The sequence below is a fragment of the Tachypleus tridentatus genome, chromosome 9, assembly GCF_004210375.1.
Source record: "Tachypleus tridentatus isolate NWPU-2018 chromosome 9, ASM421037v1, whole genome shotgun sequence".
NCBI classification, from domain to species: Eukaryota; Metazoa; Arthropoda; class Merostomata; order Xiphosura; family Limulidae; genus Tachypleus; species Tachypleus tridentatus.
Genome location: NC_134833.1, coordinates 82,052,046 through 82,124,134, shown reverse-complemented (window position 1 = coordinate 82,124,134; position 72,089 = coordinate 82,052,046). Strand labels below are relative to the sequence as shown.

General features: G+C 33.7%; 1 protein-coding gene across 1 annotated transcript; it reads right to left on the bottom strand.

Moving 5' to 3' along the window:
- Positions 1-33,911: 33,911 nt before the first annotated feature.
- LOC143227165 (homeobox protein MSX-2-like) lies at positions 33,912-48,989 on the bottom strand. Its single transcript, XM_076458669.1, has 3 exons — positions 48,363-48,989; positions 41,638-41,801; positions 33,912-36,355 (listed from the first exon to the last, which is right to left on the bottom strand). The coding sequence occupies exons 1-3, from the start codon at positions 48,634-48,636 to the stop codon at positions 36,101-36,103; spliced, it is 693 nt and encodes a 230-aa protein (XP_076314784.1). The 5' UTR covers positions 48,637-48,989; the 3' UTR covers positions 33,912-36,100.
- Between the last annotated feature and the right edge of the window lie 23,100 nt (positions 48,990-72,089).

The following is a 72,089-nucleotide window of genomic DNA, read 5'->3' as shown; positions in this document are numbered from 1 at the left end:
TTTATTTAAGTATAGCGATGTTGATAAACGTATAATTTAGAATAGCAGAGAGTCAGTACACAGGATATGTGATAATGTTAATGATAAAAGTTGAAATTTAATAAATTAAAACACAGTTCTTTGTAGTTTTAAGATTACAGTCTTCAAATATTTTGGATTAGAAATATTTTTATGATATTTAGCACATCCGGGGACTGTGAATTGGAGATATGGTTGAAAATTTAACAACGGGAGTGTTCTGACTGACAAACTAATTCTCTCTTTTCTTCCAAGTTTCTTTCTTTCTTTTTATTAATTTGTATCACTAGCACCATTTATGAAAATCTCATTTTTGTTGACACCGTTATTTGTTTCGTATAATAAAGGCTAATAAGCGATTTAGCTTAATACAAGGAATAAATACCACGAAGTTGTATGAAACAAATATAATTTCTGTTGTTTAAAAGGTATTTTCACCAGTTTATGAAATGTTTGCGGTATAGTAAAACGTTTAAGTGAATGTAAAAGCATTATTATTATTTTTTAAAACATGGTGGTAGATATGAGGTATTGTTTAGAACATTCTGTTTAACGCCAAGTGTCAGTAAACGAGAAATACCGCACGAAACACAAAAGCAGAGAGTCCATTAACGGTGAATAGAAACCACACTATAACTGTGGTTCAGTAGTTGTGGAATAATTATGGTATTTACCAAACTTTCTGTAAGGAGTTGGAAACCAAGCCATTACGCTGTAGTACTTTTTTATCTATTGAAAAAAAAAAGCTATTGAATGAATCAAACCTGATCATCCAAAGTACAGTGGTTGGTCAAAAGTCTTTGAGCTTTTATAAATCATAATTATCAGGTTTCAGCTCTCGTTAACTCGGCTGTATCATGGTTGCATTGATGACGGTTGTGGCAACTGTGGAGTCAGGGCTGTCATAAGTTGGGCGGAGTTGACGTTTTAGATAGTCGTAAAGTCTAAACCCAACGTCGTGATGTATGACACATGTAATTATCTGGGACTAAAAGTGCGTGACACTAGCGCGTGATAGAGACAGTTTGCCAATCGAGAGACTCGTACACGCCATGTTTCGTGTTGACATGTGCCGGCTGATGTGCTGTCGTGTGTTCTTCCTTCTGGCTAGAATTGACTCAATAACAAAAGACGATATAAAGAAATGGGACGTGACCTGATAAATGAAGAAAGCTCTGTATTTGAGAATATAAATATTTTCAAGACCCTTTGTTGGGTTATCCTGCTCTGTGTTATAACAGAGAGTTCGGTTCACCCATACTACAAACCGATGGACAGTGTAGATGAATGTTTCAGGCATAAATATGAACCTTTGTTACACGCAGAAAACCATTATAAGCATTTACTTCTTGCATCGCTATGAACCCGTGTAACATACAGATAAACACTGTAGGCGGTTGTTTGTGCACGTCTATGAAACTATGCAATATGGAGATAAACACTACAGATAGCTGTTTAGTGTATAAATATGAAATTATGCTACACACAGAAGACCATTATAAGCGGTTGTTTCTTACATAACTATGAACCTATGTTACATACAGATAAACATTATAAACGGTTATTTCTTACATAACTATGAACTCATGTTACATAGAGATAAACATTATAAACGGTTGTTCATTCATACATAAAAACGAAACTTTCGTTTGTGAAACATCTATTTCATTTCTCTTCAAATGGCCCAGTAAAACCATTGTCATATAGTTTTAGTTACGTCAAAGCTTATTGCCGAATTATTATATTTCTCTGAATGGAGATTATTTTTTTCTTCTCTAATTACTTCTTTAAGTTTTCTTATATTTGAAGACGTTTTTTTTTCTCCCCTTTTATCCTTTTAATCTGGCCCGGCATGGCCAAGCGCGTAAGGCGTGCGACTCGTAATCCGAGTAATGCTAAACATGCTCGCTCTCCCAGCCGTGGGGGCGTATAATGTGACGGTCAATCCCACTATTCGTTGGTAAAAGAGTAGCCCAAGAGTTGGCGGTGGGTGGTGATGACTAGCTGCCTTCCCTCTAGTCTTACACTGCAAAATTAGGTACGGCTAGCACAGATAGCCCTCGAGTAGCTTTGTGCGAAATTCCAAAACAAAATAAACCTTTTAATCTACTTAACTACAAAACCTTCACATTGTCTGAACTGTTTCTCGTCGGTTACGCTTTGGACTATTAGTTTTATTGTTTAGCGTTTGTATATAAGACTTTCGCTGCGTTGTACCTTAAGGCGTACGGAGTAATATTGTTCGAATGTGTGTTGTGCCACAGATGCGTTTCTTTGTTTTAGGTATGTATATAATGTATCCCAGTAGATGTATTCATCTGTCTTGGCTATGCGTACAATACAACCCAAGGGATGTGTTTATTTCTCTTGTTATGCATACAATGCATCCAAGAGGATGTATTTATTGTCTTGGCTACGCATATAATTCATTCCAGGAGAATTCTGATGCTATATTATATATAGTTTGAATCACGTAACTAAGTCATATGATTACCAAATATCTTTGGAGCAACCCACATGAAATAAAAATATATCTCAGAGCGGCTTGTATGGGTATTAACACTTATCAGTAAAAGTGTTAATACCCATACCAGCCGTTCTGAGATATACGAATATCTTTCGCAGGGTAACGAACTTTCATAAAAAGATTTAAGATAGAATCCTGGGTTTCTCCGACATTAACTGCTTTACTTTTGCTGCTGTATATCGCTGTTTAAACATTTTAATGAGCATGTTTCATTCTCTAGCATTTGCTTCCTATGTAAAAACTATATGCGTTTGTTCGATAAGGATTTTAAGCCTTCCATATTGTGCTCTTATTTTATTGAAAAACATGCATTATAGTTTATTATGTTTCATCTGGTAACGTTACCTTCCCTTCCTTAAAAGTTGTAATCTCAATTACATCAAAATACAGAGCTATCAGTAGCAATTATTTTCTTAAATTTCAACCAAATATCTTTCGTTAGTTTAGGATAATCATGCAAAGGGTAATTTGCACTCGCTGTCCCTAAGTTGAACTGATAGAACAGTGCAAGGGTATCAGTTAATGAAATGAGTTTTGGATATCTCTTTGACTATTGTTATCTAATAGTAGGGCTTGGCCATCACTCCACAGCCCCAAAGCACAGACCGTGAATTTGATAGCAACGGGATACAAACCTTGAACTGACAATTTAATAGTTCAGAACGATAGTCACTATGCCTCGTCTGGTCCAATTATCTTTTGTTGCATTTTATTTTTTATGCGTGTTTTTAGGTCCATGTATCCTGTGAATAAAGAACAAAAGCGATTATATTTTTGCAACGAGTGTGTTTGTGTGTGCGTGTTTTTCTTATAGCAAAGCCACATTGGGCTATCTGGTGTGCGTTCTCAGAGAGGAATCGAACACATTATTTTAGCGTTGTAGATCCGTAGACTTATCCCTGTCCTAGCGGGGTACTTTTTTAACGAAATAAAATATAATATGTATTGTTTCCTACGATGACGAAAATAAAGGGATGTGAAACAGACAGTGTACAGATGAAGACTTCAGATTTCTGTAAATAAAAGAACAACATTTTCTATCATTCTGCTTTACATGTTAAGGCTGAAAACGTGTGCAGGGTAACGGTGATTCATAAACTCTGCTAAGTAGTATGGTTCTGATAAACAGAGACACTGAGTGCTGAAACAATGAGAGAAAGTGCAATACTCAAACCTGTAAGAGAATTCGAATATAACTGGAGTTATGTACAACATAAAATGTCAATATGACATTCTGAGAACAACTCTCGCCTTCAGAACTTACTGATATATCTGACACGATGTATCGAATATATTGGGAAATTAATTAGAAGTACGTAAAATACAAATATTGCATTTATTTTTGCTAAACTCGATTGATTTCTTGAGCCTTCACTTTATGTTACAGTAAGTTTTAGAATAACTTTTATTCACGTGAACTCATCTTTAGATAAGTTTCACAAATGCCAGATTTGTCTTGTCCCCTGCTAACTTTTACAATCACTAATACTTTTGTGAACCTTCTGATGTGTTTCAAAAGCACTGTTACTTCTGAGAACCATAGATTTTTCTTCTACTAAGTCTCAAAAATACTTTTACTTATCTAAATCCTTACCTTGGCTTCTGCTAACTTTCACAAGTGCCTTTACTTCTGTGAAGTTTCATCTTGCTCCTGCTCGGTTTAGAAAACACTTTTACTTCTGTGAATCTTTGTCATGACTTGTACTAAGCTTCACAAGCACTTATCTTTCTGTAAATCCTTGTCTTATCTTCCTCTAACTCTTACAACCGTTTTTACTTTATTTAATTCTTGCTTTGTTTTGTCTTAGCTCTCACAAACACTTTTACTCCTGTGAACTTTCATCTTGCCTTCTGCTAAATATGAACAGCACTTTTATTTCTGTGAACCGTCTTACCTTCTACTAAGTGTTACACTAGTTTTCACTTCCGAGATTTTTTATATATATTTGTTAAGATTAAACGAGAGCTCTTTTACGTCAGAGCATTTACTGAGTTTCTTAGAATTAACTCAAAACATGATAGATAGAATGGGTCAAAATAATTAGACTTTGCAGATGAAATCTAATCCAACTAAGCCTACTTAAAACTTGGCCACCATAAAACATTTAGGTCGTTATTGGATTCAGGTACTACAAACCGTGATGAGGTGAAAAAAAGATGGCAGAGTTTTTTTTCTTGTCTATTTCATACCAGAGTTTTTGGCCTTTACTTCCTAGTACGAGGGTGGGTGACTTTATGGGTATCTTCCGGTTACATAAGAAATAATGCTGTTACTGCAGAGCCGGAAAGTTTTGGAACATTAGATGGATATCAATCACCATTAGGCTTAGCGCATCCAGACAGCAGTGAAAGATAAAACATGTGATAACCTGACGGACCGTGAAGTCGACTTTTAACATCTTACACTGGTAAGAGCTTTCACTAAAACATTATCGTCAACATCTCGTCAACTTTCCTATACTGAATGCAACGCATGCTTTTGTATCATGACTCTACTTTTGGCCTGGCTACAGTTTGACTGGTCGTTTAACTCGAACCAGGATTTTTGTTACTAAAGTTACAGCTAACTGTCTAGACCCTTTTAACATATATGACAATCTTTAACAATGAATTAAAACATCCAGAACAAAAACGAAATGATAAAGAAATAAATACATGACATCCGTGATGACGAGAAACCCACTTGAAGTAAAAATGTATCTCAAGACGGCTGGTATGGGTATTACATCTTCAGTTAAAATAAAGTATAGAACAACGTTTCGGCCTTCTTAGGTCATCTTTAGGTTAACCTGTTTTGAGAATCCAAATACTTGATATAAAACTTACTGTCTGAAGGCACTTTTGCCTTAACACAGTAATGTTTTTTTCTTCAATAATTGCCAATGGTAACTCAAAAATAAATAAGTAATCAGATAAGGATTTTAATGAAATATGTTAATCATTAATTACTTTTTTACTGTTATTGTCTTTTAAATAAAAGAATTAACTGACTCAAAGAAACAAATGTCCTTCTAAAATTGAATGAAATACTTATTTATCGTAACATGTAAAATTATAATTACCAGATGACTTTACTCCCTGTTAGAAAAACATTTATACTAATATTTTTAATGTCTTAGTTAAAGTATAATACTAATTCCATATGTGTGAGCTATCTGTAAAGCGCAATCTGTTTATGCTTAAAGTATCCAGCCTAAATCTCATTACTTATAGTACTGAACTGGGCGTGACTTAAGGCTTATCGTGAATACAAAAGTCTATAATTCGCGTACCATTGCCGCAAATATGTATTTCGATGTAGCGCTTCACGCATTGAGACGGCAGGTGCCTCAAAAAAGCGATGGTTAAATCCCACTATTCGGTTAGACTAGTCCAAGAGTTAGCGGTAACAGCTGTTGACTAGCTGCATTTCTTCTAGTCTATCAGCTCAAATTAGGGACGCAGATAGCACAACATTCAAACAAACAAATAACTTAACAGTACGTGCTTTCAAGGGATCTTTCTTGTTAATGTGTTTCCAACATCTCAAGCTAGTGTGGCAGTGAAAACATTCGCTAATAGGTAAACAACATATCGATACGTTAAAATTATTTATCATACTTATTCAAGACAAACCAGTTTATAACAAAAATAAAGAAAGATTTGTGAATCAAAATGAAATATAGTAAATAAAATAACATACTTTATAGGGACAGCATTTGTGACCTTATTTGTTATATTTAAAAAGAAACTAGAAATAAACAAATAAATGACACAGAGTTCACAGGTACACAGATAAGTTTATGCAATGTGTTTTTGTTTAAGTGGTTTCGTTTCTTATTTTAAAGCTTTTGTTATTTTTCGTACTTAAATTCATTACTTACCTCATGTTTATTAAGTCACTTACATGCAAACTATTTCTTGACTTTTTGTTTTGCTTGTTGCTAGGTTTTGTTTATCCTCCACTTTACAACTTTTTCTTTACTGTTAACAGTTTATTTAGTCTGTTAAAACTAATCTCTGATTACATTAATTAATTAAGTTTTACACTTTACTGGCCATTCTGGAGCTACTATTTCAGGCCAGTTGAGATTGGATTTTCTAAAGCACATATTTCGAACTTTTACCCCAACCTGATTGGTTGATCACCAATATTCTTTTTCCCATTACTAACATTAATGGCCAACAACATATCTATATAAGCATAATTATACTGTCTGTTATCTGTTGTATGTTCATGTACCTACTTTACACGGTATGAATGGATCTTTGTCAAAATTGGTGCGAAGGTTCATTAGTTCCATTCGGAAGTTCATACTGTTTTTAAGGGCGTTTTCACCACTACTTCTCCTCCTTTTGATGGATCTTCTACAAATTTGGTATAAAGGTTCTTTGGGCCCATAGAAAAATGGAAACAAACTTGCGTTTATAAATTTCGTGTTTCGCAGTTTTATTTATTTTTTCTCCTTTTTTTAAAATTACGTTTAAGGAAAGCAACTTTTCATGTTTTAAGATAGCTTTTCATTAATGATGAATTTACATGACTTGCGTCCCAGGGACGGTTACTCCAGCTATATATATAGTCATGTGAAAAAGTTAGGACACCCTACGAAAGCCTGTGTATTTTTGTAACATTTTTAGATATATAGATATTTAATCTCAATTTCAACAATACTGAGAGATTATAAGAATATAACTAAACAACTAAAACTGAAGAAAAGACTTTTCATATATAGATATTAAATATCTATATATCCAAAAATGTTACAAAAATACACAGGCTTTCATAGGGTGTCCTAACTTTTTCAAATGACTGTATATGTATATACTAGATCAGTGGTTCCCAACCAGGGGTGCTCGCACCCCTTGGAGGTGCGAGATAGCGTTCCAGGGGGTGCGAGATAACATTTGTTTTGGCCACCTTCACCTTTATTCTTAAATAAATAATTACTGTGAGGGGTGCGGGGCATGAAAAAGGTTGGGAACCACTGTACTAGATTATAAAATAAATAAAATTCTTTATTATATGTACAAAGTATTGTTGGATAATAAACTGATTGATAAATAAAGTTATACTACTGAATATTTAGTGTTGTAATGCATCATGCTAGTTTACTAGTATTAAACACATAATATGACAATGTTTCATTATGCAAATGACGATCAGCCGATAAACAGCGACTTAGAATTCATAGAGATTAAAATATACGTAATATGTTCCATATTTTCGCTTACTACAATCTAGTTTTGACTTTTCTTTACATTCGAAAAGCCCATGCGTCTATACTACATTAACCTGCTAATAACAGAGTATAAGTTATAAAATATTTATTAAAACAATGAATGTAACTTAAGTGTCAGTGCAAGATGGGTAAGCTTCCATTTGTGGAAATGAAAAATTATGACCCACAGTTTGGGAGACGCTACGTTCAGATGCTATTTAGCTCTAAAGATAGGTTGTTCACTACATATAGCTAATACAATGTTGAATACATTTCTCTGTAAAAATGTTATGTCTGTTTCATTTCTTACTTGAGCCTCGTATAATTTGTTTTAGGTAATCTACAAGTATCTGTACTATATTCTCTCCTAATTTGCGTTAAGTAATTTAATTAGTATTTTCTTAAAGATTACCACTTCATATTTGGAATATTTAGCTTTCATTTTCTTATAAATCACGTTGTTTTTCATTAAATATTTTCTTCCTTCTTCCTATAACAAATTCACTAAACATAGAGTATTTCCATACGTATAACAAATTCACTAAACATAGAGTATTTCCATACGTATAACAAATTCACTAAACATAGAGTATTTCCATACGTATAACAAATTCACTAAACATAGAGTATTTCCATACGATGAGTAACATTCGATTTCTTTTTCTCAAATTAACTCATTTTGCTCAATCCTGTAAGTGTATAATCAGTGAAACATTCTCTTCCTTTCAATAGAAATGATTTTTCAGTCCTATAACTATGTAGTCATTAAAGCTTCCTCCTTCCCCGTCCCCCGTTGGTACAGCAGTAAGTCTTCGGATTTAAAACGCTAAAATTAGGGGTTCGATTCCCTCGGTTGACTCAGCAGATATCCCAATGTGGCTTTGCTATAAGAAAACACACACTTCTCCTTCCTTTGCTATTATACATTCTCCTCTTTAGTCACTAAAGTTTTTTTCAGTGTCCATTTTCCTTCTCAGTCCTGTAACTAACTGTACTTTAAATAATTTACAGAATGTTGACAAACTTTAGTTTTGTTCACGTTTAATTGGAGTTGATGGTTCTTTGATTCACTTCTTCATTCGATCTTAATCACATCTAGTTTTGGTGTCGGCCACTAGGGTATTTTGTATTAGTCAATAATGTTCATAGTCGGGTGGCTGCCATAACAATATGTTAGGGGGCGACGATTCGAACCTGGGACTCTTACTTTTGAAGTTAAGCGTTTTAATCAGCACGAGGCAGGTCTCTCCTGCTATTTCCTTCTCAACACTATAAAGTACTGATTAAATTAAAATTATGTTTTCTACACAAACAAAACAGAAATCGAGCCCCACCTTGTCTCTGGATGTTTCTGGGATAAGTAGTTTGTTAAAATATAAAATGGAGTAGTTAAGTTGTTTGTTTCTTATGTACCTCACTGAGATTGTAAAATGCATTTAAATGTCAAAATGATTTTATTATATTTTATGCACTAGAAAAGTTCAACATTTTTTGGTTGTTTTTTTTTACGTTTACACTATAGAATAAGGATATTCTTTCCCAAGCTTTTGTTTTACCTTGAAACAAGAAAATTTCACGCATTTTTTTTATAGTTTACATTTAAAACCGTGCTTGTTCTTGTAACAGTTTTATTTTACGATACATATAGAATAAATTATGGCGTTTAAATCTTAATTATCTCTTTCATCGATTTTTTTTGTTTTTATATCTCTATTTACTTGTATATATTTACAGCTTTTTATTAGTGTTTTGAAAGTTCTAGTTTCTCACCGTTAGATGTCCTGCTTAACCATGGAGTTGAAAGTTTGGGTATTTATAATCAGTCGAAACATTGGTTTGATTTTTGAATTTCGCGCAAAACTACACGAGGGCTTTAGACGCAACTAAAATATCTACTTTTCTGACCACTTTTACCAATACAATAAGTTGAAAATAAACATACGAAAAACAGACGTATAAAGTTACTTCTTCCTTCTTATTAAAAATAATTCTAATTTTTGATCAGTCTGTTTAGCAATTGTTTAAAATGTCATTCATATTCACCATATCAAGTCGAATAAATTATGAAATGTATATTGTAAACAAAATTTAGATGTTTCATAGCTTACAAAAATATAGACGCACGAAACAGGCTTAGCTTAAATCCCGTCACACCAAACATGCTCGTCCATTTAGCCGTGGGTGCGTTATAAGTCACAGTCAATCCCACTATTCGTTGGTAAAAGAGTAGCCCAAGAGTTGATGGTGGGTGATGATGGCTAGCTGCCTTCCCTTTCGTCTTACGCTGCTAAAATAAGGACGGCTAGCACAGATAGCCCTCATGTAGCTTTGCGCGAAATTCAAACTAAACCAAACTGAATTCCCACAAAATACGGAGAAAGGACTGCTCTTTAATACTCTAATAATTTTACCAAAAGTTAAACTGTAATATTAATTCAAATTTAAACAAGCACATCCCACACATTCTAGTACAGGTTTTAATATCAAAGATTAGTACCTAGTTTTTGATGTATATAGGGATCTTAAGCACGGTTATATTGTACAGTCGCACTTTAATTCAAGTTTTGTCGCTTACAATGATTAGTAGAATTTTTCTCTTGTTATTTGTTCCTGTAAAGTCAGTAGCTTCTACAGTTGTTCCACACACACTTGTGCTTCCTTTGTGATGGGCTCCAAGTTTTTCAATACACTATATACGTTCTAGTGAAACACAAGGCGGAAATAGTATACTTAACCTCCAGAATCTACATCCGCCCCATGATTGTCGGGTGCAACCCCACAACTACTTATGTCGCGTCCTATACAGTTTTTCACTAAAAAACGTTATCACATAGTCAGAGTGACCTCTGGCAAACGTTGGACAAAAATGTGGCGTTTTTCGATTATTGGATTGCTGGACAGCAATAACCCAGTTCTCTGAAACGAAGCGAACATCGTGAATTGAAAGTCTTGTTAAATTAAGCATGAATACTGAAGTAACCTCGCTGATCTCAGCACACGTGCCCGCACTCCATGTTCTTCCGCTCCCGGATATGGCGACAATCATTCTTCCTTCTGAAGAGCTCTGCTGGCCTCTTTTGGATCGTTTTCTGACAGTATTATACGATAAATACACGTTTATGAAGATTTCTCACTGAGAGAAGAGACCGCACCCGCGTGGAGTAGAAGAGTCATCGGGCTAGAAACGGCGAAGCCTAGTCAGACAGCTCGGCTGACTCAACTTCCTGCTAGCAAGGATTCCCACCCTATCGATTGGACAAGAAGTACGGACACCCCGGTGATTCGAATCCCTGTCCCCCATCATTATATACCATATGCAACCACTCTTCATGGCCAAAAGTCCTATCTGTGCTACATCAACACCGCTAAACTGCTTGCTTTGACATTATTACTGTCAGTCGAACCAGGGCTATGATGACGTTTATAAACGTGATTGACACACATTTATATATATTCGAGTATATCTTGGGTACTATTCTAAAGTTTTATGGTATTCACCGAATAATACTGATGTGTGTCATACATAAACTTGTATTTAAAAAAAAATCCGTTTTTCAAAATTGTAAGTGACTAACTACACCATTTCTGTGTTCTATTACTTAACATTTTAAAGCATATTATTGTTTCCATAATCCGCTAGCCTAGTTAATCCAATAAATGATTTACTTCACTTTAAATAGCTGAACATCACACGAAATCTAATATCTTTTAATCCAAACAATATCAGATGTTTATTCTAGTAATCCAGCTAGTTTGTAACACTTCTTTATAAATAACATGTTTTTAAAGTTCCTGACTCACCATAAAGCAACATAAAATTAACAAAAACAACATTTTAGTCTTAAAACTCTTCCCATGTTACATAAACATTGTGTTTCTTAAGTTTCCTAAAAGAGTTTCTTGAATACCAATTATCCCTTTTAAGATGTGTACTTCTATAAAATGTTTATTTAAAAAAAGTTTTTTTTAAAGTTTATAGCAAACATTTTATAAAAAGTAAAATAAATGTTATATGACATTAAATACTTGCTTTCAGTTGAGGTATCGCGTTTGTGAAAACATTTCTCTAGGGATACACTTTGCTAATAACACTGCATATAAACATAACCATAAACAATAAATATGATATTTCAAAACTTTGGTTTTTAAGTTATTTTAGGACGTGTGAAAGTTGTCTGAAATAACATATGAATACACGAAACAACGTAAATCTTTTAAGGTAACAGATAAATGTATGTGAACTTACATACTTATGTACAGTTCCTCTGAAATAACGGATTAGCACATGGAATCAACCAATAGTTTTTAAAACTCACACTAGGCATTAATGCACATAAACTTTATAAAGTATTGCATCAACCATAAAACTTGTGAAATAAAATATTAACACATAATAAATAAATATGTTATCTCAACTAAGGGGTTTCAATATTTTTACTTTCATTACTTGAGCATATTTAGTATTTGCTTCAGCACGAACACATTTTCTAATGGATGCTTTCACTATATTATATCAAGACTCAAGCATTAATAGATTTTAGAAGCTTACGGTGAAAGTAAAGAAAAGTGCATTGCAATTAGTCAACCACATTATATCTGATATATCGAGTGCTGACGAGTCGTTTCGGACAATACTTTAATACTCTTCAGACCGGTTGAGATATGAGAGTCAGTTGTGGCTGAAATGGAAGCCTAGAGATGATAGTCAAAATAACAGCTTGGTATTAACACCAAGATACCAAGAGCTGTATAACACATGACAGGTTATGTTGAAACTATCGAAACCTAGATATGATAATTAAAATAGCAGTCTGGTTGTAACACAAATATACCAAGAGCTGTAGCACACACGACAGGTTATGTTATATATTATAAATATATATAAATGTACTAAAACAAAGCTTCTTAATATACGTTATTTCGTCTGTTCTATCTGTGAAGTACTTAGAAGAGCATTCTGTGCACTTTAAGATAACAGGTACTTTAATGGAATATTCACATCTGTTTTAGTTTGATATGCATATATGTGTAGATATTGGAATTTTAATAGCAAGAGAGAGAAAGGAAAATCAGTAAAACCCTGTCACGTACGTTATATTACGATTGGAAAACGGTAAGAAAGGAGAGAGACTAGTTCAATCCGCCGTGTCGCTCGCTACATGCTATGACTGGATGGATAAGTGAAAGAAAATCCCTTAATCCGTACTGCTATCCGTCATTTACTAAGATATGAAAGGTAAGAATGGTGAGAATAGTTTAAGCCCTTTTGTCACATATAACTCATTGAAGGATAAAAAACAAAGAGAGAGAATACTTTAATCACTGCTGTTATCTTCTATATACTAGCATTCTTAAATTAAGATGGTTGAGATAATTCTCTTTGTTTTATTCTACTTTTTTAATGTAAAGTAGAGCATACACAGACACACATATATAGTTAAAATAAATACAATATGATGACTTAAACTGATTCATACAGCATTTGGAAATGTGAAATTTGGTTGAGCTAAAACATGATGCAACGACTCAAAGCGTGTTAAAATCACGAGTGTTTTGAGACTTTTATGTTTTAGGCTTAACAAGCGAGGCATCAGTTTGGTCGATCTCGAAAGTCCATCTTCAAAATGTCTTTGAAACACAGTGCATATTATTTTGAATTAATGATGAAAAGTCACACTAAATCTAAACAAAAACGTTTCCGCTACACTTGGCCTAAAGGTGACGTAATAGTTTTCATGCCGGTCTGTTTATCCAAAGGTACAAGGTTTGAGTCCACGATAATCTACTGGCACGATTTTAAATTGAGACGCATATATTTTTAAAGTAACAACTAAACCCACTATTCAGGTAAGAGTAATTACGTCGATTATGGGAGATTTTAACTCGTTGTTCTTTCTTTGGTCAGCACGTTCAAATTAGGTTTGGCTATGCAGGAATCTTCGATCTAGCCATTTAGCCCATGTTTCCCATAACGTGCCACTCACTTGGAAATACGATGGCATTCACTATTATTTTCTACCTTATGGTCAGAAGAAAATATTGCATATAATATATACTGAGTGTTCTGATTGTTAGTAAGTGCTAGATGTTTCGACTGTTACCAAGTGCCAAGAGTTTCGATTGTTACAAATTATTCTCTATGCTAACAACACACAACATTTATTGCTTCATGTTTAAATCCATTTTTTCACAGAACAGAAAATTCCACAAGCCATGTAGACCTTAACACGACAGCGCTTTAAAAACGAAATATACAATACACAAATAGTTATAATTACTTTTTGTATTCATATAAAGTTGTCGAGTGTTAAGTTTGACGCTTACGAAGTTATTTTAGTTTGTTTTTGCACCTTGTATGGGACCCACTGTGTCGATTTTTCGGATATTTAGGTAGTAATAACACTTATTACAATGTTAATTTTAACCCAGATCCAATAGGTCTAGTAATAAAATTTTTTGAGATAATTTAATGCGAGTTTAAGATATTGTTTTATTGGTCATTACTTCAACAGGTGAAGGGGAAGAAGTAATGTGATTTGCTTCAAAGAGGACCAATGGAAACATCGTCGAATTGGATATTGACACATTTGAAAAGAATGATGTTCTGCCTTAGTCACACAGAGCCTTTTATCAAGCGTTTATTTTTACTTGAATTCTTAATGTTTGAGGCTTTTCAGGCAGCTGCCGAACAATCCACTTCTTGAACGTGACTGTTTTGGACATGTACGGATAAACATCTAGGACTTCTGGACTAAACAGCTGTCAGTAAGAAGCCGAGTGAAGGAAAGTAGGTTCCATCTTTATCATCTTGCTGAGTTAACATTAACAACAAGAATAAATACCAGCCTAAAGGTCAAGAGCTTTAACAAAAGTTTCCATTACTGGAATTTTAAAGAGAAAAGAAAATGTTCTTCACTGTGAGGAATAATATTGACTTAGGTTTTCTGTAGTAATTAAAAAGAAATGTTAACTGCAAATCTACCAGAAAGATGACGTTGACTTAATATTTAAAGATGAAAATATCAGTTGATACAATAATATCCTGATCTCCAGAATAATTTCTTATCGTTACTTATCAAATAATCTAGTAGGAATATCATTATTTATCAATAGTATAATAAAAAATATCATCGTTTGTTAATATGATCGAGTAAAATTCACAACTTAAGATAATTTTGGTTTAAAAAGAGTTTGTTAATAGCTATATTTTTACTCAAAAAATTCTCCGAGATATAAATTTAAAGAATTTTAGCTGAAATAAAAATTTATCATTGATAAAATTAGAATGGAAATTGAAGCTTGTGGATCCTCAGCGAAAGACACGAGAACCCTCTAATGTTGCTAATTTCAACCATGCTAAAAGGTTAAGAGTTCAAAGTGAAGCTTTAGGGTCTCTAATGTTGTTACCTTATAACACTGTCATTCAATTCTCTTTTTACGTCTCCTAGATTTCAATTTATTGAGTATTCGGTTTAATTCAATCAACAAAATTTCACCATAACACTTATTTTAACTTAGTTAAATAGACTGAATTAATTAGAATATATTAACTATAATACACAAACATTGGGTTTTATCTACAGATACTAATAAGAGTAAAACCCTGGCAGAAAACAACAATAACAACATATTTTAGGAGAAACTGACACCCAAACCTTCTTTGTTGTGAACTGTTTGTTGACTTTAAAGCTAAGGTGTTGAGAAAGAACAATATAAAAGTTTAAGTTTTAACCAATAATTTACAGTCAGTATTCTGTTACCTTTATAATATGAAAACACTTCTTTTGTAACAAGATAAAGCTATATATGGAAACCCATTCTCAACCGTTGCGTTAAATACTTCCTATTTCCGACTACACGTGCAGGTTCTGAAGATAGACTTCGTAAAAGGCAATGATTATTTTCACAATATTCGCCAAATTTTCGCGATGACAAGTAATGTGGAAAGATAGAGACTGTGATGAAGTAATAATTTCCTGAGAGAGGACTGTGATGGGTGTGGCACTTCGATAACATACAGTGTCCTTAAGACTTATTTCCTGTAACTCTCAATAAGATGTTATTTCGAGAGCTGTTTGGAAACATCACAGATAATTGGACCTAAGAGAAAAGCTTTTAATTCATTAAGCGGTCCGGACTGTCCCACCCATTCACTTAGAAAAGTAATGTATAGACATAATAGTGAAGGCTTTTGTCTTAAGCAGATGCTTTCATATATCACGGTAATGTCTCTCAGTTACACAAATAAAACAAGAGGGGGGAACACTACACAATAAGATGTTTGTATTAGCAAGGTGATGGTTTATCTTAAGAAATGGAAGGCCCTTCAGCGATGAGTTTCTCATAAAGCTGATTATCACAGCAAGGGTTTTGTATGTGTTTATTAAAGACCCCAATTTAAGGAGACGTCGACCATCTGCCATTAATATCGGAAAAAAATGTTACTGAAAGTGAAATGCAAATAAGAGAAATCCAATGTCTAGATGTACAATAAAAGTGTTGAAGTATCCGAAAATCCCAGAGTTTATCGTAACAGTACAAATCATGAGAAAATCAAATTGAAAGTGAAATGGTTCAGTTTACAGACAGATTCGACAAGATTTCTATTACAAAATAGCGAGTGTTTGATAATTTTTTTCACAGAGCTACACAGGGGTAATCTACTCACAAATGCTCCAAATTTTCAACTTATAGATTAGAGAAAAGGCAGCTAGTCAACAGTCCCAGCTGTCAACTCTTAGGCTACGCTTACCTAACCGAATAATGGGAGTTGAAAGTCACTAATTCACATGCTCAAAGCGAAGAGAGAGAACTCTTGAGACAACTGAACCCTTGGATTCCCTGTTCTCTCTCACCAATCGCTAGGCCATTTTCAGCCACAAAATAATAGAGATAAAACTGTTGGGCAGTTCTTCTAAATAAAGACAAAGGTTACCAATTTTCAGGTTGACATCGTGTGACATTGACCTAAAGTGTCCTCTAATAAGAAGATGAACATGTTTTAAAAGAGTCACAAGTAGAAAACTTTAACAGGTAAATGAAATACGTTTCATGTTAATAAGCATTAAAAGTGCATAGACAATATTTCTAAGTGATTCTTTAAACGTGTTTTTAAGGACTGTAAAATATGATTACTGAATAGTAAGAATAAATATAGTTTACAGTACGTTTTCTGTATATAATTCACTTATATAGTTTATAGTGAATTGTCTGTAGTAACATACAAAATGTAGAGTAAATCTTTTGCAAGAACACACATAGTTTAAAGTAATTATTATGTATAGGAGCATACATAGTTTACAGTGAATATTATGTATAGGAACAAAAATAGTTTACACTAAATATTATGCAAAGGAGCATATACACCTTACAGTAAGCGTTATGTATAGGAACACATATAGTTTATAGTTAATATTGTCTTCAGGACCATGCGTATTTTACAGTAAATATTATGTACAGAACATGCGTAGCTTACATTAAATCTTTTATAGGAACATACATAACTTACCATAAATCTTCTGTAGGAACACACATAAAGTAAAATTGTGTGGGTGGGTGTTTTTCTTATAGCAAAGCCACATCGGGCTATCTGGTGTTTCTACTGAGGGGAATCGAACCCCTTATTTTAGCGTTGTAAATCCGAAGGCTTACTGCTGTCCCAACGGGGGACTAAAGTAAAGGTAACTCTTTTGTAGGAACACACATATTTTATGGTACAAAATATGTCTAAGCATAGATGTTTACAGTAAATCAGTCGTGGTTTATAAACTGACTTAGTGCATGTTTGGCCAAAAAGCTTTTACGGTAAAAAACCTAAACATGTTCAAGCAATTAATTATAATTTCCTAGTTTTATATAAACTAGTTTTCATTTCTTAAAAAATATCAAGTTAGAAACAAATCATTTTCTTTTATTATAGAATATAATATTTGTTTGTACACTGTTAGTGATTATTTTTTCTGAGTAAATAACCAACATTCGAATATAAATCGGAATGTCTTTCTCGTTCTGTGACTTCAAGGGAAAACAAGAAATTAAATTCATGCTCGTGTTTCTTAACTAAAAAAATGATTGAAATAATTTATCGTCTTTATCACAATAAAAACAAGTTAATCTATTGCATCTCGGAGAAGTTAAGTAGGTATGCGTGTAACACTGTTTGAAGTTAGTATGAACAACTTTAATATCTATCCATTAAAACAGTCACCTACTTCATAACAAACGTAAGTAATATCGCTAATAAAATTACGACCAGTAATTAAACGCCTTACAGTTGCCCAAGCGTGAAGTCAGCCGGGTTGATGAATTGAATCTAACAAAGCCCTGGAACGACGCTCCGTAGGCGACTTAGTTATAGACTTTGTTGACGTCACGAATTCAAGCGTGTCTCTCACCGCAGGTTTCAGTTTCCTTATTATTTATCTTATTCACCAATGAATGGTCAGATAAAGAGATTGTGGTACCCAAGTGACATCTCCTGCTATCGTTACTGGCACATGAACATTTCGATCTGAGACTTCAGTATGTTTGAACGCTGATTTTCTGCCTAAACCCCAGTCATTGTCAAATCACGTGACCATCTAACAATGTGAAACGAACCTATTGTTTGTCCACGATACAACCGAGCAGATAATATACAGTAAAAGACTGCAGCAAAATGCTTGTGACAATAGTCAGAAACGGACAATAACGTACTCAAATATTGAATTTTATATTCCAAATTTTTACCGTAACTAATGAAAGTAAGTTTAAAAAAATGAGACAGAAAATTAAAATCACAAACATAGAGAGAAATGAACACAGAAGAATGTGACCAATGGCAGACACAGTTAGCAAAACTATAATATATTATTTACTTGCGCTGTCGGATAGTTTACACAGTTTTCACACATAAAGTAAATTGAATATGTTTTACACAAGAAAAAAAAAACAGCTATAGATGCTGATTAAATTATATCAAAACGGTTTTGGAGCTCCTGTTGCCATGTCTGGTCAAGTTCTATTTAGAGACAGTGCATATTGATAATAGCTCTGCAACGTAGTTTCTAATTGCAAAAGTCTCCATAGTAAGGTTGTCATGTGCAAAGCACCATCCATCCTCCCTATTATTTCCATGATCTCTTTGGTATAGGAGGACGACGATTTCTCAGCACCAGTTTCAACATTCCTATCGTATGACTAGCTTAAAAAGCTGATTCAGACTAATGTACTTAAGGTACGCAACAGTTGAGGTCATATGTCGTAGAAGCAATTTTGTATTTTCAAAATAATTTTAATATAACTTACTCAACTTTGTATTAATATAATAAACAAATCTTAAGACTAAGTTGGCTTAGTTTACTGCACATTTACCTAATTAGGCTTAAATAAGTTTCAAATACTTTAATGCTCACAATAGTTAGAAAATACGTTTTTTTTTCTTTCAGTTTCACAGAAATACATAAACTACAAAACATGTCCTAGCTTCTCAGCAGAACAAACTGAAATAGGTTACCAAAGAAGATATTAGTATAAAACACGATTTACAGAATTGTTGCTGTAATCTGCAAAACTAAACATAATCTCAGAAAGTTGTTTTCACGGAGTGAACAATTTCGAAAAGCAGCAACTGGCGCTAGAAGTACTTAAAGAGATAATTAGCGTTTAGAACATAAGATATTACGAAGCGCTAGACGATGTTCTTCAAGAAATTGATATTTTGCGTGAACCACAACTTGGCAGTATAGTTAATTTACAATTATTTGGTTCCGACAGAATCAATGCTGGCCCACAAAGACGTTCCGTTCCACTAAATATGAAAGACAGAAATACAGAATTGTCTTCAAAATAATACGGAGGTATTAAATAATAGCAATGTCGGCCTTGTAATGGAGTTGAATCTTTAACATGAGAATCACACTAAGCATAAACAGGCTGAACGAAACCTTAATTTTGAACTACAGACTATATTGAACGAAAAGGTAGGAACTCGGTGGCACCTCCTGTTACATGAACATTTTATGGTTCATAAAAACAGGATGTTGAGAATGAACTGTCACTTTTATTGTTTATTTGTTTTGCATTTTCGAGCAAAACTACACGAGGGCTATCTGCGCTAGCCGTCCCTAATTTAACAGTGTAAGACTAGAGGGAAGGCAACTAATTATCACCACCAATCGCCAACTCTTGGGCTACTCTATTACCAACGAATAATGGGATTGACCATAACATTATGACGCTCCCACGGCTGAAAGGGAGAGGATGTTTAGTGTGCGAGGATTCGAACCCGAGACCCTCAGATTATGAATCGAGTGCCCTAACCATCTGGGCAGTCACTTTTATAAAACATCTATAAGTGAAACTGCAGAATCTGTTAAGCAATATTACATCTCGAACTCCGGATCCTTGCAATGTATAAAAGCAGTTAAAAATAATGAACATCGTAAACAGGTACAGACTTGTTTACTTTTGTTTTATATATTTGGTTTCTTGATTAATTACGAGTAAAAACAAAATAAAAAGTTATACAAAAATTCCATACATTGAGGTTCCAATATAATTAGCTTCTAAGTATAAAAGTCTTTAAGAAAATTTAAATAAAATTATATATTTTATAACGATTTTCTTTGTTGTGAAACACAAAGCTATACGCGAGGACTATCTGTGCTATGCAAACTGTGGATATAAAATCTAATTTTTAGCGTTGAGCTTCAGAAAGGCATTTTATACCGAATCACAGCTATAAGCATTTGAAACCTTAAGACTGAACTGAATGTTGTCGGCCTTACTGAACAGGCCTGACATTATCAGGTAGTTAAGGCATTCGATTTTCAATCTGAGACATGCGGGTTTGAATCCGCGTCCCACCAAACATATTCGCCCTTTCAGCTGTGGGAGCGTCATAATGTTATGGTCAATCCCATTATTCGTTGGTAATAGAGTAGCCCAAGAGTTGGCGATTGGTGGTGATAATTAGTTGCCTTCCCTCTAGTCTTACACTGTTAAATTAGGGACGGCTAGCGCAGATAGCCCTCGTGTAGTTTTGCTCGAAAATGTGACAGTCAATCCTAAAAAGAGTAACCCAAGAGTTGGCAATGGGTGGTGGTGACTAGCTGCCTTCCCCTTAGTCTTACAATACTAAATTAGGGACGTAGATAGAAAAAGATGTGGATCATTCAGGCAAATGGTTTACTGGGAAGCACTGACAAAGTACTGATTTACTGATTCCCTAGGAAAACATCGATTTGGTTTGGTTTTAATTTCGCGCACTAGGACTGTCTGTGCCAGTCTTCGATAATTTAGCAGTAAAAGACTAGAGGAAAGGCTACTTTTTTACCAACAGAACAGAACAACAATAATTTACGTTAAATTATAAGCGAAACAAATCATAAGAATTCTCTTTAAGCATCAAATTATGGCAAGTTTCAAATTAATGAAAATATTTACATAAAGATGTATATTTGTGTGTGTTTTTCTTATAGCAAAGCCACATCGGGCTATCTGCTGAGCCCATCGAGGGGAATCGAACCCCTGATTTTAGCGTTCTAAATCCGTAAACTTACCGTTGTTGAGTTGTTTCACGCGATTTTACTCAGCTTCAGGGACATTAAGTGTGGATTGAGTTACTTTATAAAATTTTGTTTGTTTGTTTTTAATTTCGCGCAAAGCTACATGAGGGCTATCTGCGCTAGCCGTCCATAACTTAACATTGTAAGACTTAAGGGAAGGCAGATAGTCGTCACCACCCACCGCTAACTCTTGGGCTACTCTTTTATCAACGAATGGTGGGATTGACTGTAACATTATAACGCCCCAATGGCTGAAAGGGAGAGCATGTTTGGTGTGAAGGGGATTCGAAACCGTTACCCTCGGATTACGAGTCGAGTGCCTTAACCACGTGGTCATGTCAGGTGAAATAGTGTTGTAGGAAGCATTTCAATCTACACTCAATGCACAAGGAAACTCAGTAAAGTTGAACAAAAACTTCAATCTCCATTTAGTGTACCTGGAACAAAGTAACGCTGTATAAAGCACTTCAGTGTAAACTTAGCACACCCGGAACCAAATAACGTTATTACATAGCTCGTTCTTCTAAACGTAATCTAATTAATTAAGATATTCAGATAACCCAGTAAATCGTGACTAATGATACGTTTGGTTTTAGTTCCGCAAGTTGACGAAAGCATTAAATAGATTTAGATTAATTTACTTTGCTTGAAACAGATATACTGATGATTAAATTGTCTTGAGTTGTCGTGTTTACGTTCAGAGTTGTATTTCAAAATGTGCTGATTAAGTGACGCATCTGATCAACGTATATGTTGAGGGTGTGATTCAAGTCGTATTCTAGATTAATGATTAGACGATTCAATGCACTCTGGTTAAATTAGATCAAATACTAACAGTTTGTTTTAATTGAGTAATAAATAAAGTGTTAAATTATCCAGAATGATTGAACAAAGCTACACTTTGAATTTCAGAACTTTGCTAAAGTAAATGAACGGTTCAGGCGGTTTGATTACATCAGAACATACGAATCACCAGAAATATGCTTGTTTACTTCAAATAACATCAAGAAGGTACCGAGTAGTTTTATATAGTTTACTGATAACCATGGCATTTGATTTTGTTTATAAGAGCCTAGGAGTGGAAGCAAAAGAGAATATATTACGGTATCAACCACACCTGTCATATCGAGTGCTGCAGAGGCCTTTCATCAGTATCCATGAATCATCAGAAAAGCTGGAATACACAGAAATAGTAGTGCTCTAGACATTATATATATCACCAATTTTTATGAATAAGTACTTTTTGCTCAACTATTTTGTTTTCTTTCAAGTTGCACTTTATTAACTACTATGGAAAATACCTGGCCTCGCTCAGGTTATTAGATTGATCGTGTGTGTATTCTGAACCCATTTTGGCATGGAACTATAACCTATATACTTTTATTGTTAAGCGACATGACATAACATCCATCGTTGGAACACACTTTTACCAAAATGCACTAACTTTTCTGCATACTAGAAGTTCTTTTTTGTGTAGTTTTTCGCTAACTTGCCTCATTAAAAAGATGCGTACGCGCATGCTCGTGGATAAGTGATATTCAGGTGCATATTCTCAGAGTCCATTTGGTATGGGTGCAAAAGTTTTCTACGTGTTTTCTTCTTGGAAATATGATGGTCACGGTTTTTCTGTTGTTTTTTTTTTGCTATCTTGTCTCATAAAAATATATGCATGCGCATGCGCGCAAACTCACGGATGAGTAATAATACCAAGTTTCACACCCTCATGGTCCACATTACGGTAGATATTAAAGCATCCTGCAGTTTGATTTAAATAGAGAAGTATAGGTACCGTAAATAAAAAGCTAGTTATGTAAACTTTTTCCGGGGAAGTAATTATTCATATTGTTTACACTTTCACCAAATATATCTATATATCTACGTGTGTATCTTTTTCGGCTATGTTTTGTTGTAAGAATATTTGCTCAGTTTAATCGTTCATTGGTTAGAATCTGACCGCCAATGTCATCAGTCAGTTTATTGTGTTTGTAACACATGTGCATCATCCGATCAGAAGCTCGTTTGTCACTGTGACAGGTTCTCGTTTTCTCTCCCAATGAGGATTTCTATATAACGCGGGTTTGTCAGAACCTTTCTGATGTTATTCGACATCTCCAATCTTGTAACACATAGTAAGGGTGCGTTGATCTACTAATAACATAAAATAGTGGATTTCTCATCTGCTGTCACAAAGAAAAAAATCAAATATTACTGTCAGAGATTTGGACTCGTCATATTCTGTCCAAAAAAAAAAAATTAAATCAAATATTACTGTTGTCATCTTCTCTCGTCATCTCGTGCAGTCAATTGTAATGTAGAACAAGAGGTTGACGTTTATTATTGACTGACAGTGGTTATGAAAGAGCGTAAGAGATTGGTTTAAGCAAGAAAAAACGCACGCGCAACGTAAATGTCTGATTTGCATCTCGCAAAGCTGGGATCTTATCAATTCCGTTTTATTTGTTTCCAGTAGAACGATACAATATTTTGTGTGTATTCACAAATCCCAAATAGTTGTTATGTGGCTACTCAAAGTTTTAATAAATTTTGGTGTTTCTTTGTTTGTATTTGAGTTTCGCGCAAAGTTACACGAGGGCTATCTGCGCTAGCCGTCCCTAATTTAGCAGTGTAACACTCCAGTCTTACATTTTAGGAACTAAATCTGCTGTTCGTATAAACTGCTGAACGAATACTGTTCGTATTCGGGAAATTTATTAGGTTTAACAAACCGACTATTAGGACCTACTCTTGCTGACAGGTTTCAAAGATTATGCTTCATTCTTTGCAACACTAGTCATAACTTCAGTCATAACTTTAGGAAAGGCAGCTAGTCATCACCACCCACCGCCAACTCTCGGGCTACTTTTTTACCAACGAATAGTGGGACTAACCGTCACATTATAACGCCGCTACGGTTGAAAGGGCGAGCATGTTTGGTGCGACGGGGATTCGAACCCACGACCCTCATATTACGATTCGAACGCCTTAACCCATCTGGCAATTTTGGTAAAATATATCAAATTGCTGTTACCACGTTCAAATTAATAGGCTTAGAACATCAGCAAGAACAAGATCAACAACTCTACAGTGTATTTATAAAACTGTTCGTATTCGGGAAATTTATTAGGTTTAACAAACCGACTATTAGGACCTATTCTCGCTGACAGGTTTCAAAGATTATGCTTCATTCTTTGCAACACTAGTCATAACTTTAGTACGTTTCCCAGGAACGTTTTATTTTCAAACTGACTAATTTGTTTTGTTATAAACTGGATTACATATCGTAAGTTAAGATTCAAGACTTAAAATAATTTGAAGTTATATAAGTGGTATGTCTGCAGATTTACTACTGGATTACATATCATAAGTTAAGAGTCAAGACATAAAATAATTTAATTTTCTTTAAGTGATGCCCACCAGTAGCACAGCGGGATGTCTGCGGACGTACGACACCGAAAACCAGCTTTTGATAGTCAGGGTGGGCAGTGCACAAAGCGCCCATTGTACAGCCTTTAGCCTAACTAGAAAACAACCTCAAGCGATAAGAAAGAAGATAGTGATAAACATGTATATACAATATAAGGGTAGCGTTTCTTCTATAGATTCACGATAGAGTGTATTGAAAATGTAAATTCATAATATCTATAGTTTATTAAATAATTATATTACCCGACATTCAATATTCTTCATGGCTTAATTATTTAATTGTGTGGTATTATCTGTGTAATAGTGTTTTATTTAATAAACGGATTACATATTATTAAATCAAATAACATGACTAGTTTAATATTTTTAAATTATTTAGTAAGATGTATTGTGCTGTTTAGTTAAACAAATCGCTTTAATTGTACGAGATATAATATCTTGTAAATAATATTTCATATTTTAATAAAGTAAGTAAATTATGTTAAATTTAATGTTCTATATACTGAAACACTATCTTACCAATGTATCTCAGGACAGCTGGTACAGGTATTAACATTATTATCAAAGTAATGCAGACAATAACGTTTTGCCTTCTTAAATCATCTTCAGATTAACAAAGAAAGTATCTCTCTTTGTTCTCTTATTCTTGTCATGAAAAGCTGGCATTATTACAAATTTTGCAAATATTCCCTTTATTATAAACGCATTTTTTGTATTATTTTTATTCAAAGATCTTTGATTTTATATTAAGTTGCTTGTATAACACTCATTATGAATTAAATATATTAAAGCCAGTTAAAATTAAGAAAAGAAATGCAGTTTGTGACGTACGTATTATTCCTAATGTTTATTATTGATTTTTCACATTAAAGACAACGAATCAGTAATCAACAATTTTAAGTTCAATGAGTGTATTATACTTCAAACTCAAGCTAACACATCACAGACTAAAAATACGAAGTAGTAACCTGACAACTGCCCCTGTTGGAAAATTTTCCCCCGAACAACTGTCCCCCTCAGCCATATTTTATTATATTAATATAGCTGATGTATAACAAAACAAAAACAAACGTAATTCTTGTATTTCATAGAGGAATGAATTATCCAAAACTAATTAAATAGGTTTGTTTATTTTGAATTTTGCGCAAAGCTACACGAGGGCTATCTGCGCTGCTATCCCTAATTTAGTAGTGTAAGACTAGAGGGAAGGCAGCTAGTTATCACCACCCACCGCCAACTCTTGAGCTACTCTTTTACCAATGAATAGTGGGATTGACCGTCACATTATAATGCCCCCAAGGCTTAAATTACGAGTCGAACGCCTTAACCCATCTGGCCATGCCGGGCCTTTTAAATAGGAAAAAAATAACACAGGTTTCATGTTATATTTTGTTTACTGTAATAAGATAAAATGTTGATCTATGCTAAGTCACCAAACGTAAGTGCGTGTATAAATGTAAGAAATATGTGTTGTGTTTTAGTCATTTATCTTAATATAATAAAATATGGCTGGGGAACAGTTGTCCTACAATCATTTGAAGTATGCTATACATATTAGATTTATACTCTTAATTATTTGTGTTTACACCATATTCAAGTACAATATACTTATTCAATTTATATTTTTAATTATTATTGGCCCTCAGCATTTAATATGTTTACTTGATTCTTCAAACCTGCATAAAGTTTATTAAAATTATATTTTTGATTGATTCTGTCCATCATCTTAGAGACAATTGTAAATTTAATAGCTAAGCAGCTTTTATCAGGTGATTAATAATACATTAAACCACTCGTTTTGTGCCTTTGCGATACTCATGGTTTTACTTTTATAATGTAATTCAGACAATCACGATTGTCAGGTAAAACTAGCGCTCAGAGTTTTCGCAAACTTGCAGTTTTCTGTGTTAAGAAACTTATATAAACTACAGACTCACGAGACGGAAAACAAAGTATTGTTTATATCATATAAACTAATACTGACAATATCGCATAGCTATGTACGTATATACATATATTTAGATCTGACTCGAGAAAAAATTCCTTTTTTCACTTACACCCAGGATCAAATAACTTCCCCTATAAATTGCTTAGTCAGCTTACGTTAAAATTTTTAGCAGGTGAAAAATTTTAACGTAAGCTCATTTAGCAATTTTAATACCATTGTACAATAAAGTTAGTTACTATCATTTTAATGTGTATATTTAATTTAATTATGCACTATACAATTAACATACTTCGTTCTTAAATTGTCAAGAACACAACAATAAAGTCTATAATGTTAGAGGTCTATATAGTTGTTTGCCTGGCATCTCGAAGTGATTCAATAGCGAATTCATAATTTATTATTACTTATCTCTCATTGCAAGTTTTTATTTAACTTTGTTGTCAAAAGAATTATATTTTATAGAGAAATTCAAGTTCGATTCCATTGTTAATTAAATCACCATTAAGTATGAAAAAAACTGACAATAAAATTTCTGTAATCCCTTTTTGGTTTCGTAATAATTTCTTTCTTGTTATAAAAAAATTTAAAGACGAAAAACGTATTATTCAAATGATTCGGGTTTACGTGCGAGCGATGAAATTAAATGACAAAATTAATTTTTAACTTATGTTAAGGACAGTAATTCCAAACACGTTATTGTTCCATTAACTTCTCCTACCCTCTTAAATGTTCTAGAATTTTCAGTTTGATTTATAATATAAATTTTATATGTATTATGTCAGTTTTCAGCACAACTGTGTTAAGTAGATAAATTAACGAGATAATTTAATAACCGTTCTTATCTTACTCTTGGTACGTCAGGGCTTTAAGTGTCGTGAAACTCTTTAACGAAGTTTATTCAATTTAAAAAAAATAAAAAAATTAAGAATGGTCCGTTTACGTTTTAAAACAGTACTTATAAGGCGATAGGTAGGTGTCGCTACGTTACACACATATAATTGTGCCTTATCTTTTACAGTGGCAGTACGCACTGCCGTTTTTTGTTGTTGGTTTTTCAAGCACTGTTAAAAAGTTTATATTGATCCCTGATTTAGTTTATCAATGAATAACAAACCAGAAAATCTTTACTATTGGCCGAATTACTTCTATAATTATTTACTCACCCTACCAAATTGAAACCTGACAAACTTTTAGTTAGTTCACCTACAAATTCATTAAATTTATCTGCATGATTTGATATTCTTGCTTCTCAGTTACATCTTATTGTTAGATATACAAATGTATTTTGGTAATTGGCTGAGCGCTGTTTAACCGTTTCTTTTTGTCATTCAATCTAACTGTATTTTTATGCTTTCAGTTAAAACAATACACGAAAAAAATCTTCCTCAGTTTTGTTTTAATTATATTTTTATTGCAATTCTACGTTAGTTAAATTGCATTTCTTACTATTACTTGCATTACTATTCTTTTTGTCTTTTTATGAATAACTTTTTTGTTTTGGAATTTGTTTATAAGCTGTTCAGCAGATGGCAGCAGTAACATCTAAAGTTGAGCAGTCATTTGTTGTAATATTATTGCTTCACAAGGGTATATATTTATAATAGGTTTATAGCTTTCATAAAGTACTCTGAAAAAACAACAACTAATAATTAAGAGCAGAATAATAATAAATAATACTTGTTAACTGAAGGAGGCGTTAAATTTACAAAGTAATATTTCGAAATTTTCCCATTCGGGCTGTACTTGTTTTTATCATAAATACTCATAGTGTTCGGAAATGTCTGATAACGAATGATACAGGCAGCATCTAATTAGATGAAATTTGTAACATTAAACACAAAATAAAACACGATATGTCTGCTGTGTTAAAAGCTGTTTTAGTTGAAATTTATTGGTTTTGAATTATATGTTTTTCACTTACTATCATGTGAAAAGGAAGTTCAATAATTGCGTCGCTAGTTTACGTTATTTACTCTACAAGGCTACGTTTTATTTGAATAAACTCAGTACCAAAATGACTAAAATTTTACTTTGCTTGAATGTTTTTACCCTGGTGTCATTTTGTAGAAGCAACGTGACTAATACAAGTTTGGCAATGTATTTGAGAGTCTTATCGATGGTTATAGAACCCAAACATAACAAACATAAAGGTGTTCGTTGTGGTAAACGAAATAATAATATGACCTAAGTATGACTTTTTTCTTTCCGATTTGTAAAACATTTTCACGTATAGAGAAAGGCTATTATTTTATAAATTTCTGTAGCTAGATTATAGAAAATCCCTTCTCGGAACCAAAACAACATTTATGAAGTTTAAATCTTCAGGAACCAGGAAAAATAGTTTAGTTAATATTTTAACCAATAGATGGCAATGTTAAGCAATAACAACTAACTATTCATTATTAGTTAATAGGAGAACACGCATGACTGTAGGTATATTTCATTATTATTGTTAACTTCTTATACTTTAAAAAACATCTATTGATGAAAAATATAATTTTCATGAGCTTAGAATATCTCTTATAGTTTAAGTATTTATAGTCTAACATCGCAACGTTATAGAATATTCACTTTGTTCCTCATTGAAAAGTTTATTACACCTTTTTATTATCAAAAGAACAGATACTTTGATAGGATCTTGTTAGTAACACACACACACACATATATACGTCATTTTGCACAAAATGAAATGCAAAAACAAAATTTTACCACCATCTTTTAAGTACGACGCGCCATCTAGTGGTAACTATATGTTCAGAAAGAAGTTTCGAAATCATCCCTTGTTATTATTAACAAAAAAATTGAAACAGCTAACGTTCTCCAAGTAGAATAAAAACGATTCATAGAAATGAAATTACATCTTCCAAGCACAGTCTGCATGTCGCAGGATAGAAACCCGTCACCGAACATGATCGTCCTTTCAGCTGTGGGGGCGTTATAATATTTCGGTCAATCCCACCATTCAGTAGCAAACAGTAGCCCAAGTGTTGTCAGTGGATTGTATTGACTAGCTGCCTTTTTGTTAGTCCATTACTTCAAACGCAGGGACAACTAACGAATATATCTCTGCATAAAATTAATCAAAACAGACAATCAATCATGGGTACATCGCTGAATTTCTCAATAAACCAGATTTCCATTTCATTGCATAAGATTAAAGTGTGTGAGGTCATTGGACAAAACTACTCTTTTAATGTTGAGATAAAACATATTATGAAACAAACAGAAAAACATTGTCTTCCAGTTGCTCAACGGTAAGCTTGAAGGCTTATAGCATTAAATTCCTAATTCTGTTCCAAGAGCAAACAAAACCAGATAGTCCTTTGTTCATATTTGCACTTAACCACAAAGCAGACAACCAAAGTTCTTTTTCTAAGGATTACATCTAGTTTGTAATAGTGGTTTAAAATAAATTAAGATTGAATTTACAGTTCTTTCTTATCTCCTGATGAGCCAGCGGTAAAATCTGGGGAGAGGTCGGCTCCCCGTGGTCGGGCCCGGCATGGCCTAGCGCGTAAGGCGTGCGACTCGTAATTCGAGGGTCGCGGGTTCGCGCCCGCGTCGCGCTAAACATGCTCGCCCTCCCAGCCGTGGGGGTGTATAATGTTACGGTCAATCCCACTATTCGTTGGTAAAAGAGTAGCCCAAGAGTTGGCGGTGGGTGGTGATGACTAGCTGCCTTCCCTCTAGTCTTACACTGCTAAACTAGGGACGGCTAGCACAGATAGCCCTCGAGTAGCTTTGTGCGAAATTCCCAAACAAATCCCCGTGGTAGAAAAAATGCACATATTCAGTCAATGGTTTGGATTTGAGAGAAATAAATAAAAACATTTCGTGACAACTGATATAAAAATAACATATAAATATTTTAACTGCATATTTTTAATCTTCTTTTATATAATCTGATTTTTTTAAAAATCGATCTCTATTTTATGAAGATTGTAAATCACCTTCCCAATTCCAGTTTACTTTTCATTTAATAATGAGCACTTGTATTCCGTTGTTAATATTAAGCGTATTTAAACCATTATCTGACAAATGTCTGTGTTTATTTTATCTTCTTATAAATAACGAACCGGAGAAATGATTGTCATCAAACCTCTCAAGGCTTAAAGGGAAAGGGGGTGTGCGACATGGCGAGGTGGTTAAAGCATTCGACCCGTAATCCGAGGGTCGCGGGTTCGAATCCCTTTCACACCAAACATGCTCGCCCTTTCAGCCGTGGGGGCATTTAATGTCATGATCAATCCCACTATTTATGGTAAAAGAGTAGTCCAAGAGTTGGCGGTGGGTGACGATGACTAGTTACCTTCCTTGTAGTCATACACTGCTAAATTAGGGACGGCTAGCGCAGATAGCCCTCGTGTAGCTTTGCGCGATAGGCCTGGCATGGCCTAGCGCGTAAGGCGTGCGACTCGCAATCCGAGGGTCGTGGGTTCGCGCCCGCGTCGCGCCAAACATGCTCGCCCTCCCAGCCGTGGGAGCGTTATAATGTGACGGTCAATCTCACTATTCGTTGGTAAAGAGTATAAAGAGTAGCCCAAGAGTTGGCGGTGGGTGGTGATGACTAGCTGCCTTCCTTCTAGTCTTACACTGCTAAATTAGGGACGGCTAGCACAGATAGCCCTCGAGTAGCTTTGTGCGAAATTCAAAAACAAAACAAAAGCTTTGCGCGAAATTCAAAATAAACCAAATCACAGGGGGACTCAAGTTCGGATCTATCTTCCACGTTCTCCCAGAATCTCTTATGATTTCCTATTGCTTTGAACGAGTATGTCACTTAGTACGTATTGATCAATCAGAGACGAATGAACAATCTTGTTTATGTTGTATTCAATTGAGTAGTTGTGTTTGGAAGAGTGTACTTTCAGTAACATATTCCGCCTTTATATTAATAGACAGTGATCATTTATTTTTGTTTTTGTATTCATTGTCGTTTTATAAAGGTAACAGCGTTTTGTTCGTTTGTTCATTGTTGCTTAATAAATCTAGTAAGTAGCGACCAATATATTTTTTGTAAGTTTATTATCGTTTAATAAAACTAATAAGTAGCGACGTATTCTCAAGAACGCTTTATATAGGTATTAAAAACTGTAATTAAAATAAAGTACAGAACAACGTTCTGACCTTCTTAGGTTAACAAAAAGAATGTAATAAGCAGCGACATATGTTTTGTTTGATATTAATCATGTAATAAGCAGCGACCAATGTTTTGTTTGATATTAATCATGTAATAAGCAGCGACATATGTTTTGTTTGATATTAATCATGTAATAAGCAGCGACATATGTTTTGTTTGATATTAATCATGTAATAAGCAGCGACCAATGTTTTGTTTGATATTAATCATGTAATAAGCAGCGACCAATGTTTTGTTTGATATTAATCATGTAATAAGCAGCGACATATGTTTTGTTTGATATTAATCATCGTTTAATAAAACAATTTATTTATATACATTCTCAAAGAAAATTATTACTTAATTTTATTTTGATTTAAAAATAATTTGAAGTTGAGGTAATTTCATGTGTGTTATTGGCGCAATAGTTTTATCAGTGTTGGGTTATGATTTCGTGAAATAATTGCGCACTGTCTTGATAATATTTTAAAATATAAGGACGGCATTTTTATTCATTATCATATCCCACCCTATCGATGTTGAGGATTTATCTATCGTGATAAAAAATAATAAAAAACCTGGTCTTTGTCTCTCTCATTTGTGTGTTAAAATCTTTTAATCAACACTGGATTTGTTTTTGTTTTTTTTAAACCGAAAAGAATACTTTTGTAAGACGGGTTTTCTTGCATTAATTTTGAATGAAATTGAAGCTAATACGGTCTATTGTCTAGAACTACAGCTGCAGAAATAGGTTATAATGTATGGTCTTCTCTATAATTCCGAGGGTCGCGGGTTCGCGCCTGAGTCGCGCTAAACATGCTCGCCTTCCCAGCCGTAGGGGCGTATAATGTGATGGTCAATCCCACTATTCGTTGGTAAAAGAGTAGCCCAAGAGTTGGCGGTGGGTGGTGATGACTAGCTGCCTTCCCTCTAGTATTACACTGCTAAATTAGGGACGGCTAGCACAGATAGCCCTCGAGTAGCTTTGTGCGAAATTCCAAAAACAAACAATAATTCCTTTCAGGAACTTCTGTTAAGAATAATTTTAGTATTCATACAATAGTTCAAAACGAAAGGATTCGACAATTGTTCATTGAACACGTACTGCAAAGAGTAAGTTTGTAATACAAAATGTTCTTTTTTAGTGACGTTTTTTGGGCTTATTAGATCCTTTTCAGTTAACTTAAACGTCGGTTGCAACAAAACATTATAGAATGCTTTTACAATTTTAACATGGTTGATTTTTCCGCATGTTTACTGACAATATTATTAAAATGTGATGTAGTTGTTTACAAAAGAGTTTGTGCAGAAGCTATATCACTGGATTGGAAACGTTTTACATTCTACACTCGTTTATGTTCAAAACGGCGTTGCTTAAAAACAGTATTGTTTTCAACGTAACGTGCAGACGTGACGTACTAGTTTAACCGTCCCTTAACGACTAATGTTCAGTAGTGTTAGAATAATAAGTTTACGGAATTCTTTTAATAAAGTAATACTGTTGACAAATACAAACAGTTTGAAACCTTTAAAATTCCAACTGAAACGGATAGATACATATAAATTCCTTTATGAACTTTGTATTTTTTTGAAAATGAAATTCAAAAATGTTTGTTTGTTTGTTTGTTTTTGAATTTAGCGCAAATACACACGAGGTCTATCTGCGCTACCAGTGCCTAATTTATCAGTGTAAGAATAGAGGGTTTGGTTCGTTTTGAATTTCGCGCGAAGTTACTCAAGGGCTATTTGCGCTAGCCGTCCCTAATTTAGCAGTGTAAGACTAGAGGGAAGGAAGCTGGTCATCACCACCCACCGCCAACTCTTGGGCTACTATTCTACCAACGAATAGTAGGATTGACCATCACTCTACAACGCTTCCACGGCTGAAACCATGTTTGGTGTGACAGGGATTCAAACCCGCGAACCTCAGATTACCAAAATGTTTGAACTAATTTATGCTAATAAATAAACGTAAATGAAAATGCAAACAACAGTAAAATTAACTTTATATAATGTTACTTGTCACTTAAAACCACCTTACGTTGCATCAGGTGTTTTAAAATAGCTATGATCAAACACTGAAACATTTTATAATAATCTTAAAAATAGAAATGTTTAATTTGGATTTGAAAAAAATATGGGGAACAAAACAGGCTATGGAACATTAAATACACTTATACTGATAAAGTGAGTGAATGGGTTAGAATTATAAGGGCAATCGACCAATGAGGTGGTCTACTCATTAGTGAGAGTTTATTATGCGTTAATTAGAAGTGAGATGGTTTTTATGACATTTTTCTCTCTACTGTTAATGACATAGACACAGATAACCATCTTGTCACTGGCCCCACGCACAAATGTTCGTACGAACATATTAACATATATTTTGATAAAACATTTTAAACAATGAAAGGTGTTAACATGAAACTTCCGAGTTGTGTTGACCGCTTATAAGATTTCAGGTAAATATTTCAGATGATTGTGGCGTTTTCTGCGAGTTTGAGGTCACTTGAAAACAGGCTGTGTGTACTATTATTGACCAATTAAACACAACATTTTCAAGTGGTTGGCGTGACATAAATACATCTTCCAAGCACTTCCCGAATCACGTTCAGATGATTTTTCGCGACACAGTCACCACTGACTCATTTTTATTCTTAAAAAAAATAGAACAGACTAATTCCTTTAACATCTATTTGTTATGTCACCAGAATTGTAAAGTTGAGTCATTTTATTACTGGGAGACAGTTTCACGCGTCAGTTTTATCCTTAAAAGAATGCGACTAATTAATTTGACAACGTTTTCCGTCTAGGCAATAAGCGTTTTCAGTTATCGGTTAGTTGATTGGTTGTGGAATCTTGTATTATTTAGCTAGAACTATTTGATCTTCATTTGTGATTGGTCATTAGTAAAAACGTTAAATATAAAGAACTGTGTACGTTTCATTAAAATAATTTCGAATATGAAAATTCGTACCTCACTTGACAACGCCAGCCACAGTTGCGGTGGAACGAAACATACCAAAACTACATTTTGATATTGGTTGGTGAGTATAGGTAGTGAGATGACATCAAACTATTCATCTACTCAGATCGTAAAAAAATGTGTTCAGATTGGGGAGGTATAATTTCCAATGAGGGGATATTCCTTGGGCTCACGTTAGACAAAACGGAATATGGAACATCTCTGAGGACCAGAAACATAAAAAAAAATACCTGGAACAAGTTCTGTCCCAGTCATTTAATATGCAACATACGGCACCTAGTAATAGATCAGAAATTACGAACACAAAGAAAAGTCCTCCACTTATAACTCACGTTTAACCATAATATATTAGAAAAAGTTGGAGAATGAAAGTGGTACGCGTGCTATTTCATAAGTATACAAACCAGACAAATTGCTCAACGGAATCACTATGGATTTCGGCGCAAACAGACTGTTTAAACAGACGCAGAGAAAAAACCATCGTCTTTGTACACTATGTAGTTTATGGAAAGCAATAGGAAGGAGGGGTGTGCTTTGGACTTAACAGGCTTTTTATAATAGAAAGTACTTTGCAGGGTTATTGTCAAGATGTAAGATTGTTAGATAGAATATGATTGTAACCTGATGTAGTGAAATGGATATTAACAATATGACGAGACTCTAAAATAATTATAGCATAACGTACTCAACATCTGGACAAGTAGAATGACATTGCAGACGTCAATAAAAGAGTTTAGTATAAAAATAAGGGAAGTACAAACAGTGCATTCAATTACCAATAACGACCCATCTTTAGGGCTACAAATGTAATTACATTTACACTAGCGGCACTGTAGATTACTTCAAGTGCACTAATCTATATAAAAAAAAAAAATTTAAGTATTTTGTTTGGACCAGTATTACAGTTATATCAAAAATATGTTTGATTATATGGTAAGTTTTTTTGTGTGTGACTTTTCTTCGTCTTTATTTCTTTAAATTATAACTGAATTCTGTAAAAACAAAAATCAAGATATCGTTTTAGAAATGGAACAATATCATGAGCTTGGTTTCGAAAATTCTGAACATTTCCAGAATCATTTTATAAATTTGAAATTCTTCCTAAACATGGATATTGTTAACAAAATAATTCGCAAAGTTCTCTGTCTAAACAAAATCAAATCAAATAACAGCAAAGCTGTTTTTTGTATTTTTGTTTTGTAGATAGTGACCAGTTTGTAATTATCGTCTTTAAAGTTTGTCATTCCAGTATGATATTCACGGTGATTATGACTCTTCTGCTGACGGTTAACAGACACATTTGTCTCGTCTTTTATCCATCTGGTTATTTCTCAGTAGCATGGCCACACACCATTCCACGCCTTCAAAGAAGCTACTGATTTGCCAGTTGACGTTTCCCAGCGTTTGGCCACAGAAGGAACCAAGTTTAGGTAAACTAGCGGTGATCCAACGACGAAAGGTTTCGGAGGTTGGGTTGCTTGTACATTCCAGTTGCACGGCGCGTGCGGAGGAGCAGGCAGCGGCGCACCTACACCGTGTGTTTCTCTTCTTTCTCGCGCTCTTCGATTTTGAAACCAAATCTTCACCTATTCGAGAAATGAACACTATATGTTAGCTTGTAACTAACTGGATGTAACATGTTGCATTTATTGTACAAGTTTATACGTAAAACGACTCTACTATGATGTCAGTTTCTAAAAGAACGTTAGCTGAACGAAAAGAGGCTTTGGGAAAATTTTGCTAGAGTTTTAGTTCATCTTTCGGCAATAATGTGCTTGTAAAACATTCGAAGTTTGAAAATCTCGATGTTTGACATTCAGGTTAAGAAAGAGGAAGGTTGAAATGTTGTTCTCTCCCTATCAATAAATGTGTTAATACCCATACCAGCTGTTCTGAGATACATCTTTATTTTAAGTGGGTTTCTCATCATCAACAAGGATTATGTCTATTTTTGAACCGAATAGCAGGACTGACGGTCAGTCTTATAACACACCTACAACCTAAAGCGTGTACACGAATCTCGCATTTTACGATTTACTTTTTGTCGTTAGTTGCTATGCTGTGTCGGACCCTCTTAAACAAATTGCATGATTATTTGTCACATTTCTAATATACTCACAGCGAGGCTTGGCACTACAACAGCTAGATGCACCCAAACTACTAAATGTAACACACTCTAAACAGTATACGTCCTGGTGAACTCTTCATCAGTTTTATGAATAAGAAAGCTCTGAATTCCCTGATATTATAGCAATTATCTAATGACGATTTACGCTGTTCACACAGTTGAAGTTCATGTTTCTAATGATATCTTAAAGTGTCCACGCAGTTCTAGTTCATGTTTCTAACAATATTTTACACTGTCCACGCAGTTCTAGTTCATGTTTCTAATAATATTTTACACTATTCACACAGTTGAAGTGCATGTTTCTAATGATATTTTACACTATTCACACAGTTGAAGTGCATGTTTCTAATGATATTTTACACTATTCAAACAGTTGAAGTGCATGTTTCTAATGATATTTTACACTATTCACACAGTTGAAGTGCATGTTTCTAATGATATTTTACACTATTCACACAGTTGAAGTGCATGCTTCTAATGATATTTTACACTATTCAAACAGTTTAAGTGCATGTTTCTAATGATATTTTACACTATTCACACAGTTGAAGTGCATGTTTCTCACGGTATATTACACTGTCCTCACATATGAAGTGCTTAATCTTTATTAACTGAATATATTTATAATATTCTGTTTGTACGGTACCCGAGAAACACTTCTCTACGGTATACAAAATGTTAGTTTAAAATATATCGCACAAGCACTCTGAGTATATGTATATAACTTTATGTTATTTATTAACACTCTCTTATCATCAGATTTTGCAGTCATCATTAACAATAGCTTTCATCCACTTAAGAAGTGGAAACACTAGCAGTGTCTGCACTTTGTAATCTCCTTAAGTCTTTGCAGATCCGATTTCCCGACACATTTCGAATCAACTTTATATAATTACGTCTTACCGCGACGCTTGTTGGAGGTAGCGAACACGAAGAGTAGGGCCTTTCGTGCAAGTCTGCTTGTGTCGGACCTTTGGGTTAAATCTGCTCTGACGTACAGGTTAAAGACGTGGAAACCTTCCTTTAGGCGTTTCTTAAGCTTGATTAAGCTGGCTGTCCAGCCAATCGAGCCAGAGAACGTTCCAGGTACAATTCACGTGTAAAACACGCTTTTTATTTCTGACAACTTAATTCTTATAAATAGGCTTAACTGTTCCACAATGTCCTCAAGACTGGAACTTTAGATTACAAAAAAGGTGTTTCTTAATTATATCGAATCGAACATTCTTTTCATTTCTTTCTTTAAATCAAAGTGGAGAAAACTATATTGCAGCACATCTCTTTGTTAGAAGTAGCAGCCGCTAGGAGGACTGATGTTAAGACAAGACATGTAGAATAAACTACAGAAGAAAAAAAAATCATCGCAGTACGCTTTGATAATGGAGTGATCAAAAGTAAATACACTCGGTCCTCAAAAGCCCAAAGACACAGTTCTGCACCAATAATTTATTACCTACAACGTCCAGTGACAAGTTTACCAAACATGCTCCTATTTATTGCGGTATTCTTCTCAGAGATATCTAGTTTCACTTTATTATTCAAGATTCTGAAGCAGCTGATGAGGTGGACTACAGATAGGAAAGTGGACTTTGTACCGTTACACTGCTGTAGATATCCTGTTTTTTGGTCATATCGCTCTATCTGCTCCATGAGATAGACTGACCAAACACAATAAACCCTCCCCCATATTCTCTTGTGTTCCATTTTTCACGGATAACTAAACACCATATCGAGATTCGATTGTCCGACTAGCGCACGTGGATCTTGGAGGACAGGTAGGTAGGTCTATAGGGAATCCTGGCCACGCGTTTTTTTTTACGGCAGACGTTCTTTTCCGACGAACGAAGCGAAGCCTGTTTACCTGGACCACGGTCTATTAGACGAAATGAAAACGCGGTGCATAATAACATGCTGGCTTGTGTAAAACAAGTTAAATAGATTTAATGGTCCTATGTAATCAGTCGAGGATGAACTATGAGAACGAGGGTATAGTGAGAGACGCAAAAGCTCTCTTCGGACGTTTTACTGATGCTATAAAACACACCTGCTGGGAGTTGTAGGTCAATATTCTATAACTAACAATGAGAGCTTTATTTTGTTGTCAGAGGTGGATACATCAGACGATTCCATGGATCCTTGAAATAAAAAAAATGAAAGAAAGAGATCGGATAAAGCTTTCTGATATATCGATTATACCTAAGCGTTTCTTTTTAATCAGTGAGACGTTGTGACTTACACGGCTGATTGTCGGTAGCTTAACACTCATCTTCAGCACTTATGACACTTAAATTTCAGGGTTGATCCCTGTAAATGGTGACAGTCTATTACTCAGCCTTGCGTTTCAAGTAAAATAAAAAGTGTATCTCATAACGGCTGGTATGGGCATTAACACTTTTAGGAGATACAGTTTTACTTCAAGTGGGTTTCTTGTCATCAAGGAAAACAAAGAATGCTATAAAATCAATTACTTTTCATTGAAATATTCTGATACAGTAGTTTCAAAATGTTGACAATGTTAGTAATACAACAACAACAAGTGTTATTAATTTCTCTATATAATGAATAACTTCATTCCACTTCTCTGACTTAGAATTTGTAGCTTACTTACAAACGACGTTATTTTTGTCACTTTTGTGTGCCCTAAAAACTTTATATTACTTCATCAGTTTAGATGTTTTACGCTAATGCATTCTATCTCTTGTAAAGTATAAAACAAAATTTCAGAAATACTAGGTCGTTGTCACCTAGCTGGAATGTTAACAATACCAAATAAGTTTATTAATTAGTAATTTGTAGCAAGCAACTTATAGCCCTCAGTGCTAGTTTTACACGATTCTCTCTTATATGAAATGAGTAAGTTTGTAAATGAGAGATCTTAATACTAGGTTTTCCCAGTGATATCTTATATGAAATCTATAAAGTTATAAATGAGAAATCTTAATACTCGTTTTAAACAGAGATGTTTTATATGAAATCTGTAAATTCGCAAATGTTTAGTTAATGAAACGAACTGAAATGTGAATGAAACGAACGTGTAATTTTAACACACCATTATCTACGGCTACAAGTCTTGTAGGCTTTTTGGGCATAGTTCAACATTAAAAATAAATTAAGATTTCAGTCAAACTTCCATAACATAGACATATTTCCTTTTCCTATAAAACTTCCTCTTAATGTCACTGAATTTCCAGCCAAGCGTGTTAAGGTGTGCGACTCGTAATCTGAGGGTCGCGGGTTCGCATCCCCGTCGCGCCAAACATGCTCGCCCTTTCAGCCGTGGGGGCGTTATAATGTGACGGTCAATCCCACTATTCGTTGGTGAAAGTTGGCGTTGGGTATATTAGGGACGGCTAAGACAGATAGCCCTCGAGTAGCTTTGTGCGAAATTCAAAAAACAAACAAACATTTCCAGCTAAGTTGAACTTCTTGTTTTAAATATTTAGATTGTCACCCAAAGTCACTTCAAATTTGTTTGTTACTTGTCACACACAAAGCTATACAATAAGCTGTGTTATCCGTACCGCAGGTATCACACCCGTATATTTACAATTCTAATTCCTCAAGCTTGTCGATGAGCCAGTTCAAAAGATTACACGTATTAACATAGGATAATAAAACTTGAACTCTCTAGAATACGATTCCAGAATAAAGTGTTTTGCGGCGTGTTCGTTGACATATCCGTAACCTTATTGTAAGTTAAGGTTATCACTAGAACAAACGACACACATCTGTAATGATTTAGTTTTGAGGTTCAACCACGGGTGGCAGTGCTTTATCCTTCTTTCTCAACTTATACAGATCACTGAATTGTTTTGTGAACCACAATAGCACCCACTCAGGTGCGAGTGTGGGTCTTACACAAACGGTCACAATTGTTGTAGCTTATAATCTCCTATAATCACAGACTGTTCGTAAAGCTATTCCTACAAAGAGAACCAGCATCAGATTTACACGGTGAAGATAACATAACATCATCAAAAAAGGATGAGTAAGGATTTATGATATTATGGGTTGATAAGATTCTTGAAGAACAACGAGCACTAATGGACACTTTCAAGTGTCGGATCTGCTTCCTGTTTTATACATCCTTCCGGCTTACTTACATTAGTGTATACAACTACAGACAACGAATCATAGGCAAAAACTTGGAGCAGCTGAAATATATTATTCACTCAAGTTAATTTCAAGTAATTTATATATACATATATAATGATGTAGTCTGCGAAGAAAGATAAAAACTATATAACCTATCACCAAATATTCCTCCTATGTTCCAGTATATTCCAAAGTGGCTTCAAACACAGTTTTTATTTATTGGATGATTACTATATATTGTTTAGTGCATTATATTGGATGATTACTAACGACACGAAATGTTTTACTGTGTGTCTTTTTTTAATATTTATAAGATAATAATTTAGTCTGCCAATAAAACTTCTGAGTACAGGTGCTTAAGGAAATCATATGGGATTATAAGTTTCTGGAGAACGTTCATATATACATATATATATATATATATATATATATAGGCCTATTCTGTAGTTTTGAACTTAAGAACGAACACATAGTTAGTGGTGACTTATTGTTCATAACAGACTGTGGTTTGAACTTCATGAACATATTGTTGTAATGAACATTCTATTCATACATGAGTAGTGATTTGTTATATAAAGGTGCGCGTGCGTGTCTTAACTGTTATTATGACATTGTGTGAGTAATTATGAAGAACAGTTACTATACCCGGGTTTCTGTTAGACCAAGGATCTGGGACAGCTCCGTCACTTCCAAGCCGCTGAGATAGTGTGTCCGTTGAAATTTATGCTCAAGGATTGAAACCTGGGCGGTGGTGAAGGGTATTCGAGGGCTTCTTCCCAACTGCCGTCGTTTAGCGGGATCTCGCCGCCCTGTAAGGTACCAAACTCTACGTAAACCTCTTATGAACTTACTCATAACACAACACATTAGTACGATACGCGATGAAAATAACACCAGCTTCATTAAAAAAACACAAACGTGGTAATATGCTTTTTAGGCTAGAACAGTTTTGTAGAAACGAATAGCGCGATATTCTGTGAAAACATGGCAGTATACTTGTAAGGTTAAAACAACTCTGTAGAAACGAATAGCGCGATATTCTGTGAAAACATGGCAGTATACTTGTAAGGTTAAAACAACTCTGTAGAAACGAATAGCGCGATATTCTGTGAAAACATGGCAGTATACTTGTAAGGTTAAAACAACTCTGTAGAAACGAATAGCGCGATATTCTATATTATATTTTGAAATGAGAAGATATCCAACCAAAAGTGTAGTACACGAAAGAACAAGTACAAGAATCGCACAAATATTTAATAAAAATTACCCTGAAACAAGTACACGTGCACTTGTACACAAGTGGTATTAAAACGAACATGTCAGTCTTTAGAAGTGATACCAAAACTAACACACGATATTGAGAAGTATAGTCGTGTACTAACTACTGTGTATAATTTTTAATATTTAGTTTTTGAAACAAATAAAACTCTGCGAACAGCCTCTTAGGTGAGCTACAGATAACCAATTGTTTCACTGATTTTGTGTTATGTGAGCTACAGATAACTGATAATTTAATTGACTGTGTATCTTATGTGAGCTGCACATAACTAATAATTTAATGGACTGTGTATCTTATGTGAGCTACAGATAACTAATAATTTAATTGACTGTGTATCTTATGTGAGCTACACATAACTAATAATTTAATTGACTGTGTATTTTATGTGAGCTACACATAACTAATAATTTAATGGACTGTGTATCTTATGTGAGCTACAGATAACTAATAATTTAATTGACTGTGTATCTTATGTGAGCTACAAATAACTTTTGCACGAGCAATATCCTCAGCGTTAGTCTTATGTATAAATAGAGGTGTTTTATCATACTTTCCTACTCGCATACGAAATCATCACAATATTTCAATTACACTTGAGTAAAGGAAATTAAAAATGGACATCAGAGGTGTTAAGAAATGGATAGAAAAACCCAGATTGTGTCAATACAAATTAACGTTGTTGTCAAACAATATTATACCTATTTGTGTTATAATTCATCGTTATTTTTTTCTTTAACTTCTGGGAATTAAGGGGTTCAGATAAAGATTCATAATGTACTTACGAATATAGATGAACACTTTTCGCAGTGTTATCATTATTATATGATCAGAAATCTGTCAGGCTTTAGAAGTGAAACTGTACAACGTCTTCACAGATCTGCATTATCTACTTCTATACAGAAGTGATAATATCATAACTGCCCAGTAGATGTAAATAACAAATGTAACTTCTTTTGTTTTATCCACTTTTTAACATTTGTTTAAAACATTTTAAATTTACTGTTCAAATGCAAGTGTAAAATAAAACACCTATATTAGGTTAAAAAATAAGAAACTGAAAACTCAAAGTGTGATCCACCTTCATATTATATACAGAATTAATAAATTAGAAAACATACTGAAATATGTTAAATTTCTCTGTATGCACTCTATAAAGAAAAACCTTTAGAATATTGAATTTATTGTATATTCAATACATATCCTTATTTAATTATGTATAAAATATTTTTAAACAGCCTTAAAAATTGGAATCAGGATATTTTAACCTGGCTTGATGACAGGAACATTTAAACACGTATTAGAAAGTGTAAGAGAAAAGTAGTTTTAGAGACAGCCATCAGATTAACCCTAGTGCGCTGTAAGATAGTTTTCACACTTTGTAATAATATTCAGAAGACTTACCTGAAAGTATAATATTTATTGTACATATTTTTAATGAACTCGTAACTATTCTGTACAAAAAATAAATAAATTTCAACTATAAAAATTAATTTACAACTATTTAAATCTAAAAGTGAATTATTACAATTACAATATTAATTACTTTAAATGAACCACGGGATCGTTGTGGGGATTCTAATATTATTTGGCATTTTGTGTTTTAAATATCTTAAGAGATCTAGTGTGGTACATAGACTAAATGAGCACGTCAGAAACTCCAAAGTTCTGTCACAGCTGAGAATAGGTATGGCAAGTAGACAGCAGCGCCCGCCGTCTACAGAGTTACTCTGAAATCAATAACAGAATTGATTGTCCTGGTTATAGCGCCCCAACAGCTGAAAGTATGGAACATGTTCAGCGTCACATTGTTGTTTGAATACTGGATTTTCCGATGTGCAGCAAGGTACATAAAAAATAGGCCACGCTTACTCCCGAACTACAGTAGGTCCCTGTTATTAAGAGCACACATTTAGAAGCACGTGGCCATTCAGGAAGTATCTTCAATCCAGCAGTGACTTCATGTTAACAATGCATCTAGAGATATGCTAATTTTTTAAAACGACTTAAGTATATTATACACCAAGGTATCTTAAAAACACACTTGGAAACACGTGGCATGTTCAGATATATACCGTCAGCACAGATTCTAGCAAAGTTGGGAAATGTTATTAACATATCTAAAACTATTTAGAGGATAAAGTAACCTAACTTGCAACTTATAACTAATTGTTTGGGAAAATCGTTACTTACATCTCTGTAGCCATAGGATGTTGTACAATACGCTCTTTTATCTATCTACATATATGTGTACTTCTGTCGAAATCAATCATTCAAACTCAAATGTGAACTTGGAATGATGTAATAATTAATTCCACATTTTCTGAAGCTGAGAGTTCTTAATTTGTTTCTTTTTACCGTAAGAGACCGCTTCGCAGTTTAGGGTTGTGACAGCAAAAGTGGCCCGGCATGGCCAGGTGGGTTAAGGCGTGCGACTCGTAATCTGACTCGTATAATGATTTAATCAGAAATTAATATTTACAACGAGTAATGCTCGTTAATAGTCTAAGAACGATTGCGAGTACAAATAACACTTATAACATGCCTAATTTTAAACTTAATCTATGAGTGCCAAGCAAGCCGCACATTACAAGGTGTGTCAAGCCTTTAAAGTTTTTATTTGTTATTTATTATGATAATTAGTATGGTACTTAGTATGAATAATTCAGATAAAAATATGTTAGTCTTGTTTACCCATTTCGACTCAATTAAATATACAAAGAATTGGACATTGAGTAATGTTATACTGTTACATAACATGACGATTTAGGCCTAAAGTAAATCCACTAACCATATCGAACATTATGAGATATTATTGTGTTTACTTTACTGAAGAAGACACTGTTATTTGCGAGAATAACTATATGATAAATCTTTTATGTTATATTAGCACAGTATTTAATATTATTAACTATATAATAGCTTAATTTACTGTGTAATTTGCTTCTAGACTTAAAGGTAATAATGGCGTAGATTAATTACTTTTAGTCTGGTACCAACGCTAGGCGTACTATTCTTCAGATATAATTTTATTATTTTAACGAGGCTTAACCTTATATTGTTTTCTAAGCTTTACATATGCTTCAATTATAATTATATGTACACATCATTTATGTTTTTAAAGTCTTGTCATGTGTATTTGTGTGAATATATGTTTAATTTGCTTATTTAAGCATGAAATTACACAATGGTCTACCCAAGCTTTACACGCTGTAGGAAATCCAACTCCGTATTTTAGCATTCTAAGTACGTAAACGTTGCGCTGATCCAATAGGGACGACTAAAATGCATTGTTTGTTTTAACGCAAACCCATTTTAATGCTATATGCTGTGTTTATAGCAGGGAATCGAACCCTGAATGTTCATCGTTGTAAGTCTTTAAACTTACCGCTGTCTCTCTCTGGATGGCCAAAATATATAAATGTAATAGTTACTTACTTTCATGCTAAAGTGAAATAGGTAATTTAAGCTAGGTATCAAAGACTAACATACCTCTATTCAATGAAGATAAAATACTGGATTTAGACCGGAAATAAAAAACCTTATTCAGAACAAATGAAATTTACTCAAAATACCTGAAAGGAAATTAAGTGTTTTATTCGTGCGTTGTATAAGATATTATTGTAGTTTATCCACTCTAGGTGGAAACGGGTCAAAGTACCTACTTAAATAATTAAAGTATCAAATCCCGACGAAGTGTGACTCCGCAGAATGGTAAAGTGCTTAATTCTAGTGCAGTATAATATATTAAAACAGATAATTAAATCTTAGTATAACGTATTAAAGTACCTTATTCAGGCATAGCACAACAAGAGAAAGAAGTGTTTAATTCTCAACACATCAATGTATTTTTAATCCAAGTGTTTAGAGGCAATGTCAGCCTCTTCCTAGTAAGTGAGCTGAAGAGGGTTAGAAAAAAAACAAAAAAAACATTAATGGGATGGCACTCTATAATTTTGTGAATAAATATACCGTATACCGTAGCTTTTAGGATATGAACCATCTTTAACAATAAGCACTTTTATTTGGGTGTGAGGGCTACTAGTAAGGCTAAGGCAAATCCTGGTAGCGTCAGCCCCAGTAACCTTTCTCCTAATGTTGCCTCTCCAAGCGTGCTATAGATAATTAATATGCACGTGGCAGAATATAATAAAAAAACTTTAACTAAGGGGTAGTATAACAAGTCGAAACTCTTAATACAAGACAGGTATATCAGAATATATTACTTAACACGAACCATATATGTTTTTATTTCAAGTACTTTCAGCTCCGTTTGGATTTCTTATGACTATTTATACACCGTTAAACTGCTCATATAAAAATTATCACAGGTAGACCTTTCATCAAGTAAAGACTATGTTTGAATTGTTAAAAAGTGACTTGCTGAAATATATTATTAGCCTAAACCAAACTTCAGCAACAGTGATATTTATAAGCTGTTAATCTTTATATCAGGTACTCACAACTTCATTTGACCTTCGAGTGACTGTTTCTAGGGCATTAATCTATTGTATTATTGTTATATTGAGTTCAATATTGCATGTTCTGTTGGCAGATAAACAACTGAGTTAAGAGTAACTGAATAGGTGGCGTGTCCTGTTTTCAACTATTCTGACATGGTAGTTTAGTCCGTGTATTATATAAGCTGTTGTTCAGGTTAAAAAGACAAAATACCAAGGAATATTGAAATTCCCCATAGCTGAGGAGAGAAAAGATTTATTTAAAAAACACTCAGACAAACAACAACTATAACTGTTAATGGCTTATAATGTCCGCTAATAACGGTTTGGTTTTATCTCTAAGTGGCTATTACTAGACCGTTATTATATCCTGATCAAAAGATATCAGGGTTAGTTTTTCATCAGGTGAAAATTGTAAGCTGCTAGTTAATTCTAATGTACGATAATCACGGATCAAACTTATCTTCAAATGACAAATCCAGAATGCTAACTAATTCTGATATATAGTTATAGCGGTCTGGCACGGTCGAGTGGTTAGGGTTCTTTGACTCGCAATCTGAGGGTCGCGGGCTCGAATCACCGTCCAACCAAACATGCGTTCCCTTTTAACCGTGGGAGCGCTATAATGTGATGGCGAAACCCACTGTTTTTTTTTATAGAAGAGTAGCCCAAGAGTTGGTGGTACGTGGTGGTTTCTTTCCCTCTTGTTTTTTATTGCTAAATTAGGGATAGTTGGTAGAGAAAGCCCTCGTGTAGTTTTCCGCGAAATTCAAAAAGCAAACAAACATAAAATTACAATAATAATGCGTTTCACCAAGTAATATCTATAATCTGTTACTAAGTCCTTGTACCAGCTATTTTAAATTTCAAGTAAGCATTTTTAAGTCGTTAATCTATCCTAATTCTGTTTCACCTCAGGGTGCTACAATTACGAAATTCACTTTTGAACGTAAACAATTGTAACTATAATTTTTGTAAAACTCGTTCCTCGGTTTTCCTAGCCGGTCTCGTTAAATAAAATCTTCGACACGGATGTGTAAATAAAATGAAGACACCTTAAACTGAAAATTATATTATTCTTTACCACCATCCTGTATTTATAAAATCTCCTGTTTATAATTTATGTGCAAATGGTTAATAAACATCGTTTCGCAAAACAACGTTTCTTTTAGAACTCCCGTGCCTAGCTACATAAAAATATCTTCAATGTTAAGCACAAAGCTACACAATGAGATAACTGGTCTCTACCCTCCACGGGTATCAATACCCGGATGCTAGCGTTATAAGTCTGCTAACATACCAGTAAGTCAGTGGGTTGGCTGTATGAAAAGTTATAGTTATATACATAACCATTCCTAGTTATGAACTGATAGACTAGACAGAAGAAAACTAGCCAATCTCCGTTCACTATCAGCAAGTTCCGGACTTCTCTTCTTGTTTGTTTATTTTTGAATTTTGTGCAAAGCTACACGAGGGCTATCCGCACTAGCCGTCCCTAATTTAACAGTGTAAGACCAGAGGGAAGGCAGCTAATCATCACCACGCACCGCCAACTCTTATACAAGCGGTATAAAATGGAAATAAAACGCTTCTAACAACACTGAAAGACAAAGAGTAAAATAAATCCAACTTACTTGTTAATTTTGGAGGCTTGTATCTCGAACACTGTAACCAAGCAAATCTCTGAGAGAGTGGTTCGTTGATGTCCTCAAAAGGAACACTTTCTTTCAGGTCTTTGGTTCTGAAGGTGACCTCTGATGGGGTAAAAGACTGCTTAGCGTTGTCCCCACTTAAGATACTCTCGATAGAGAAATCTTTTTTCTTACTTTGAGGCAGACATTGAGGATCAGGGTGTTCATAGCATCTACTAATTGCAAGTTGTTGAGAAGTTACTCTGTCTGTTTCCATTATCAGTGAATCAATAATTTACCACAGTATGATTTTTGTATTAGGTGTAAATTAAATTAATTAATTAATGTCTTTATACACCGTTCCCTTATTTAACGTGTTGTCTCATCTCTGTACTTGAAGATTATAATGTTTAGTTTGAGTGACCAGACGTCTAATAGTCCCAGGTGAGAGTCTATCTGAACTGCCAACCTTGCTGTCGTGAAACGGGTGGAGAGTAGGGAGGGGGACTCACGTGGGTAATTAGGTGGAAGCCCCTCATTTTGACAAGTCACCAGCTGACATGAATCCGATGTGATGAAGATCGTTATTGGCCAGTGCCCGTAGAGAGGCCCTCCGTGAGCTCGCTCTGCACCTCTCCAGTTAGAGTTTTTATCTGTTAACTACTGAACTACACAGCTTCTCATTAGGAACATCTACATGTTCAGGTTCCAGCAGATTTTGGTCGAGTGTGCGTGACCTTATTACTCTGATGGCGCCCATCTCTAAGATTTCGCGGGTGGCCAGTCCAGTTCTAGTCCATGACTAATATATCTGCTTTAACCATCGATTCCACATTCCTGTAATTGTTTTATGTCCCTCAGGCCTACTTATCAGCGAAACACTTTGTAACATGATATTTTTCCAATGAGAACTTATCAGTAAGTTGTCTTAGTCTGTGAATGATACGATGATTGTTCAACGTTAACCATAAAGTTCCAACTGATTGGCGCTACGCGACACTTGAACAGAAGTATTATATCTATCCACGAATCTAATAATAATAATAATAGCAAGTATTCTCATGTGCACTTTATTACAATTTACAGTTTTTAGAGTAAGTAAGATTAGTTCTTAGAACAGGTACAATGTTTCTATCATTGGTGCGATCATTATCAAGTACACAAGGTTTTAGAGTAAAGAACGTTTTAATATTTAAATCAATACCCAAAACCTAAAACTGTATTGAACTTCTAGAATGTATAGCAGTTACTTATTCCTGTAAATATCAATCCGCGTGAATTTTACAGATTATATACGGTTAAAGAAAAAAACATCTCAAAAATGAATAAATATAAAACTATGTAATATTTTTTGCAAAATATTTGTTTTTAAGTTCAGGAATTGTTGAGAATTAATGAATAAAGATATACAGAGATGTTTAATAATAAAGTTGGAGACAGTTGAAAAAATCTTCAATATTTTATTTAAAAGTTTGGACGTTCCGGAATAATTCATTCCACCATCAGCGAAATGTGAAAATTCTGTAACATAGATGATTAATACTACAATTATAATATAACATAATAATTAGTTTATTTAGTTATTAAAATAATCGAAAGTGGATGAATAAAACAATGTTTTTATATATATTACATTGTGGCTGATTTAAGTGCGAAAACTCAGAAGAGTTTTAGGTTTAAAAGGTTTTGTAAATCAGTAAGGTTTTTTAGCTATGAGGAGACTCTTGTAAATGTTTCCTCGTGAGGTAGGTTTGTTATACAGTTTTGTGTTTAGTTTTTATTCCTGAGGTTAAAAATTGTGTAGTTATAATGTTAAGGTTATATTTATGTGCTAATCGTTTCGAAATTTCTGATAGGCATTTGCAAATATTTTTTATATGTGGAATGGTGTAAGTAATTAAGTTTTCTTTGCTTCGTAGTGTTTTTTGTGTGTTTTTTTAATTTATTAAGAGTTTTTATAATTGATTTAGTAGGGAACTGGTTAACATCAGTGAAACATCGTGTTAGTATGTAACTTCATTATCGTACGTTTTCTGTGGTAAGTATAGTGTGTATGCTAAACTTAGGGGAGGTTTTACAGTGCCTAGCTTCTGGTGGAAAACTAGTTTATGTAATTTTAGTCGTGTGTTTTTCTTTTCTATGAATTTTAGTGATGAAATCGTGTGGATTCGTGTAATGTTAAAGTTTTAAAAATATTGTGTAGTTTTTTCATTTTTTACTGTGATATTTAAGTCTTTCTGTCGGTTACGAGTTGAAGAAAGTTTGTTCATTTTCACGAGCAACACCGTAAAAAGCGTCATCTACATATCTGTGTTGATATTTCGATTTTAATAGCACGATCTAAAAAAGAAGAAAAAAGAAAGTATTCCTTTGGAACAAATTAAATTTACTCTGTTGTGAAACATTAACAGATAATTGCCAAAAAACAAAATGAGCGTTATTCATTTACCATTTTGTTTGTATGTGTTTATCTGATCTCACAGTCGGACAATAGGCTATCTGTGTTGTGTTTGAAAACAAACAAATTTTAGAATTATAAGCCCTCAAGCTTTTCGCTGGGCTACTGAGAAGCTCTGATTTCACAGAAATCGAGAGAGGTGCCGATAAACTTTCAGTGTAAAATGTTTATAATGATTGCGTTTATATAACCGTCACTTCACCTATTTGGGTTGGTTGATAATTGGTTGTAAAGCGTTACTTCCATATTTGTGTATTTTATGCAAAACGTGAGATTTTAATGAAGAAAATAACCAGAAAAATTGTGGATAATAGTTTATTGATTTCTGAAACGTTAGGTGAAACATTCTATAAAATACTGAAAGAACATATTCTTTTCTAAAACAGCTTCAGGCTCGGCATGGCCGGGTGGTTAGGACGATCGGCTCGTCATCTGAAGATAGAGGGTTCGAATCCCAATCATAAGAAACATGCTTGCCTTCTCAGCCGTGGGGGCGTTATAATGTGCGGTCAATCCTACTGTTCGTTGGTAAAAGAGTAGCCCAAAGAGTTGGCGGGTTGGTCATGATGACTATCTGCCTTTTCTCTAGTCTAAACTGCTAAACTAGAGCCAGCTAGCGCAGATAGCCCTCGTGTAACTTTTGCGAAATTCAAAAAACAAACAAACAAAACAACTTAACTAATTTATTCTGGTGATAATTAAATGACTTACTGCTAAACGCAAAGCTGTACAGAAGGTTATTCGGGTCGAGTCATTGAGAGTACCAAAGCCCGACTGTCAGTATTACAAGCCCTCAAATTCGCCTCTAAGTCTCCGAAGGGAAGTAATAAGGGAAGCTGTTGGAAACTATAAAGAACGTAGATGGGAATATAATTAATAAAAAAAATTGATAAATCAAGACAGTCACACTACAGAAGTCGTGGTTAACATCAGGTTCACAAATTAAGTTGTTGTTTTTAACTTGATTACCGTACCTCGAATATCTTACAAAGCTAGTATAACAAAATTCAGGTGTCGTTTTGACAACATATTTGGTGGTGACATTTAAAAACACCTCGTTTTTTATTTAAAAAATACTGGTTTCGTAAGTGTCTCACAAAAAAAGCACAGATCACTGTTATTATATTTACTTAGTTTTGTGTTTTTCTTGAATTAATGTAAAGTCTGGGAAACAGTCTAGACCAGTGATTTTTGTCCGTAGACCATTTTAATTTTTTAATCTCAACGAACCACAAGTCCCCCTCTGGTCTATGGATTTACAACGCTAAAATCAGGGGTTTGCTTCCCCTCGGTGGGCTCAGCAGATAGCTCGATGTGGCTTTTCTATATGAAAACACACATGAACCAGAATGAAATGTTCACACCATGCTGCAGCATTTCTTATGCAACTTTTCCACGAACCATCTAAAGGTAGCCCACCAACCGCTACTTTCGATAGTGTGATTCTAAAAAGTGAAGTAGTGCATGATGCATTTAAAAATACTCTACTGACACCTAGTGGTACATGAAAACTCTTGTAGCGTAAAACTGAAATATTTCCCAGTGACGTTAAATGAACCAGTTGAATTTGACAGTATATTCGAACCTCATTTCAAGCATCTAATGACATAAAAAACTCGTTGTAGTGCATTGGTAGAACTACAAGATGTTTCGTATAATCATGTTCCAATATTTCAGGTTAGATATATATGCCATACCGGGCCTTATTAAGCTTGTCAGTAGATATATAAAAGGCCCGGCATGAGCAGGTGGTTAAGGTACTTGACTCGTAATCTGAGGGTCTCGGGTTCGCATCCCCGTCGCACCAAACATGCTCGCTCTTTCAGCCGTGAGGGCGTTATAATGTGATGGTCAATCCCACTATTCGTTGGTCAAAGAGTAGCCCAAGAGTTGGCGGTGGGTGGTGATAACTAGCTACCTCCCCTCTAGTCTTACACTGCTTAATTAGGAACGGCTAGCGCAGATATCCCTCATGTAGCTTTGCGCGAAATTCAAAACAAACCAAACCAAACCAGGTATATGAAACAATCCTTGCTATTGGTTTAGACAGTAGTCAAGGTATAATAATTCCGCTTGATGTTTCAGGTACTAGACCTGAAAAATGTGGAATCTCTTTTGTTTTTCAAATTTTGTGTTAGTGACTGTACCACAACTTTCTGCGTTCTTGCGGTGGGCGGGGATGGCCTAGTGGTTAACGTGCCGGACTGTAAAACTGCACGTCCAGCGTTACAAAAAAAAAAAAAAAAGAATAAAACATTGCTCTCCGCAGTTTGAGGGTATAGGGACACTCTAAAAATGACAGTGAAATCCCACTATTCAGTCAAACAATAGTAGCCGAAGAGTTGGCGGCAGATACTGTTCATTGGCTGCCTTTCCGCTTGTTTGTCAGTTCACATTAGTTGCAGAAATCCCTCGAGTAACTTTGTACAAATATTTGAAAAGAAACAAAACAAAAGTTGTTGTTACAAGTATTAGCCGAGAATGTGAATAGAATTGACTTAGCTTTCCTAGTATTAGTTAGTAGCTTTGCAATAATTCTTTTGTACGTTCTCGGTGTTGTTATCCCCTTTAGCGTAGTGAACGTGCAGTAATGTATAAATATATATGGTATACAGGTGTGAACAACAATATATATTTCGTATTATCTTATAGGTGTGGACAACAATATATATATATGGTATTATCGTACAGGTGTGAATAAGAATATATTTATATGATATTACCGTACAGGTTTGAGCAACAAGATATACATATATATATTTGGTATTATCTTGTAGGTGTGAACAACAAAATATATATATCCGGTATTATTTTACAGGTATGAACAACAATATATATATATATATGTTCAGTATTATCCTATAGGAGAGCAACAATCTTCTCGTAATGTTTCTAGTATCATTTGTGAGGTTCCAAGTAATTTTAGTTACAGATTTGAGTAGATACAATATGATATTTTACTTACAGCTTTTAAAAACGGCTTTCTCAGTCTGATATTCCGAAAATCCAGTCACGTAACTATTTTCAAATAACCCACTTTAATATTTGGTAGCTAATAAGTTCAATACAATAACAAGTCAAGCTATTTGATCAGCACACTACAATAACAAGACAAGCTATTTGATCAGCACACTACAATAACAAGACAATAACAAGACAAGCAGACCAATTTCCGTCGATATTCACCACTATGGGTTTCATTGTAGTACAAGCACAAAGTTACACAATGGGCGATCTGTGCTCTGCCCACCACCGTACTTGGGTTTTGATTAAAACATTTAAGTATTATCACAATTAGCTAATTTAAAAATCAGCTGTTTATGTACCCTTCACTCCAATGTATATAGACCAATGTAACTGTGTAAAGATTTCCGATGCTGAGAGCTATTATTTTGCCACTAATAACAATAAGATTATTGTTGTGTATATATGACTGATTGTTCACTATTCTAACTTTAGTATTTTATTATTACGTGACTTAAAGCAGATAGAGGTGGAGAGATTATGCCTGTAAAGTTCATAGCGTAGCTTTTCACACTAAGAAATAAAACACGATATGTTAAAAATGATACACAGGAAACTGAGCATCCCACCTGTCTAAAGTTTGGTTTCATATTTCTCAACTCTCTCAGAAATTTACCCTCTCTTCCCTCGATTTTTTATTAAATAAACCATCTAGTATTTTTCATATTTATTTATAATACTTTTATAGAATTTAATATTTTGTCTTACCTTAAAATTCGTATTTTAATTGATACAATAAAATATTTTTACTTTTAACAAGTGTGATGATAAGATGTTCAGGTTTAATAAAATTTCAGTGAAACGATCAATTATACCTATGATTAACATCATCATACTATTTCAGTTAAACTATTTCTTTAACGAAATTAGTTAATATTTACTAAACAAATGAATGTACTTTCACTGAAAGAACTTTTTTTATGATTACTGACAGAGGTATAAAGTTCACAGTAAAATTTTCCGTTTCATAATTCTAGTTTACAGACCACAGCAGCAAGTGATAGTTATCGTAGAATAATCGGAGGCTTATAACGTCGTTTCATCGTGTGCAAACTTAAGCTTGTAGTACAATGGAATAAAATTTTGGGAGTTTCTTCAGCCCTCTTAAACTTACCATAGAGTAAGCTGAAATAATTTATTATTTAATATTATACAGTGGATCAAAGAGTTCCAACTGATCGTTGACTTAAAAGACTCTTTCCTTTTAACGTCATCAAGTTTAGTCTTCGAATAGATTGGACGTGCTTTTGTGCTTAAACCACCCAACACTAATTTGATATGACATCATAAAGTATAGAAAGTAACAATAAGAGACATTCCCTGAAATACCAAGTTCATACTGATTGTCTTATCTGGTCATTAATGGCTTTATTTATCTTTGACTCTTTAGTTAGTTTAAATAATGAAAGGTCTGTTTATATTCTGTCAGATTTTTGTGATTCATTTAGCTTCTTTCAGACTGTTGTACTTTACTTAGATTACTATTAGATTGTTCCCAGTAGTATAGCGATAAGTCTGAGAACTTATAATACCAAAAAACCGAGTTTCAATTCTCTTTGTAGGCACCGCACCAATACCCTTCTGTGCAGCTTTGTGCTTAACTACAAATAAACCAACTTCAATTATCGTGATTTATTTAGTTTCTATCAGGTTGCCGTACTTTATTCATTTAACTTCTATCAGATTGCTGTGCTTAATTTATTTAGCTTCTATCATATTGTTGTATTTTATTTATTTAGCTTCTATCAGATTGTTGTGCTTTATTTATTTAGCTTCTATCAGATTGTTGTGCTTTATTTATTTAGCTTCTATCAGACTGTTAAACTTGAACAATAGCATCTTTGTTTAACGCTGCTGTCATATCGCGTTTATTGGGTTCAAAGGGCTAAGGGTGTTCCAGCTGGATAAATCGACTTATGTTTTGACGTATACGACTTTTTGTCAGATACTGTCATCACCTAATATTAATTAATCAAGTTCAACTTGACAGGTGTACTGACAGCTTTTCGACAACACTCAGTAGACACCAGATCAGATTTTTTTTCTCGGTTTGAATCTTTAACGAACAGTTTGGCGATTTGATAGAAACGTTAAACAAACATATATTGCGTCACGAATTGTTATAAAAACGTATAGAATAATAAATATGTCAGTAAAAAAAAATGAAGTTCACTGCAGAAGGGTTTTCTTACCGAAGTACAAGTGTCTTTATTGTTTGATACGTGTGTTGAAAAACGTCATTGATTTATTTCATACTTAGGTATTCTCAATATATTAATTGAAGTTGCTTGGTTTTTTTTTCTTGTTATTGTTTTATGGAACTAACAATGTATTAACCTAACTTATGAAATTATCCCAGTATCTTATGACCTTAATTAACTCTTTGTTGAATAATCGGCAATTACGAGATCATTTTTATTACATATTAGTGATATGCGCGCTCTTTGCACTAATTAGCTGCTAGCGACTGCTGTTAGGAAACAATGAAAGGGGAACATTTGATGTTTAATTTTAGGTACAAAAGTCATTAACTGAAAAAAGAATATTGGACGAGGACTACGGGTACAAGAACTAATATTCTATTAATGACCTATTCAAGTATACAATCTGTCTCTGTCATTATTTATTATAATAAGAAAGCCTTATAAGTGAACAGTAATGGGTGCGGATTGTATTATTGTAGCGTGTTATAAAACAACTTCAAAACGTTATGGGCCCGTCGTGGCCAAGCGTGTTAAGGCGTGCGACTCGTAATCTGAGGGTCGCGGGTTCGCATCCCCGACGCGCCAAACATGCTCGCCATTTCAGCCGTGGGGTCGTTATAATGTGACGGTCAATCCCACAATTCGTTGGTAAAAGAGTAGCCCAAGAGTTGACGGTGGGTGGTGATGACTAGCTGCCTTCCCTCTGGTCTTACACTGCTAAATTAGGGACGGCTTGCACAGATAGCCCTCGAGTAGCTTTGTGCGAAATTAAAAAAACACACACTCAAAACGTTATGGATAATATCTGACAGCGTGATAACGCAGGGTTTCTTTGACCACGATCGTACAACCAATAAGAATGGTTGTTTGGTTCATACTTATCGTGAATACATCAGATAATCATACAAGGTGTTCTATAAACTACACCATAAGTGTTCAATAGGTATTGCGTTTCGACAGCAGTATACTTTCGAGTGTTTTTTTTTATATAGTTGTCCGATAAATTTACAAATTGGGATGTTAAATTGTTCATAAAATCGCAGTTTTTAAAAGAAAACACTGATTATTTTAACTTCTGCTTATGTCTGCTAACACATGTCCAGTTGAAATTCTTCTATCCCCAAATTTTCTGCAGCATCGCAAGTTTAGGCTTGGCATGGCCAGGCGGTTAGGAAGTTCTACTCGTAATATAAGTGTCACTGGTTGAATCTCTTTCACACCCAACGTGCTCGTCCTTTCCGCTGTGGGTGCATTATTACGTGATGGTCAATCCCACTATTCGTTAGTAAAAGAATACCCCAACACTTGGCGGTAGATGGTGATGACTAGCTGCCTTCCCTCTTGTCTTACGCTGCTAAATTACGGATGGCTAGCGCGGATAGCCCTCGTGTAGCTTTGCGCAAAATTAAAACAAAACAAAACAAAAACCAAATAAACTAACCACGTAGATTTGTAAATTTATAGAATTGTATAAGGTGTTTATAGATTGTTGAAAGTAACTTTCATCGTTCCTGTGTTCGTACGAGAAAATCATTAAATGGTTGAAAAGGAAAATATTTTAACTAAGTATACAAACAATTAAATAATCGTTTCATTGAGTGTGTTGAGAAAACTCTTATTTTCTTACAGGTGAAGCAAAGTATTTATCATGAACATGGCGTAGAAGTGCAAAGAAAAAGATTGATAAAGTGTTGATGGAAAAATCAGACGTATTCCACTGTAAAAAGTTTCGTTAGCGTCTGCATTTCTTAGTTTCGGTAACATTAGACAAACCGAAAGAGGAAAGAAGGAAGCTATGAGGCTATTTTATAGGCGTTGGTTGACGCAAATGCAAAGAAACAGATACTGCATTCTATTCGAATAATTCAGGTCACTGCATGTGGTTAGTTACTGCCCACTACTTACTCTTTCAAACACAAAACCTCACTGTTAGATAATTCTGTTCGTTTCTTTTACACAAGAGCTATATATGGTAATTATCCTTTATTTTGAATTGCGAGATTATAAGGAAGGTATAAACTATTCCGCCAGTGGTTGGTATATTCTTGTTTCACTGAACAACCCACCCTCTTATTGCATATCCACGATCCAAAAATGCTAACCACAGGCCTTTAGATCCAAAATATGGAGGGATAACCACTAGGTCACTCCCGGGCTCCGTGAAATTAAAGTTACCAAACATAGTTTTATTAAGTCTGAAAGTAAGTATAATTTGGGTTCTTTTTTATTTTACTTATCTTTTACGTCAAAGTAGTTTCCGTATAATTCTTCTTGCGCTGAAAATCGGGGAAATAAATTTTTATACAAAAGCTGTACTGTAACTGATGCCTGGTAAACTGATCTTAACTGCTTTTCCACCTGGTCTGTGAAGCACGTGGTCGATGAAAACGAAAAGAAATAGGCGTGTCACGTGGCGTACGATTAGCTAATTGAAATGACAGCAATTTCCTACTCTCAGCAGACGAGGCTCACGCTAACGAGTAAATATTCACACTATTTACTCTTATTACACTAGTGAGTATTAGTGCCACCTCCTGGAGTCAGGTTTGTCGCGTCCGGTTTGCAGTGGTAAAGGTGTTTCATTATTCATTATCCGAAAGTCCGTAGCTTCGAGCAGTCCAGTCTAAAAGTATGAAGAAGAAAAACAGGTAAGAGATAAGCCTGGTATGTATAAAAATAAAAACTCTTCGATATTTTTTTATGGTTTAGTTTAATCTAGTTTTTCAGACAGAAGTCAGCTCCTTGTCAAGAGATTTCACAGAACAGAATGGATGTAAACCTCTTTTTTGGGTTTAAAAAGATTACGTGTACCTTGAAGTATAGTCTTAGGACTAAAGACAGTGTAAACTCCTTAAATATTGCCTTTTTTAGTGACTGTAGAGAAAACATGAGTTATTGTAAGTTAATATTTGTAATTCGCCGTGAACTTACAAATAACTAGCTTTTTTAGAGAGATTTCAATCTCGGAAGAATAATTTCGGTAGCTGACAACACAGACAATATGCATAGATTCACCGTAGTCAACCAGACAGATAAATGGAACGAACACAAAAAAACTAAGGATTATTGTTAAAAGATACAAGTACTTACAGGGGGTGTACAGAAAGGGCCCCCTGAAAAATGTTGTAGTTAATTTGTTATATTTTTTATTATATAACAGAAAAATATGTGAAACTAGATGTTTTTAGAATATATTCGACGAGATCTGTTTAAATATTATCATAAATCCTAATTTTAACACTGGTTTTTGTAACTACCTGAACGTTTCATGATTTTAATTACACTTTCTCATAAAAAGTGTTATGCACGTGCTGTAGTTTCTTAGATCTCCTTATTCCAATTCGACTACAAAATGAACCAACAAGTTTATGTGCAATAATCGAATGTAAAAATGAAAACAAAACAAACCAGTTTCACAAGTTAATATATAGTCAGCATTTCCCTTGGATTTCAGTACTGCTTCAGATCAACGTGGCATGTTTTCAATGAGTATCCACAGATATTCCTCAGTGATTGATTGCCATCATTCTTTGGGCACTTCAAAAAGTTCATCTTTTGTGTTTGGCTTGCAATCTTTCGTTAGTCGATTTAACTCAGACTATAAATTTTCAGTCGGATTGATATCAGTTGATTGATCTGGCCATTCCATAACACCAATTCTATTATTCTTAAGATATATTTTAATGACTTCACAATTTCAGTAAAACTTGGTTGATCAATTTGTAGGCTAATTGGAATGAGAAAATCTAAGAAACTAGAGTAGATGCACAACATTTTTCATGATAATATGTAACTAAAATCATGAAAAGCTCAGGTATTTACGAAATCAAGTGTTAAAATTAGGATTTCAGATCATATTTGAACAGATCTCGTCGAGTTCATTCTAAAAACATATAGTTTACACATTTTTCTGTCATCTAATAAAAGATATATATATATATAATAACATTTTCAAGTGAACAGTTTCATGTTTAAATACGCAGTTAATTTTTATCAAATAGTCTGACTAAAATAATGATTGATAAATAATATTTAATGTTTTGATTTTATCTGTTTGTTTTTCCAATTACGGAAATGTGTATAATTTAAAACAAAAAGATGAACATTCGAATTCATCTCTTCTACCATTCAGCACATGTCACGCTGCGTTACATTAAAACAAGCTACACCTGGATCAAAATCGTAAGGATAAAAAAGAAAATATCCTGAATTGGCCCCTGAGAACTTAAGTTTTATAACATTTTCTGATTTCAACAGAAGGAAATCCATCTCCTCTAACAATGAGGTTGTCTGAAAATAATTACTTATGAACTTTAATTACATCTGTGAAGAACTTTTTCTATTAAATTGTACTTTTGTATTTTAATGTACCCTTTTCTGATTAATTTATATGTATCATAATTAGACTGTTAGCAATTTAATTTTAACTCGAAGGAGTATTTATGGAAAGCTGTAACAAATTATAAATTGGTTTTTTTTTTTTAAGATATGAAAAATGTCTGTGAGGGCCATGTTTCACGACATGTTTCTGACATTAATTTCAAGTCTGTTCCTAAGTCAGACTCTCGTTGATTTTATTTCTTTCAATCGATTTGTGACGATAATTCTTTCTTCTTTGTTGAAGATACTGGATCAGATTAGCCCCTTCAGCTCTCCATCTTAGAAACCAATCAAAACTTTCTTCTCACCCTGAATGAGCTAGTTTAAAACTTCCTTACCAAATCTCTTCGGAAACTTTTGTTAATCTCTAACTTTTTCTCTTTTGAAGATGTGTTTATGCCCAAGCTCTTTATATCGTGATAGTTCTGTAACGTTCACACACCTAACCTTCTCACATTTTTATTTGTGGTAGGTAGATCAAGGATGGGAAACTAAAATCATTTTTTTTTATTAAAAATGGTTAACTGCACACTACTTTCTATAAAAATAATGTCTAAATCTATGTTTGGTTTGTTTTGAATTTCGCGCAAAGCTACAAGAGGACTATCTGCGCTACCCGTCTGTAATTTTACAGTGTAAGACTAGAGGAAAGGCAGCTAGTCTTCACCACCCACCGCCAACTCTTGAGATACTCTTTTACCAACAAATAGTGGGATTGACCATCATATTATAACGCCCCCACGGCTGGGAGGCGAGCATGTTTGGTGCGAACGGGATTCGAACCCGCGACCCTTGGATTACGTGTCGAGTACCTTAACCACCTGGCTATGCCGGGCCATAAGTTTACCTAATTTTCACTATTACTGCTTATAATTTAGATAGGCATAAGTAGGGTCAACATTTACGTTATTGATAGAAATGAATTTATTAATATAGTGAAATGTTTTGTTGTGTAAAAGGGGTTTATTGTTTGTTTAAAAAATAATTACTCATATAAATATAAATACAAGTTAGTCATGTTTAAAGAGAAATCAACTCACGGAATACCAACTGTTTAAATACTTGTTCACTATGAACAGTGTAACTGTTATATAGATACAAAATATAACTCGTGAATTTGTATTTAGGTTTGTGTTTGTTTATTTATAAAGACTGCATCAGTTAAATCATCTAAACTCTGATCAGATATTTTAAATATTTTCTAGTATATAAACTAAAGTAATAATAGAATTAGCCGACTTCGAATAATCAAATTTATCTAAAAATGTCAAAACAGGTAAGTTATTTTTAATAATTTAAAAATACTTAATTATGTTGCTTAGAGACATTAATTTTATTTTTGTAAATATAACATCTAGCATTTTATTAAATGTGGTGGAAACAGATTTTTTGACGGTATTTACATAATTTTAATAAATCTAAATTAAACAGCGGTTTTCTGCAATTTCGAAATTGCACGTATTAAAAAACGTAAATATTAGAATAAGTAAAATTTATATTTATTTACATTCCATTTTCTATTGTTCTTCAAATTAATAACAACCGTAATTTTGTTTCATGTACTTCTGTAAATCATTTGATCTTGTTGGCTTCATTAATTAAACTTTGTGTTTTAATTTATTTATAGACAAATATCAAATTTACCACGTGCTTTATTAATAGGTGAAATAACAAATTATTCTTTAATTTATTTACACTTATTTTTAAGTCTATTAAAGGAAATATCCGTCTTATATTCAGATAAATTTAAAATATTTAATTGTTTTTAATAGAATTAACAGAAAATAATGTTATTCAAAAAATAAGCACGGAAAACAATGACTTTTTGATATTTTTAATGATTAATCCTCAAAATATTTCTATATTTTAATAATTCACTTTCCTAAGCCCAAAAATATATCTCCTGAGCGTAGCCTAGTAGTAGTTAGCCTGCCTTAATTGTAAACCCAAATATTCATAGTCAGAGTGTGGTTTCCGTAAGAACTTCAGAGTCATAGGTGTATTATAAGAGTGGTACCAAAATCCCACTGTTCGATCAAGTAAAGAGCAGCCCATAAGCTGGTGTTAGATACTACTGAGTTCAAAACTAGACATAAATAAATCTTTGTGTAGCGTTGCGAGGTAAAAGATGAAATTGTTGGAACGAATAGATAATGACCACAAACGAACACATTTTTTTTCTGTGACTAATACACAAAAAAATTGTTGGGATAAAAGATGTGATATGAATATTGAGCAGATAAAAAAATTAATCTTAATGTTTGTTGCTCAGGAAAATTTAAGCGGTGATTGTGTTAAAGAAAAAAAACGGGTTTATTGAAGTGTAAAAGAAAAGACTTTTCTACAAAATTATAAGTTTAAAATATTGCTGAGCGAATTTGAATGTAAGATATAGCCAGCACTTAAAATCTGATTGCGATAACCATGATGGGTACAACACCGATAGCCCAATTTTTAGTTTTGCGCTTAATGATAAGCAAAAACTAAGGTAAATTACAGATTGTTAACAACTAGATTGTTTAATAGATGTAAAGATTTGTGTAAGTTACAAAAAGATATCAAGTTTTAATTTAATGGTTAAAAAAACAAAACTAGTTACTTTGATATCTTTGTAGCACGTGTACTGCATGTTAAAATCAGTGGTAATACATAGAGGAAGATCAAGAAAATATATATATATTCAGATACATATGTTAACTGCCGTAAAGGTGTCGCGAAATGTTATAATTTGTTTTTAAGTCTATTTTTTATCAAAGCAGTTTGAGACAAATTACTATTATCTATATTTAATGCAAATAAGAATTGTAAATTAGAAGTGATAAAGAACAAAGATATTGGTGTACGATGGATGTAAGGATATGTTTATTGTTGCCACTAATTGATAAATGACAATAGTACGTTAATCACTGCTGTGTACTTATGTCATTAACGTATTACTTACAGTTAAGAAATTTCAAACAGTGTAAAATCAGAATTGTTTTCTTTTAATTAACGTTTAAGGCATAATAGAATTCTTGTGTGAGAATGTATTTATTTGTAAAATAATTCTTGAAGATATAAATCTTGTCTTAAAGAAGCATTTCAAAGCAGTCCAACTCTGGTAAAACATTTAAAGATTCTCTTTAGCAAAAAAAAATGTATTAAATAATTTTTTACCAGGGTACGAAAAATTAGGAGATTTACTAAACATAACAAGGGTTTTAAAATATATTAAGCACTTACCAAGGTACTGTAAATAAATAACTGTCTTTAAGTAGAACATCAATATCCACAACGAAATAAAGAAAAATATTATTAATATAAAAACCACAAAACTACACGAGGACTACCTACACTAATCGTCCCTAATTTAGCAGTGTAAGGCTAGAGGGAAGGCAGTTTGTCATCATCGCCCACCTCCAACTCTTGGGCTAAGTTTTTACCAACGATTAGTGAGATTGATCGTGAAAATATAACGTTCCCACGGCTGAAAGGGCAGACATGTTTGGTGTGACAATGAAAACCTTACATGTACTTCATGCTAGCCGTCAAGAGAAGTGTACGTGTCTAACTAATTCATTCTTCGTGAACTTCGATAAAAAAAATTCATTTCCAAACCAGGTAGAAGACTTAGTATTGTTTGAGAGTTTGTAAAAATGCTGTATATGAATAATTATTTGTAATAACTATTACTATAAATTGTATTGTGGGTTGTATATCAAAATATATTTCTTTTTTTAAGAAAGAAAATTGCATATGTCAATTTTGTTAGTAAATATAAATTTCAAACATATTGACACTCATTTAGCTTCCAAATGAAAATGAAAATGTATGGCCAATTGAAATGGTAATACGTAACGTACATAACATAATAAATCAGAGACTTGTGTGAGATAAATTGTAATACGTAACAGTATTCAAAAATTGAAGAAAAAATATATAAAGTGCTTAATGCAGTTGTCGACGAGAAGAACATCAACATCGATAGTGGATAACTTCTGAACTTTGAGTTATTATGTATCTGAAATGATACACATTGAGTCATTAAGTTTTCGAAATGATACACATTGAGTCATTAAGTAATTGAAACGACACAATTTAGTCATTATTTATTTCAAACAATGTATTTCAAACGCTTTCAGTACTGAAACGTGTTATTTAGTTTTTGTTTCAGTGCTCTATGTTTATAGTTAATTTCATGTTATAAGAGTGGGCTTTAAGAACATTATATATATAAAGATAGTTTCAACGTAAACGTTTACTGTGCCTTTTAACAAACGTAGACATTGGATCAATAATCTTAAGATTTTATAACGCTAGAATTCAGGATTCGATCTCCGTAACGGCCACAACAGAGTTCGAACATTGTGGAGCTTTGCGCTATGACGAAATCTGTTTGTAGTAAAGCACAAAGCTACACAATGAGCTATCTGTGCTGTGTTCACCACATCTATCGAAACCCGTTTCTTAGCGTTGGAAATTCGCAAACATACTGCTGTGCAATTGGAAGTCATGCTATAATAAAATAAAACAAAGAAAATCTAGACAGCCAAACAACTGAAGTGTGTGGAAACATATTTATTTGAATGTAACTTGGTTAGAACACATACAGTAATGAAAAGCAATAACAAGCAAACCATTTACAGCCAACCAGGGATTGTTTGCGATTTGTAGCTATAAATAATAAATTTATTGTAAATTTCACGTAATGTAAATAAAATTCTGAAAATTTTGATGATATAAATAATGTACTTATCTATATTCACTTCGAAAATTCGTGGGTTTTCAAGACTCATCTATAGCGTCGAAAAACATTTGATAATTTAATTTAGAGCTAACTATATTTGATAAGATATTGGTTAATTTGGACGTGTACAATGTCACTTTGCTTAATTCATAAAATTGATTTTAGAGAAGTACAAATATTAGGAAAAAAGAAAAATTAAAAGTTTTACAAAAGAAATTTACTAAAATTCAAAGCATTTCTGTACCCGTTTGACTGAATTCAGTTTGAAACATTTCTATTCGAAATATTTGTAACTATATTAAAATAAAAATGAACAGCTTTTTTCCGATATCACTAAGGTAAAGGAGGTTGATTTTTCATCCTAAACATATCAACAAAGTCTGCCTTCAATCACGAGTTCATTCAGGAAGACTTGCCCTCAAGCATCTCGTACATCATTAGAGACAGTTGATTTACGATAAGATACGTTAACACACAGATCGCCAAGATTTGTTTAATTGGTTTTTGTATGAATTCATTTTCCTTCAGGCTTTTAATGGGTTTTTTCTTCTATTTTTTTCCCTTCCAAAGTAGAAGGAATGGAAAGAAATTAGCATTGTTTTAATTGTAGTTTCAACAAAACGAGAAGGGAAAAAACAAAGTGTAAAATCAAAAATTAACAGATAAAGCCATCCAAATCCAAAACAGGTGACAGCTAACGCAACATTTTTGTAATTTTCACCTTTAGAAAAAAATGTAATAGTATTTAAAAACTGGACCTAAAAATTCCCCTACGTGAAATCTTTCTTTTCTTGATTATATCGTGGGATTTGTTACAGAGATTCTCAGCTGATGCTAACGTAAACAGATGAGGCGTTATTATCCATGATAATATGAACGGTTAACACTTTATTTGCGTGCTCAAGACTGACGGGTTTCCATCTGTTTTTCAACAAAATGTGTGTAAAGAAAGTTAATGTGATGTTATATAATACTTGCTTGATTATAAAAACGTGTAGTATTTTTTAATACAGTAAAATGTTCATCAAACAGCATATTGTCTCCAGAAACGATACCAGACTTCCGTGGTGTTGTAGTCTTCATCTTGTAAGAAGTCATTTAACGGACGGCGCGTAAAAGATGTAAAGAAATTCCTTCATTCCTACCCCCTAAGAAAAAAAACCTGTTTATTTCTTTGTTTTAAAATTTTGCGCAGGACTAGACGAAGGACTATTTGTAAATATTCGTTTCTAATTTTAAAGAGATAAATTAGAGATAAGGAAGCTAATCAACAGCATCCTCGACATATTTTGTCTGTTGAAAAGTAGGATCTGACTGCTCCACTTATAACACACTTACTGCCCAAAATTCAGAGAGCGTTTTTACAGCAACTGAACGAGAGCCATGAATTAATAAATTCACGGTCTGAACTTGCTATAGCATAGGCTACAACCATATCTGTTTAATGTCACTACCATCAAATGTATCGTGCGGTCAAGAAATAAAAAAAAGAAAAACGTGATGCGCGCGATACACATTGTGTCATTTTCAGAAACCATCGAATTGCGATTTTAAACTATCTGTAACTTAGCGCTCCCTCGATAATTTTTTCGAATTCTACACCTATATTGCCTTCCAGTTATCTCACCTCATATTCCAAATTTCAAGAAAATCAGTGTAGTTAAACCTAAGATATGCGAAGTCAAAGTCCGTTTTAATATAAAAACCAACACGTACTTTCCAAACTTCGATTTTTATGGAATTTTGTTAACGTGTAACATACTATTTATTTGACGTCTGTTAATATTTCGCACAAACCCAAAACAACGTTTTGCTGCTATTGTAAAAATACAAAAACAAAAGAATGGTAATTTTTGAATGATTATTTTTGCCCAAATCTGTAGGACAAATAATAAAATGGAATCGTGTTCTGAAATCACCTACAAAATTTACCCTGATCTCAACTTACAAGTCAACTGTTATCCGGTTTTTTATCGGATCTCAATTGTCTAGGTTGTCCTAAGCCTACAACAACAAATGATCTATACATCTTTATATGCAGCCTTGACAATACTGTGTCTTTAACATGTGATAGTTTAGTTATATGTAAATAACAGTATAATATTGTTCTATATCACTTTCAAAGTGTTCATTATATTTTATAGCTTCTCCACACATGATAACTCCATATATGTTAGTGTGTGAGAAATACATGATTTTAAAACTAACATTTGTATTCGTATTTGTATGCTTTATTGATCACAAAAACGTATTATGATATCCACCACCAGACTCTTGTACGTTATTTTATTTTTTGAAAAGTAGTTATATCCAAACCAAAGACGTGATGACGAGAAACTCATCTGAAGTAAAAATGTATCTCAGGTCGGCTGGTATGGGTATTAACACTTTTACCATAATAAAGCAGAGAACAACGGTTCGACCTTCTTAGGTTATCTTCAAGTTGACCCATACCAGCCATCCTGAGATACATTTAAACCAAAAACGACCTAGCTGTAAATAAAACCCACAAAAACAACAGTAACTAAGCAATATGAAGTCAAAATTGGTGACCAAACCAGTACAGTAATGTTCTTGATGGCATTAAAAACTTAATAATAAAAATTCAGGTAGAGGTCCGTCACACCAAAAATGCTCCTCTTTTCAGCCGTGAGAGTGTTATAATGTAACGCTCAACCCCACTATTCATTGGTAAAAGAGTTGGCGGTAGGTGATGATGACTAGCTGTCTTCATTCTCCTCATACACTACTAATTTAGGGATGGCTGACACAGATAGCCCTTGTATAGCTGTGCGAGAGATTCAGAACAAAAAAACAATTCAGGTAGACATTATGTTACATACTGCTAATTTTGATTCAGAACAAACAAACAATTCAGGTAGACATTATGTTACATACTGTTAATTTTGATTCAGAACAAACAAACAATTCAGGTAGACATTATGTTACATACTGCTAATTTTGATTCAGAACAAACAAACAATTCAGGTAGACATTATGTTACATACTGTTAATTTTGATTCAGAACAAATAATTCAGGTAGACATTATGTTACACACTGCTAATTTTGATTCAGAACAAACAAACAATTCAGGTAGACATTATGTTACATTCAGATAATTTTGATTCAGAACAAACAAACAATTCAGGTAGACATTATGTTACATACTGTTAATTTTGATTCAGAACAAACAAACAATTCAGGTAGACATTATGTTACACACTGCTAATTTGATTCAGAACAAACAAACAATTCAGGTAGACATTATGTTACATACTGTTAATTTTGATTCAGAACAAACAAACAATTCAGGTAGACATTATGTTACATACTGCTAATTTTGATCTCACATTTGTAGCTGCCATTTTTGTCTTTTTGTACACCTGGTATATTTTTGGTTTAGATGATTTAGCATCAAACATATTGGGCATTCTCAGCTTAGCTGAAACGTGTATATGATTGTTAGATAAATCCTATTACATATACATATGTGTGTGTGTATTACCACATCAGTTGTTTATAGAACCATCTAAATTATGTTTAAAATGCTCCAGAGAAAATGATAAAATATTTGTAGTTAAATAGAAGAAGTCAGTTGAAGAAACAGTTTGTGATATAATGTGTTATATCACACTACGATACTTAACTTTTGCTATAAGACATTTTGTCCCAAATACATCATTATATGTAATTTTCAATGATGTTTTGTTCGTTTTCCATTGCATTGCTTTTACAATTTGATCCAATCTCTTCTACAGGCTATGCATCAGCAGAGATACGTTACAGCTGTCAAACTTCTACATAAAAGAAACGAATGGGCCCTCTGCAAACAAAAACCTGGTTATGAACTAAAGTAGTTTTGAATTTTTCTACTGAATAATCAGTTATTGAATGCAAACCACAAATTATGTTTGTTTGTTTTCAATATTCGCTGTACACGCACAACTCCTCACTATATTTAAACTTACAGATAAAAAAGAAATCAATTATCAACAGCACCCACCGCCAACTCTTGTGCTACCTTAATCGGATAGCAAGATTTCACGGCTACTATTATAATGCACCATTATTACTACAATACGAGTCCCCATCTGGGACAGTGGTAAATCTACTGATTTACGACACTAAAATTAGGGGCTCAATTCCTCTCCGTGGATATGGCAAATATTCCGAAGTAGCCTTCATATAAGAAAAACGCATGATCACAGTAGAGTATAGAAAAATAAACACTTTTTTTTTTTACTGAATGTTTACACAATGTTTTTAACTGGTAATAACTACGTTTATAAACAATATATATGCGTATTTAATAATCAGATTCTGGTCTTTACCATTTTATACGTTAAAAATTGTTTTATTTTCTATCATTACTTTTTGTTTTGTTTTGAATTTCGCACACAGCTTCTCGAGGGTTATCTGCGCTAGCCGTCCCTAATTTAGCAGTGTAAGACTAGAGGGAAGACAGCTAGTCATCACGACCCACCGCCAACTCTTGGGCTATTCTTTTTACCAACGAATAGTGGGATTGACCGTAACATTATAACGCCCCCACGGCTGGGAGGGCGAGCATGTTTGACGCGACGGGGATGCGAACCCGCGACCCTCGGATTATAAGTCGCACGCCTCAACACGCTTGGCCATGCAGGGCCTTCTATCATTACTAATTTTGAGTTTCTTCAAATCCATATGCAACTTACTTATCTATTCCAATAAAGAGCTTAATTTGGTTCAATTTAAGACAAAATTTTTCTTGATAGGTCGTATGTCTACATTGATTTAATTATTATTTCAAAACTAGACTGAAAAAAAACTTAATAGTTTTGTTACTAGTATCTAGTGAGACACTACATAAAAAATAAAGATAAATCACATTCGCCCTAAACAGCTATAAATTCAACCAATTCAACAATAAGCCAGATAACTTATAATTATAGACAATATATTCAAACAATGTATGCCGGTAACTTGAGACAACCTACTGATTGTCAAAATAAACAAAATATATATATTATATTACCCAAGCTTCCAAATGCAGCAGAACCTGAAAATGTATGGTAGTAAAAGTATTAAAAACGAGACAATCTATGTTTATAAAGGAAGCAATAAAACCAGACAGCTAGTGACTGTAAAAGAAACAAACAAACTAGACAGTCTACGTATTCTAATACAGCAGAGAAACTAACAACAAATGTTTTCATCTGCAGCATTCAAAATTAATAGTTCCCCCTGTAATAACAGCAACACAAATTCATTTTTTACAGATGTAGTTTCTTTTTCAAAATGATTACTAAATCTAAGGATCCACGGCTAGCATCCCGTTGCCATAAAATCACATATAACACACTAAGAAATGAAAAGAAAACCATTTGCTCTGAAACAAAGAACCAAACAAAATTGTCATAGTAATTTCTTTGCACACACGTGCTCGTTAATACGTTGAACAATAAAATGGGTATTATTAGCTGACAGCAACTCTTAGATCAAGTTTATCATGAAAAAACACGTTATATTTTTGTTTTATTTTCCACCTTTAGATTTTTATGTTCTCGAAAAATACGTTATGAATCTCGTCTACTACACGAGATTCAGTCTCACTCCATCTCTGAAAACTTGTGAACAAAAGACAAGTTCATGATTTAAGTGTCCAGCATCAAACGTGCACATGAAATAAACAAAACTTGGGACAGTGTGTTCCCCAAACACTCGACATGGTGCCCTTAAACCACATAGAAAATTAACTAATTCACAATGTGTAAACGGCATATTTGTAACGCCTGATACTATTATTCGTTGATATTATATTAAAGTATTATCTCTTACCGAGGTTCTTTCGATATTTTGTTACTTGTCACGTGATCGTCTAGTGCAATAAAAACAAAAACCGGTTTATAGAGCAATGTGCTTAGATAACTAAGAAAAACATCACTTGTAGCTATTAAAGTGTGAACGTCAAATAAGCCTACTTATAAACTAACTTGAATGTTACTTTTTAAGGCGTTAGACTCGCAATCTGAGGGTCGTGGGTTCGAATCCTGGTCACGCCAAAACATGCTCGCCCTCTCAGCCGTGGGGCCATTATAATGTGACGGTCAATCCCACTATTCTTTGGTAAAAGAGTAGCCCAAGAGTTGGTGGTGGGTGATGATGACTAGCTGCCTTCCCTCTAGTCTTACACTGTTAAATTAGCGACGGCTAGCGCAGATAGCCCTCGAGTAGCTTTACGCGAAATTCAAAACAAAGAAACAAATTATATAACACGTTTAAATCACAATTTTATATCTACCAAATACGTTTAAAAGATATATATTTTGCAAGCTAATAAAATATTTGTACAATTAGCAATTTACATTAACTATAAATCCCAGCTTGTTGTGAAGGGTATAATTCTTGGAATTCGAATGATACTGTTTTCGATACATAATGCTGTGGTTAGAATATGTTCTATTTATTATTGTTTCTGGTACGTTTAAGCAGGTGTTACTGACTGTAAAGATGTTTTTTTTCCTACTACTAACAATAAATATATTTTTTGTATGTTTTGTGGCGATAAATATTAGTAGAAAAAAAACAACTTAAGTAACTGTTTTCTAAATTATTTGTATTCTTAAATCTATCTCAAAATTTTCCAACAAATACTTTTGCTATTCTCAACAATTTTTAGCCTTAAAATATGGATATTTTAACCTCGTCTGTTTCTTTCTTGCATGTTAGAAATGAAAGTAATTTATGTGTCAGTCTCGTTTACAGATAAAGCTTTTCAGTATATAATTATGCAGATAAATATTATAAGCGCTGCCATCTGGCGGTTAGAAATACAACTAGACGGACTAAACTTATTTTCATAGCATAGATATGTTATAACTTAACGATTGCGATTAACCGAAAGTCGAACATACAACTAAAATTTTGTTCAAATTATTGGTCTAAATGTATGTTA

Excerpts from the sequence above, each read along its gene's own strand:
- LOC143227165 (XM_076458669.1), bottom strand. The coding sequence starts at position 48,636 with ATGGAAACAGACAGAGTAACTTCTCAACAACTTGCAATTAGTAGATGC. Across the intron at positions 41,802-48,362 it reads CAAGCCTCCAAAATTAACAA|GGCGGCGAGATCCCGCTAAA; the intron begins GTAAGTTGGATT and ends GGTACCTTACAG. Across the intron at positions 36,356-41,637 it reads TTGGTCTAACAGAAACCCGG|GTGAAGATTTGGTTTCAAAA; the intron begins GTATAGTAACTG and ends TTTCTCGAATAG.